At 35.1% G+C, this 72089-nt stretch overlaps 3 protein-coding genes across 5 annotated transcripts; 2 read left to right on the plus strand and 1 right to left on the minus strand.

The window, feature by feature from the left end:
• The first annotated feature begins 12320 nt into the window (after positions 1-12320).
• On the plus strand, positions 12321-15481 carry LOC141697337 (uncharacterized). The gene is made up of 3 exons (XM_074501643.1): positions 12321-13651; positions 14393-14935; positions 15303-15481. Exons 1-3 carry the CDS (start codon positions 12755-12757, stop codon positions 15399-15401), a joined length of 1539 nt encoding a protein of 512 aa, XP_074357744.1. The 5' UTR covers positions 12321-12754; the 3' UTR covers positions 15402-15481.
• A 19004-nt stretch (positions 15482-34485) lies between these two features.
• On the plus strand, positions 34486-37253 carry LOC141698288 (phosphoglycerate mutase-like protein AT74H). Of its 3 annotated transcripts, none has more exons than XM_074502961.1 (5): positions 34486-35076; positions 35185-35304; positions 35385-35598; positions 36396-36476; positions 36589-37253. In XM_074502961.1, coding segments are annotated over exons 1-5 (951 nt in total). In that variant the 5' UTR covers positions 34486-34541; the 3' UTR covers positions 36590-37253. The 3 variants fall into 3 exon arrangements, with proteins under 3 accessions (XP_074359062.1, XP_074359060.1, XP_074359061.1); XM_074502959.1 differs by having other exon boundaries at positions 34489-35076; positions 36585-37253; XM_074502960.1 differs by having other exon boundaries at positions 34492-35067; positions 36585-37253.
• Positions 37254-38752: 1499 nt separating this feature from the next.
• LOC141697033 (general transcription and DNA repair factor IIH helicase/translocase subunit XPB1) lies at positions 38753-47969 on the minus strand. Its single transcript, XM_074501215.1, has 20 exons — positions 47832-47969; positions 47700-47737; positions 47553-47619; positions 46973-47132; positions 46646-46868; positions 46501-46557; positions 46191-46325; positions 45936-46016; positions 45029-45116; positions 44519-44856; positions 44289-44364; positions 44011-44204; positions 43242-43405; positions 43084-43156; positions 42555-42668; positions 42110-42190; positions 41923-41982; positions 41676-41759; positions 41169-41311; positions 38753-39091 (listed from the first exon to the last, which is right to left on the minus strand). Exons 1-20 carry the CDS (start codon positions 47839-47841, stop codon positions 39007-39009), a joined length of 2271 nt encoding a protein of 756 aa, XP_074357316.1. The 5' UTR covers positions 47842-47969; the 3' UTR covers positions 38753-39006.
• Between the last annotated feature and the right edge of the window lie 24120 nt (positions 47970-72089).

The following is a 72089-nucleotide window of genomic DNA, read 5'->3' on the forward strand; positions in this document are numbered from 1 at the left end:
AGAGAACTCAGAGATATCGATAAGCCAAAATTCATTAGAGAACTATGAGTTATGGACAAGTTAAATTTGACTATAGAACTCTGAGTTATCGATAAGTCAATAAGCCACTAGAGAACTCTGAGATATCGATAAGTCAAAGTGAAGATATGAAGACTAGAGATCTCTACAAGCCAAACTCTCTTATAGAGAACTCAGAGACCTCTACAAGTCAAATTTACTATGGAGTATTAGAGATCTCGATAAGCCAATATACTTATCGATATTTCAAGTTCTCTATAGACCAAAAGGAGATCTCGAGGTAAAATCTCAAAGTACAAAATTGCAGACCAGTTCAATATCTAAGATCTACAATCAACAAAAAATCCAAATAGATGGATTGACAAGTCTATAAAAAGCAGCTTAAAGGATGTGCAAGATCAATGGTGAAGATTAACTGGCAAGGGAAGATCAAAGTAAACACATGATGCTAAGATATGATAAGCCGGAAATATAAGATACACTTTTCTATAAATGGAAATGACAAGTGACTGTTTGCAAAAGCTAATAGCATGTCTTATTGTACACTATGTAAACCAGCAGTTAACTAAATTATAAAGTTAACACTGGTCCTTTAGTTAGTAGTAACAATTTAGATAGAAAATCTTGTAACTCTCTCAAGAAGAAGCTAAGCTCTTTATCAAGAAAGAGCCTAGAAATTTTGTAGCAAAACATTCTTAATTTTAATATAAAATTAAGTGAGTTTTGAAGATCTTTGTTCTTTATTCTTGCAAGTTTAATTTCTGCATGAACACATTATTACTACAAAATTTAATTTACTTTATTCAACCATAAAAGATTCAAGAAAAGCTTAAAAATAGAAAAACACATTCACCCCCCCCTTTGTGTGTAATTCATTACCTAACACATTTCTCTACACCCACGAAGACATCAGTTCATTTTTTTTAACATCGGCTTAAAACCGTTGTCTATTGATATATTTCTGGTAGTGTAAGTCAAAAGCTTATATAGGGAACTGGAAATATCGACAAGTCATTCTACTTATAGAGAACTGTAGACCTCGACACGTCAAAAGCCTATATAGAGAATTGGAGATATCGATAAGTAGAATAATGTGACATCTCTATACAACAAAAGAGATCTCGACAAACAACTTCAGAATTCAGAATACAGAGAACTTGAAGATCCAAGATTATCAGTCAACAAATAATTCTATCATTGTATTGAAAAGCCTACAAATACAGCTTGAAGAATACAAGATCAAGGCCAAGATGAACTGGAAAAAGGAGGTCAGAGACCTAGTAGATTCTGCACTAGAAATAGAAATAGGCAAAGAAGTTTTAGAAAGAATGTTAGTCCATTTTAGTGCAAGTTCTGTAAACCATGCATGTTGATCTGTAAAACATGTCACAGGTCTTTTGTTTTAAAAGAAACAAACAGATCTAGGAAATCTTGTAATTCTCTCAATAAAAGTAGCTGAGTTCTTATTTTCAAGAACATAGATTTGTAGCAAGACAAATTTGATTTAGTATAAATCAAGTGATTTTTTGATAAAAATAATAATTACTTGTGTGTTTAAATTAGTATTTTATCTCTATAATTTGATCTAGCTGTTTTGTTCCATAGTCTCGAATACTCATAGGTAAACTCAAGAAAACAAAAAAAAACACATTCACCCCTCCCCCCTCTGTGTTGCACTTCATACCTAACAAGTGGTATTCTTAGGATTTCTTCTAGAATTTGGATTCCACCAGTGATGGAACTGAAGAATGAAATTTTACAGGCAGTTCATAATTTGAGGTATTCAATCCATTCAGGGAGTACCAAGATGTATAGAGATTTAAAGGAAATTATAGGTGGTTAGATATGAAGTGAGGAATTGTGGAATGAATTAGCATATGTTATATATGTCAACAGAGTTAAAGTAGAGTATCAGAGATCAAGTGGATTGCTACAGTCACTGGAAGTTTGGAAGTGGGAGCATATCACCATGGATTTCATAGTTGGGGTTACCAAGCATAAAAACTAATCATGATGCCATTTGGCTTATAGTGGATAGATTTACCAAGTCAGCTCATTTTCTGCCTATAAACGAAAGATTTTCGCTCGATAAGTTGATCCATAGGTGCCTGAAGGAAATTGTAGTTCGTCATGAAATTCTTGTGTCTATCGTATCTGATCGAGATCCAAGATGTAATTCGAGATTTTGGAAGAGTTTTCAAGAATGTTTAGGAACAAGATTGAATATGAGTACGACTTACCACCCGCAGACGGACAGCTAGAGTGAAGGAACGATCCAAACAATCGAGGACATGCTACGTGTTTGTGTATTGATATTAAAGGAAGTTGGGACAAGCATTTACCTCTGGTAGAATTTGCTTACATTAACAATTATCACGCCAGTATTGGGATGCCACCCTATGAAGCCCTTTAGGAACGCAAATGCAGATCTCCAATGTATTGGGACGAAGTAGGAAAACGCAAAATACTCGGACCTGAATTGGTGCAGCAGACAAAGGAAGTTGTTGAAATTATCCAGAAGAGATTAATAGCCGCACAAGATCATCAGAGGAAATATGCAGACCAGTCAAGAAAAGACATGGAATTTGAAGAAGGAAGCTTGGTATTATTGAAAGTATCACCGTGGAAAGGACTAACGAGGTTTGGGAAAAAAAAAGGGAAGCTAAGCCCAAGATATGTCAGACCTTTTGAAATCCTAAAGCGCATTGGTAAAGTAGCTGACGAGTTGGCGTTACCCCGCACATGGAGCACATTCACAATGTTTTTCACGTATCGATGCTCAAGAAATATAATCCAGACTTCAGGCATGTAATAGAATATGAGCCAATAGAGCTTCAGGCAGATTTATCATATGTAGAGAGTCCGATAGAGATTCTAGAGGAAAGAGAGAAAGTATTGAGAAATAAAGTGGTAAAGTTAGTAAGAGTATTGTAGAGAAACCCAAAGGTTGAAGAGTCAACCTGGGAGTTAGAAAGTGATATGAGAGAAAAGTGTCCTCATTTGTTTTCTTAGAAGATTCTGAGGACAGAATCCTTTTAAGGGGGGAAGGATGTAATATCCGGGATATATCGTGTAATTATTTTTGCTAATAGATAATTATTATATGTATTCAGTATCTATTCTGTGAATTATCTGTTAAGTGTTAAAAATGTTTGAATGTTTAAAAATAATATTAATTGAGTATTTTAATTTTTATATGTCCAAAATAAAATATAGATAATTTTCATATCTTCCTAATTATTTTTATGTTGATTTATGGATTTATAAGAATCATATGAAATTTCTAAAATCTTTTTCCGGGTAATTAAAATCTATTTTATAAAAACGGGAACCAACCACCGTTAACCGTTTTTACGTTTTTAGAACCCGAAACTCTTCCGAGAACTCCTTCCTAACCTAATTGTAATATTCCGAGCATTTTCCATGTTTCGACTTTTTCGATCCGACGTACGGTTTGTCCTGCGCGGGTCCCGGCGCAACATTTTCGATACAACATTCATTTCGGTAAATCAATAAAACCCGTATTTTCGATAAACGGGAGCTTTTTATTAAACTATCCCAATTATCACCTCGTAGTACGTGTAACCAGGCGCTGAGACCAAGACCGCAGTACAAATTGTACTGATTTGGATAATTATCCCGAAAACCGATACCGTTTGGATCAGTTTTTATAAATAAACGTACCATTTTATATCCGGTATGATCCAACGGGGTACCAATATTCCGTAAATATAAATAGTCATTACCGTATCTTATTTTGTACAGAAATTCATTTGCAATCAGTTAATTATATAATTATCCAGAAAAACGAACCGTGTTCTTCGTGTTCTTCACAATCAAACGAGAATTTGAAGACGTTATTGGAATCTGATGGAGGCGTATGAATAGTCAAAACGAAGCTCTCGACGAGACGGTCGGTTCCGTATCGAAATCGTTGAATAAGGTTGAATATTTATTAATTTCGTATTTTCATATTTTCCTTTAAATTCGGTTTTTAAGTTTGAAGGATTGTTTGAATGTTTTGATGATGGATTATGATTCCTGAGTTCCTGAGGATTGATTTAGTGTATAAACTCGTTAATTTTGGTCCAGTATTGGGTGAAAACGAGTTTTGGGTTTTTGCCCAGTTTTTAATTCGAATTTTATTGTTGTTCTTGAGTTGGTGATTGAATTTGATTATGTGAATAGGTTGTAGATGATTAGAGCGTTATTTTGATGTATAAATCGCGGGTTTTTGTTCATTATTTAAGAAAGTCGTGACTTCGCCGGATTTCTCCGAGTTTGCCGGTTTTCATGGCGGATTTGATCGGAGAACGGCCTGGATTGTATGTTTGTGCGTGTTGTTAAGCAAACTGAATTGCCGACGTGACGAAGAATGATTTAGATATGATAAACTCGTAAAACCGAGTGGCTTTAGGGATGAATGAAGGTCGCCGGAGTCCGGCAAGAACCGCCGGAAACTGGGTTCGTCCCCAGAAACCGGCGAGTTCATACCCGACCCGGTGACATTCATCACGACCCGGTTCTCAAACCCGGGTTTGATTCATTTTCCCCCAATTCCAATTATCCAAATCTGTTTCTGGAATTTCTTTTTAGAAATAATTCAAAAATTCATTATTTAATTCCTAAAATTCATTTTTAATTCCTAAAATCATTATTTTAATTCCAAAATTCATTTTTAATTCAAAAATAAATCTGATTTATTTTATTAATTGATTTTAATTAGTTTTTAATTATTTTAATTAGTCAATTAATTTAATATTAATTGATTAATTAACTTAATTAATTATTAGTTGATTTTAATTGATTTAATAAATAGATTTAATTATTATTAAATGATTTAAAAATTCCGAAAAATAGTTTCGAGCTTTAAAATATTATTTTAAATTTTTTTCAAGGATCAATAATTATTATAAAATTGTTTTGAAGCCATATTCGGCCAACCGAACCCTGTGTATTACTTTAAAATTGATCCAACGACCCGTTTTAATTCCGAAAAATGTTTTAAAAATCATTTTGAATACCCGAAAGCCTATTTATAACCAGGGACTTCTTTATAAATGATATATCATTGATTATTTGATGTGTTATGTGCTATATATGACTTGTTGGTTGACTGTCGGTCTACATGTTCGGTGTTTACTTGTTTATATCGTAACTTTCAATCCGTTAGTCGGATTTGGGTGAAACGAAGGGTAGATAGAAGTGTATGTCGAATAGAATCGTATGAGTTAAATATTGATAGATACTTATGATGCCTAGCAGAGTAAGCAAGGCGTAAGAAAGGAAAGCAGGTGATCAGAAAACAGAATCGACATGTAGAAAATATAGCCAGTATTCAGAAAATAGAATCGAGGCATAGGAAAAGTAGACGAGTGATTGTTGAAGAGAGTCAATTGACGAATAAAAGTGAAATCGGAATCGATTATAATAAGGCAAGTACTTCTAAACCTTTCTCGAGATTTATTGCAAATATTTCTAAATTCTCTTGTGACCTATTGTTAATATTCAAAATAGCTCTCTTTTATATTAGAAATACTTTGAATCCTCCAGCCTTGAACCTGAGCCACATCATTTGATCTTTGAGCCGTAAGCCTTATTTTTTGTGAACCATTTCTTGTGGATTTACCAAATATTAAACCACACAAATACGATACTACTCCACAAATATATATCCATCATATACCAAACACTGGAACAAAATTGTTTATATATACAAAAACTTTTATACTTAACCATACCTTGTGATATCAAAGCACTAAAACTTTGGAAAAACACTATTCATCTAATACCCGATTATCCTACCGGTTGGAGGCCACTTCTTTTATTTATTTTGACATACCCTTTTTGGTAACTATGAACTTTTACCATGCTCTTTTACAAATGTTTTATGGTTATTGATTATGATCTGGTTTTATTGAACTCTATTGTTTATAATATTGAAATGCTTTAGAATTGGATAGTTTTCTTTGTATGGACCAGATTCGTGGTCAGACCATATCGATGGTCAAGTTAGGCCAATGTGTGCCTTGGATCCAGTAGTTAGAGCAGTGTTGTGTGCTTTGCTTGGGGTTAGTGCGTGACTGATCAGCAGCCTAACCTTGGTTTTAAAAAAAAAACTTAAAATGAATAATCCAATTCTATTGGTTGTTTAACAAGAAACTTGATTCCCTTGAATCATCTAATTTATTATTGTCTAACCTCAGTTATTGATAATATGACTTGCTGAGCTAGTTAGCTCACTCTTGCGAATTTTTTTATATATTCTACAGTTAAGAAGGATACGGTTGATAGCAAGGTTTCCCAATTCAATGTTCGAGCTAGGATTCCAGATTATGATTGATCGAGCTAGCAGGAGCTTATGGCAGTAGTGAGATAGCAAGGTTGTAAGAATGATTTTATTATCAATTGTAAGTTAAATTAGTTGGGATTTGGTACGATGTAATAATTAAGGTTGTGGCTTGTTTTCATACTTTAACCTGTTGCGATCCGTGGTTTTGTAAAGCAGGGTCATTGCAAATAATATTTCTTATACAGGTTGATATATTGTGTTTGTGTTGTGGACCCCAAACTTCTGACCCGGGTTTGGAGGGCGCCACAAGTGGTATCAGAGGAAAATCTGAAATTAAACAGATTAGATCTTGGAAGTATGAGTGCACAGAAACTTAGCAGTATCAAGATTCCTATCTTTGAAAAAATGAACTACAACTTATGAAAGGAGCAGATGATGTTGTTCATCAAGATGGCCAATTTGTATATTGAAATTCTTAACCATGGACCCATCATTTCTATGGTAAGGTTTCCTGAAGCAACATATGGTGATATGGTCATTCCTGGACACTTTGCTCCTAAGGATCCATCTATATACATTGACCCAGAGAAGGAGAAAGTTTTACTTGACAACAGCTTGCAACTCATTCTCACTAAATCTCTTGATAATGTGATGTACAATAATATTATTAATTGTGAGTCAGCTAAGCAAATATGGGAAAAGATAGGGATCTTGTGTGAAGGTACCGAAGAAGTGAGATCAAACTAGAGAAAAATATAGTCTCACAATATGAGTGTTTCATGGTTAAACCTAAAAAAGGCATTACTAAGGTCTTTGAAAGATTCAGCAATTTGATAAATGACTTGCAACCTCATGACAAGTACTATGAAGCTGAGGAAGTTAACCTTAAATTCTTGTTTATTATTCCCTTACAATATAACAGAATTACAGAAGGGGTACTGAATGGAATTCAGGTTTTTTTTCTGAAACTTTGAAAACTTCTTACAAAAATATATAATTTCGTTTAAATATGCTTGAGTGCGGATAAACAATAAGTATTTAAGAACACAAATTAAATAAACATGTATTTAAAAACTTGTTGGTGGATTGATATATATATATATATATATATATATTGAGAAGATAACTATGTGATGCTAATAGCACACAGCTGGTTACAAGTGTTTACAAACATGAACTTGAGAGTATTCTTCAGAGGATACAACTTACTATGCTCTCTTGTTCTTTCTTGTTAATTTTTTTTAACTACATGTTACACTTGGTTTATATATTACCAAGTTACATGTGAAACAAGATAAAAACATAAAACCTAACAGCTAGGTCCAGTCACATATTTCTTCATTTCTCTATCCAATGCAATCCCGTTAGATACTGCATCTTTGAACGTCCATGTTCTGCATGGAAATGCAAATGCTTCATTTTCTTCTGAAGCTGAATCCAGGCTGCCACATTCCTTTTATATACAATCAACTCATGTGACCGTCAAGTCACTGTCAACTGCAATGTAATATAAATTTCTCAAACCGAGCAACATCACCATAGACATTGCTGTCCAGCGGATTCTCCATGATCTTTTGATGAAATAACCCAACAAAATCCAGAAAGATCAAGCAACAAAGCTCTGATATCAGTTGTCACAGGCCTATTCTTTTTTGTTCGAATTGTCGACACAGCCTGTTTTCGTGCCCCTGCTTCCCAACAATCCTGTCTGCCCACACAACCCCATTTGCCCAAGCACCACAAGAACAACAGTTTTCCCTCACGAACACCTATTTAATATAAGTACACAATTTACCATAATATGAATATGAAAGTGCACACAGCGAATGCCAACCTTTATATTTATTATCACAATATATACTATATAAGTGTAGCCATGTCTAGTCGCGTTGGCTGTCGCCGAGCAGCGTCTCATCCAACTCAGGATCCTCGACTCATGCCCAGCCAAGATGTCTTACACTATCCACCCACCTTAATTTAACTTTTACTCTGCTTTCAACCCCGACTATTCCCCCAAATTCAAAATCTCACCCATGAACCTACCCACCAACTACTGCTACCTTCACCCCTATAACTGCGATCATCATCCACCACTGCCTTTACCTCTTTTCTCTATCGCCATCCCCGCCGGTTCCCCTCCATCGTCCATTCATCTTCGTCTTATCTTTTCTAAACTTTTCTTTTTTTGGTGACATTTATGTTCCCTACCTCTCTCTCTCTATCTCTCTTTCTCTATACACATACTAAAAACTATATTAATAGTTATATTTAGTGATTTTTGTTTGAAATTATGATTGTTGCACGGTGATGGTGGTAAAATTATTTGAGGTGATGATGACGGTGATATATGTGGTAGTGGTATACTGACTCTTTATAATATATAACAAATCAGTATCAATTATAGTATTTTTACCATATAAATCAGTGATTATTTTAACATATGTTAGTCATTTGTGTAAGATGGATTTGTGATTTCGGCGTTAATTTGGTATTTCAGTAATCTGTTTAAGATAAAATAGTAATTTCAACTAAATCTTAGTTGGTGAACTTTATTACGGGTGTTTGCGGTGCGGTGTGGTGTTGTTTGGACCAAAACCGCAAACCAAATCGCGGGTGCGGTTTGTCCATATTCTCAAATCACAACCGCACCGCGTAAATCTTAAATTGTGCTAACTACACCACGAAAATGTGGTGTGGTATGGTGCGGTGCGGTTTTAGCGGTTGAAACTATTTAAGAAAATAATAAATTTTAGTGTAGGCGGTTTACAATTTTCAAACATCAATAAATGAATTAATAAATAAGTTCCAAGTTGATAGTATTACTTCAAAATACAATTTTAGTATATCTTAACCATTAACTATAATTTCTATTTTTTTGGTATACATTAGATAAAATTTCAAGTTATCTTAGTCATTGACAAAAAAACAATAAACGGTAGCATCCAATCATCCACTATAAACTGCAACATTGCTACATAAATGCTTATTATATATATTTATTTATATTATAAAAGGATAATAATAATATATATATTTATTTATTTATAAAGGTACAATAATATTATATATATATATTATAATAATATATGGTATAGTATAGTTTGAACCACGAGAACAAAGTTTCAAACCGTGAACCCCACAGCACTGCGCGGTTTGATGAAAATGCAAACCACGATCGCACCATGAAAATTTTAAACCACGTGGGTGGGTGTGGGGCAGTGCGTGGGGGGTTGTGCGGTTTGAAGAATATCCCTAAACTTTACGGATAAATCGACAATTAGTATAATATAATCTTAGTGATTTGAGGTATAATATTGACGAATCAATAACTGAATAATGAAGTAGTTGGTGTTTTATGTGTACTAGCTTAAATCTCGTGCGATGCACGAGTTCCTTTAATATTAAATATTTTTATTTATATTATATAAATTTTATTAAAAATTTAATGCTAATAATTAAATATTAAATAATAAATATATGAATATTATTTTAATTTGAATGTATATAATTTCAAGATTATGTTAAATAGTAAAATTGTATATGATTGAAATTTGAACTGTTAATTTTATTTTAACACTATAAATAATATAAATGCTCGTTATGGTCTGATTCAAACATGAAAAATATAATTTTTTATTGTTGGAGGGATTCAAATATGAAAGATAGGGGAGGGCATTATTTTAATATTGAATAATGGTCGTTGTTGGTGGATGCAAACCTTAAAATTTATTTGTTTACCAATAAATAATAATAGAAATATTTGTTGGAAAGATTCAAACTTGTGAGTTTGAGTATTATATTATTTTAATATTTAAATTTAAGCGTTCTAAACATTTGATTTGGAAGATCCGACGGTCATGAGATGGGATGATCAAAATGAAGATTGAACTAAATTATACTCCATTTCGTTATTATAATTATTATTATAAATATGTATGTATTTTGTATGTATTTTTTACTAAAAAAGCGGTGCACCAGGAGCAAAGGAGAAGATTATAATGGGTCTAATTTTATTAAAATGGACCTGAGTTTCTAATTTTGATATTAATACTTTTTCTATTTGATCAGGGCTTAGAGATGTTCTAAAAATCCGAAGCCCGAAATCCGATCCGATCTGATCCGGAAAAAAACCCAAAAAACCCGATCCGGAAAAAAGGTCAGCCTAGTTCGGTACGGCCCGCAGGCCTTAAACGGGCCTCCTTTTTTTCTCAAAAATTGGGCCCGACCCGAAACCCGAAAAGCCCGGATAAAAGCACGGATAAAAGTCCAGATCGGAAAATGCCCGGATAAAAACCCGGTTCGGCTTGGATAAAAGCCCGGGTTTTTTGAAAAAACCGATTAAAAAACCGATTTTTTATATAAAATTTGAAATTATACAATATTTTTTATGATTTTTAAAATAATATATTATAATATTAGAAGTAATTAAGGTATATACGATTATTTATATATTATATTAAAAATAATTATTTATTTCGATGTCTAAACTACTCTAACTGATATATCAATATATTATTTTCTCTAGTATTTTGTTGTGCATATGTTGTGTACTTGATGATTACATAAACAAAACACCTAAGTAGATTTTACTTAGTGAAATAATGTAGCACTCGACGGATAAGGATTATAGTCCCGACGGATAAATCATTATAGTCCCGACGGATGATGACTTATTATCCGTCGAGTGAGTAGCTTATGTAATAATGAGTCTGTAGCACATTTCTGCATACACCTTTGTATAGATTCTGTAGTAGCATATAAGTCATGTTGACTTTAACTAGATATGCAGAATAGGTTGATTAATTGTACATAGATGATGTCTTGTAATTCTGCATAAATGAATTGAAGTCAAGTGTCAAAATAACTACCGACGGATGATTAACAAAGCCGTCGACGGATGATCAAATAGCTATCAACGGATGTTTAATATAGCAGTCGACGGATGATCAATGAAGCCATCAACAGATGATCATAAAGTCGACGGATGATCATGTACTCAACGGATAAAGAATTCAAATATCAGTTGACAGTGACAACTGGTCACATATGTCGAAGTGTATGCAAATGGATTGAGGAAGTCTATTAACTGGGTAATAGAGAATAAAGTAACAAAGCATTAGACCCGATAGTTTTTATAATGATCCTGTCTTTTGACTTTGTAATCTTGGTAATATATAAACCAAGAAGTAGCAAATAGAAACTAAGATCTGAGATACAAAAAGTGAGAAACATTTGTAAGCAGATTTATTAGCATTTCTCTGTATTCTCAGTAGTTCATATTTGTAAGCAGCTGTGAGCATTCTTGCACACAGAGTTCTCTCGATATAATATATATCTCTGGTGGAATTTTTTAAATCCACCGGAAAGTTTTTAAAAACTCTTATTTTTAATTACTTGTGTTTTGATTCTCTTAAGTTTTTATTCCGCATTGTGCTAATCAACACACTTATATTTATATTCGAGTTCGAACATTTTTATTTTAAGAAAAAAGTTCAAGAATTTCATTCAACCCCCTTCTGTAATTCTTGCTATATTGTTAAGAAACTAACATATTTAAACTACTCATAATTCGAGTTATAAAATATTAAAATATTTTTTAATATATAAATAAAAAACCCGGATAAAACCCGGTGCGGCCCGATCCGGCCCAGCTCACGGGCCTAAAACGGGTCTTATATTTCTTAGGAAGTCCGACCCGACCCGACCCGATTTTTTAAAAAGTCCGGTCCGATCCGTGTTAAAAAAAACGGGTTTATTAAAGTTCAGATAAAGCCCGCCCGATAGGTTTTTTATGCATATATGGCAGGGCTGCATGTATAAAAGGATTTTCCAAATTTAAATTAAGGGCCGATTAGTAATCTTGCATCACCGGTTAAAATGGGTAAAAGTTAAAAAAAAATATATGAAATATAGCATTCCTACATTTCCGTGTGAGTGATATTTATCAACAATAGATTCAAGGTTTTGCTATTCAAGCTTGTATAAAACACGTACACGCGAGTATTATATCATCATCACCTGTATTTTGCATATGTAAAATGTAAATTGTAATCATACTCATTTGAAAGAACCAAGCCTTTTTATTGAGGGGGAGTGTGCAATTTTGGCAGCAGCAGGCAAATGCATGCTCTCCTTTTTCTCTAATTCTACCCCCCCCCCCCCTCATTTCCTTCAATCTCTTGTTGTACTATACAGACACATACACGTATATTCACCTCCACTACTTCTCATCAAAATTTCTAAATCTACAAACACCTTTTCTCTTCATTTACTCCAAAATTAATATTACTTAACTTCAGATCTGATGGGGTTTCACCTAAATCTGCTGAAAAGTAAGTAAAGCTTCAATCTTTATGTCTAAATATTGATGCCCTTTAAGCCCTTTTGAGAGATTTATTTGTTTTTCCCAAAATCTTGAATTTTATATTTTTTCAAGAATATTGTATGATGAAAGTTTCTCAAAAAGAAACAGAGAAATTGATTTGGGATCATATGAGAAACTCAAGCTCACCAGGGACACCTATTGCTGTAACTCAATCACAAACTAGAGCTTTGCCAAAGATGTTGGTTTGGTTAATCTTGTTTGTTACAGCTACTTATGTTGTGTATACACTTAAGCTTGTCATCAATTCACGTGCTTGTGATGATGAAATTTTCCCCACATTGAGTCATAAAAGTCTTTCTATTCAGACTTCACAATCTGGGAATTTTAGTTTGGTGTCAAAAAATCAAGAATCTTTTCGGAAAACTGAGGTGAAAGATATTGTTTTTGGCATTGCTGCTTCCGCAAAGTTGTGGGAAAAGAGGAAGAATTATATTAAGTTGTGGTGGAAGCCTGGGAAAATGAGGGGAATTGTTTGGTTGGATAATCCGGTGAAGGGTAAGGATGAGGAGGGTTTGCCTCCGGTGAGAATATCCGGGAATACGTCGCGGTTTGCGTATAAGAACAGGCAAGGGCACCGGTCTGCTATTCGGATATCAAGGATTGTTTCCGAGACATTGCGATTGGGGATGGAAAATGTGAGATGGTTTGTGATGGGAGATGATGATACCGTGTTTGTGACTGAGAATTTGGTGAGGATTTTGAATAAGTATGATCATAACCAGTATTATTATATTGGGAGTTTATCTGAGAGTCATTTGCAAAATATATTTTTTTCGTATGGGATGGCATATGGGGGTGGGGGGTTTGCTATTAGTTATCCATTAGCAAAGGCTCTTGAGAAAATGCAGGACAAATGTATTCAGCGGTATCCGGGATTGTATGGCTCTGATGATAGAATGCAGGCTTGTATGGCTGAACTTGGTGTCCCTCTCACTAAAGAAACCGGCTTCCACCAGGTTTGATATTTCTCATTTCTAGTCCTTTCTAGTCCTTTGTGTTGCTTGTTAGTATCATCGATGTCGTGCAAGTACTTAAATTGATTATCTGTGTGTTAAATTGATTTTAGGTATCCTCCACCAATTCTTGTGAACTTATGTGTGCATTGGTAGTATGTATATTTTCAAGCACAATGCAGTAAAATATTTGTGGCTGTAGTTGGTGTGTTTAACCATGGGTGTATATTTGTTGAATTGGTGGTAATGTTTGATATGTTGTGTTATAATATTACTTGGGTACACCTCCGGCACTGGGGCTCCCATCTACTATTTTACTGGCTGTCCTATATATTCCCCATGTATAAATTTTAGTAACTTAACAATAATATTGAGGTTTGGTGAAGCACTAGGTTTTGGGTTGGCTGATGCAGATATCTTTTGCAAGGTTCAATGTGGCAGTATGACTCTCCTGAACCTATCTTGTTTCATTTTTGTTACAAATTGGGTTAGGTTAACTGCACCAGATTGTGGTAGGTGTAATTGAGTTGGCTATTGTTGGGTGTTTGGTCCATAATACTATAGTAAGTAGGACCGAGAATGCTATATAATTTTAGAACACTGATATGCTGAATGACTATTTCTGGTCAAAAAGTGTTAGAACGATGAGCTATTTCTTGTTTATTGGTGGTAAATTTATAATTATGCTCATGAAAGTTTAAAAATTGTTAAGTCTGAAATTACATTATGGTTTTCGGTCTGCAGTATGATGTTTATGGTAACTTATTTGGACTTCTTGCGGCACATCCAGTAACACCATTGGTGTCCTTGCACCACCTTGATGTGGTGGAGCCCATATTTCCTAATGTTACACGGGTGGAAGCGCTAAAGAGGCTGACAATACCAATGAAGCTGGATTCGGCAGGTCTCATACAACAATCCATTTGTTATGAAAAAAAGAAAACTTGGACCATTTCGGTATCCTGGGGATTTGCCATTCAAATATTGCGGGGAGTTTTATCACCACGTGAGATAGAAATGCCTTCACGGACATTCTTAAATTGGTATAGAAGAGCAGATTACACTGCCTACGCTTTCAACACGCGTCCTGTTGCTCGAAGCCCCTGTCAAAGACCCTTTGTGTTTTACATGTCAAGGGCGAGATTTGATTCTGTCACCAACCAAACAATGACTGTATATGATCGGCATCGTGTCTCTCATCCTGCATGCAAGTGGAATATAACATCTCCTGCCGAAATAGATAGAATAGTGGTTTACAAGAAACCTGATCCACGTCTATGGGATAGGGTAAGCATTAGTCACTCGCCTTCTTACTTTAATTTTGAGCTACTCATATGAATCAACACTGTCATAACCACAATTTTCACTGATAATAGAGCATTGTTACTTTTTCGTTGGAATGTGCCTATTTATTTCGTCTGCAACATTGATTGTTTCGCCTTATAAATTAAAAATATGATTTGTGCTTTGTATTCAAGAGACCGTAAACTATGCACATACTCAACCATTACAGACTTTCAACTATCTTGAAAAATTAGCTTGCACGTTTATTAAGCATATTGTATAATTGAACTTTGTGTTTATTAATAAATAAGAGAACAAAACTCAGTTATGTGTATCTTCTCATCTGTTCTCTCAAACCTTTTATTGGCAGTCCCCAAGGCGAAATTGTTGTCGGATACTAGAGTCGAAGAAGAAAAGCATGGTTTTAAATGTGGGTGTATGCAGGGAAGGTGAGATTAGTGTAATATAAAGACGGTCCATCGAACAAGGTCATTTCTTCTCAGGTGTAATTTACTATGTTTAATTTAAGTTCTTAGCTTTATTTATTGATTTGTTACTCTTCACACCCTTCAAATTTTCAGGCTATGGCCTTCCTTGGGTCATTGATAATATTTAGTCATCAGAGAAAGAAACTATTAGTGTATAAAACTTAGAAATTAACGTAATGCATATAATGTTCCATCTGATTAAATCTAGTGGAGGAGTGGTTGTACATGTCTAAGTTTTGCGCCGACAGTTTTTGGTGACTGGTAAGTGGCATGAACAGGATGTGATTTAGGACAGAAATAACTTAAACTTTAAACATCATCATGCTTGCTTACTAATAAGATACTGAATATATTCTTCTGGAAATATAATTTACCATGAAACAAACATGCATACTTTATAATGACGCATAATAAGTATTACTATCTCCGTCCCCGTAGGTTTTATATGTTCACTATTTGTACGTATTTCGAGCCTTCTATAAAATACAGTTTTATAATATTTTTTTGAATAAAAGTTTAAACATAAAATTTTTATTCAGAAAAAAAAAATTGAAATTTTTTTTATGGAGCTATGCTTTAAAGTAGCATTGCAAAGCGTGTCAAAAAATAATGTATAGAATTTAATGGAACAAATGGAGTAGTAATTTTTTTTTTAATCTGGTCAAGGATGGCACATGGTGGTGCCGGCAAGCTTGTGGCTTCGACATCCAACGTTTTTGCACAAGTACATTTGTATACAGTTCATTAATGAGGACTCCGTTTTTTCTATTGGGTATTGGAAGAATGGAATCTAACAAAACTGTCATCGCTGCATTTAAAATAGCAAAACTAGAGCTACCTCTGTAATAATCATTTTCATACTTTTTTTTATATCTCATTCAATTTTATACATTTAAAAACTTACCTAAAATAGTATTTCCTCTGTCCCCCTAATTATATATATTGAGGGATGGGAATCGACACGTATTTTAATGTTGCTGTAAAGTATAGTTCGTAAATAGTTTTTTTTTTCTTCTGAATGAAAATTTAATGTTTGAATTTTAATATAAAAAAAAATAAATTAAAAATAAATTATTTAGGTATATTTTATATTCACCTTAAAGTGTTTGTCAAACATTAAAAAAATTGTATACAATTGGATGTGAAATTGGATGTGACGGAGGGAGTAAAATTTTAATAATATAAATTCTAACTAAATTCACTACTTTCTCCAAGTATGCTCATTTTATTTATTAAATATTGATTGGTCCTTCTATTTTATCTAACTTTATATTTTTCTCACTAAATTACATTTTTTATTTTTCTTTCATCCTACTACCTTATCAAAAATAATGTTATTTTAATATATTTCTTGAACTCCGTATACCCATTTGTATACAAATGGCTAAGATGGAGGGAGTAATTTTTATTATTGTCTCATGTATCAAAATATAAATTAATAGTTTGGTCACGTAATAATCACCGTAACTTATAATTTTAGTGTATTGGTTCCTTTTTTATAATGGTTTGTGTAGCATGTAGCATGTAGCATGGGCTACTAAAATTTATAAATTTGGAACATTTTGATTGATATAGTTGTTGTGAATGTATGGATTCACCACTATAACAAACTGAAATCCAATCAAAACAAACCAAAATTATGAAAATTTGTGCATGTATCCATCATAAAAAAATCATTTTTATAACATTGATAAATCCATGTATTCACACAAATTTTATCAATTAATTAATTGGCTTAAAATTATAATTTTTCGCACTTATGGTATACCCATGAACATATAATACTCCCTCCGTTTTAATATAACTGTCCACTTTTTAAAAAAATTAGGCATATTAAAAATCTCTAACATTGTTAATAAAGTTATACTCCCTCCATCTCATATTATGTGTGCCGTTTTAATAATCAATGATTATATTATTAGAATTTTGACCGCAAATTATACTTGATATATAATTAAATAAATGTCAAAACTTATATCATTAGAAAATATATTTTATTCTCTTTTAAATATATTTTTCAATATAATATGTAAATTTATCTTAATTATCAGTTAAATATGATCAACTTGTCTATATAATAATCGAAAGAGTACACATAATATGAGATGGAGGGAATATTAGTTATCATATTTATTGCATTAACTACATTAAGTGCACCATTATTTAAGGTAGAGAGTTAATCTTGGAAATGAAACCGGTCATACAATATTTGTGTGTGATGTAGAAACCTGGCAAAATGGGTCTGGATCCGAAAAACCGAATCGAAATTTATGGAACCGAGATTCGATACGAGATCCGAATTATATAATCCGATAATTATCTGAAAATCAAATTAAACTAATCCGAAAATTATCCGAACTGAAAATTAATCGAAATGATCTGAAATAATAGATCCAATTATAAATTAGAACCGAACAAAACCGAGTCATTTATTATCAGAACTGAATGTGATCTGAAATAAGCAAAATTGATATTTAAAAGTATTTTATGTTTATGATAATATTATTATTTAATCATAATATTTTGTAAAAGTACAATATATTATATTAAAAATACTTTTTTAATAAATACATATTTTTTAAGTCTCATAAATTAAAAAATTGAATAAGTTATGATCCAAAAATATCTAAACTGAATTTAATCCGAACCGAATTTGTCTGATTTTTACCATAATTTCATCCGTTTTAAATCCGAAGAAGACCCAAACCAAATTATATTTGATCCGATTGATTTCCAATTATATCATATTTCAAATGTGGAACCGATCCGAAATTGATCCGATCCGAAATTGATCCGATTATCCGATTTGACAGATTTATATAGAATTCATCTTAAAAATAAGAATTAAACTTTATACTAATTTGAATAGTGATATTAAAAATGTAGGTGGACAACTCTATTGAAACAATTTTTTTTTAAGAATGAATAATTAGTTTGAAATGGAGAGAGTAGTAAAATTATTAATAATTTTCCTTGTCGGTACTGTACCATAAATTGTGTAGTAGGTACTATGGTCCCTTACTGCTACATCTTGTTGAAAAATTAAAGTTTGTTGGTGGTGGCAAGACAATGGTCTCAGGTGATTGTCAACATTGAGGCCCCAGTAGGCAGGTGGAACCATTTTTCTTCCCTGTACCTTAATTTTTATTTTAAATAATACATAAATGTGCCTTTACTAGCTATATATATATATATTGCAATTTGCCAGTTGCCACTTGCAAACTAATAAATGAACATGTTCAATAGTGCGAGGCCGAGTAAGTAAATTGTACTAATATTGTATTTATTTTTCTATTTACAACTTAGCTTAAATTTTAAGCCTTAAATAATACTAACATTAGTTATAATAGGTTAAAATAAATATTTATGATTTTCGTTTATCAAAGATTAACTTTTTATTAATTTAATTCTAAAGTTTTATAGCTTATATAATAGTTTTGTAATGGCCCGTTTGGGAAACTGAATTTTATTTGAAATTCTGAATTTGATCAAATAAATTGTTTGAGAATTTGAATTTTGATTTCATTTGAAATAGAACATTCAAACATTAGTATAAATACGAGAATTTAAAATGACAACTCAAATCTTGTCATTTGAAATCCTTAATTTAAAATGAAATGTAAGTTTACAGACGACTTCTAAGTGAATTCTATATATATCTCGTTAAAAATTATTATCAAGAAGATCTTTTGATATGTTCAATAGTTTTAAGTTAGGATTATTTTTTTCATGTACGTAGAAGTATCAAATTGATGCATGAAATGTTTAACTGGTATTATTTCTTATATATATGTATGTCTTTTAGTTTACAAAATTAGTGGAATATTTTTATTAGTAATATTAAAATAATTATGTTGTTTTTAAAGTACCCACTTGTCTTCTTTACGTTGAAGAACGAGAGATTGACAAGGCTGACATAAAATATGGTTTATAAATAAATTTAAAAATAATAAAAATATAATGTTTAAATTTTAAAACAAAAAAGTTAAAAATAAATTATAAAATTATATTTTATAATAACCTTAAAATACATATAAATAAATTAGTGAAAATATAATGAAGTAATTAGGTAGTGAATAAATACACCTGGGAGGTGTGGGTGAGGTTAAATAGTAATTGACTCGCTCTGTGTTTTGTTTTTGCGATCTGGTGTACTTTTCCGGTCACCAAATGGAGTGAAACAAACGGTTGATGATTAATTTTCCCCCTCATCTGTAGTAATTATAAGCCGGTTCTCTTAAATTGTGAAAACCTTGCATGTGAGTGTGAGCTATCGGCTGTCCTGTCGGTCACATTTTTCACGATTGCACTTTTTAATTCAAGTAGTACATTGTTAAGCATTTAACCGCGCCTTCAATACATTTGCACTTTAAAAATTCAGAATTTCCTAACTTTATCTACACACTTGTAAATATTATTTATGGTTGGAAGCAAACACCATGACACTTTGTCAGAATTCTTGATCAAGAATGGATCAAGTAGAAACTTCCGACTGTCCAATTCAAACTCATGTTTCCTTAGCCTCTATACATTAGGGTAATTACCAATTAATCAACTTAGACAAAACACATACAATGCACACAGTACATTGAAACAAACTATTACTGTCTACGCCAACATGTTTATATGCATCTTCTTTAGTAGCACTGAAGATAAATAACAAGGCGACGACATAATGCGCACAAAAAAAAAAGGAACAAGGATATACTGGGGGCAATCACAACTCACAACCATAAACTACTGGTCCACATAGTAAACATAGCTATAAAAAAAAAACAAGGCACATCCAGTGTACTAATATATGGTATCAAGTCCAAGTATAGCCTATCTATTCTTATAGTAGAACTCGCATGATTGATTTCACTTTGAATTAAGAAGGAAAGCACACAATTGACCCCATATAGAAAAACGCAGCTTAAGGTTTATAATTTTTGGCAATAATATATTTAACTATACTGGTACGTAAACCTTGAACCTAAATAAATCCTCAACTAATGTGAGATTGCTGAAGAGTGCACCTGATGTGGCAACAGAAGCCAGCTAATACAGGCTGTCAAGTTGCTGGCATTTCTGTTATAACATAATAGAATTAGTTAGTATATATGTGAGGTTATCTAGTGAGTTAAGTCAAGTTTGTGGTGAATATTCTTATATTCAGATCATCATGTAAACAAAACAATTAACATTCATTCTCTCAAAATTATATACTGTATAATCATGGTCATCTTCTACATTCTTTGTGTTCTTTATTCTTGATACTTGTATATCAATTGTATCTGTAAAACTGTCATGGTATCAGAGTAAGGTTTGATGAAATTACAGATCAATTGAAGCTACAAATCAATTCAGAGATATAAAGATCATACATCAAAACGATGTATTCTTATGCTGCTGCTGTCAACAACTCCACTACTAATGCTTCCGCATCTACATCTACAATGGCATCATCTTCGTCTACAACAATCGACATCAATCATCCGTACTATCTCTCATCATCTGATCATCCAGGTTTGGCTTTAGTTACTAAAGCACTTACTGAACAGAACTATCATCACTGGAGTAGATCTGTTAGAATTGCCTTGTCTGCTAAATTGAAACTAGGTTTTATCGATGGTACTCAATTGAAACCAGCTTCTACTTCCAATCAGTATGCTTTGTGGATGAGAAGTAATGATCTAGTGATTTCATGGTTTTTTGAATTCTATATCTACTGAGATACGTAAAAGTGTAGTGTATATGCACACAGCTAAACAGATTTGGGATGATTTATCTGCAAGGTTTGCTCAAACTAATGTGCCTAGGTTATTTTAGTTGAAGAAAGATTTGTCATCTTTAACTCAAGGAAATAAGTCTATAACTGCCTATTTTACTGAATTTATAGGCTTAATGGATGAATTAGATACTCTGTCTCCTATTCCTAGATGTATCTGTGCAACTAGTAATTGTGCTTGTGGAGTGTCTCAAAAGCTTGATCAATATGAGCAGATGAATAAGTTGAGTCAGTTCCTTATGGGACTCAATGATCAGTTTATCAATACTAGGGGCCAGATTTTGCTTATGAATCCTTTGCCAGATCTTGGACATGCTTACTCTATGTTGTTGCAAGAAGAGAATCAGAGAGATTTCTCTAAAATAGGAGTATCTGAGAGTATGGCAATGAATGTCAGATTTCAGCAACAGAATGTTGGAAATAAGAACAAGCTTCCAAAGAAATCTGCAGATGCAAATGTTTTGTGTGAATACTGTAATCTCACAGGACACACTAAAGAGAAGTGTTTTGCTCTTCATGGATATCCTGAATGGCACAGAATGTATGGTCAACCAAAGCCAAAACCTAAGTCTAATGGTAAAAAACCAGTGGTTACAAATAGTGCTCATGCTGTCAAAACTGATGCAGTGTCTGATGACAATTCTTCTTTGTCTGACAAACAATGTCAGCAGATAATTAACATGCTTCAAGCACAAATTAAAGCTAAGCAAGGTACTATCACAAATGCATCAGCTAATGCTTCCTGGATACAATCTAGTCACACTGAGGTCTCTCCTGTGACAGGTAATCACACTCTATCCTCATCTATCATTCTAGCTGGTCAAGTGGGATTTAATAATCCTATGAATACATGGATAATAGATTCAGGAGCAACTAATCATATCACACCTTATCTATCCATTCTTATAAATGCTCAACCACTAAATTCAGAATTGTATTTACCTAATGGTCAGAGTACTAAGGTCACTTACATTGGAGATGTTATACTATCATCTGAGCTGATTCTTAAGCAAGTGTTATATGTTCCTCAATTTCAATGTAACTTGCTTTCTATATCAAAATTTGCTGAAGATAATTCCTGTTCTGTCCAATTTTCTGTTTCTAAGTGCCTTATGCAGGACCATGTTTCACAGAGGATGAAGGAGATTGGTGAGTTAGATGGTGGCCTGTATAAGCTTCATACTGACAGAATTACTCATATTTCTGCCATGGCTGTGATAAATGAAAAGAATCATGTTCTTCAGTGGCACAATAGACTTGGTCATCCTTCTGCTATAGTCTTAAGTCACCTTCCTGTCATTTCTAGTAAAACCATAGATCTTGACACTTGTGATATTTGTCATTTAGCTAAACATCACAGACCTAGTTTTCCTGTTAGTCATTCTAGAAGTTCAACTTATTTTGATCTAATTCATTGTGATGTTTGGGGGCCTTACAAGCATTGTACTCATGATAATTGTAAATACTTCCTTACCATTGTTGATGATTGTTCAAGATGTACTTGGTTGTTTCTATTCAATGACAAATCTCAAGTTTCTCTTTTACTGAAAAATTTCATTCAATATGTTCACAATCAGTTCAATGTTCTTGTTAAAATTCTCAGATCAGACAATGGTACTGAATTTGTCAATAATGATCTAAAAACTCATCTGAATAGCTTGGGAATTGTTCATCAAACTAGCTGTGTTAATACTCCTCAGCAAAATGGTATTGCTGAGAGAAAACATCAACATTTGTTGAATATAGCCAGAGTTTTTAAACTTCAATCAAATGTTCCAATCTATTACTGGGGTGATTGTGTCTCTGCTGCTTGTCATGTCATTAATCTCACACCTACAAAAGCTTTGCGTTATAAAACTCCTTATGAGATTTTGTTTCAAAAACCTCCAGATTATGAGCATCTCAAATCTTTTGGGTGTTTATGCTATATCAACAGTTTCTCTCATGACAAGTTTGCTCCTAGAGCACTTAAATGTGTTTTTCTAGGTTATCCTTTCAATAAGAAAGGATACACTGTTGTTGATTTGCTCACCAAAAAGAGATACTATACCAGAGATGTCATTTTTGTTGAAACAGATTTTCCTTTTACCACCATACAGTCTGATTTGTCAAACACTGAACTGTTTCCTTCTCCTTCTTGTTCTTCTGAATCAACTGATATTATTCTATCAGTTCCTGATCTTTCTACAAATACTCAGCCTGTTACATCAGATACCATTGTTACTGATACTTCTGTCACTCAATCAGTTACAAATCCAGATACTATAGTTACAAGACCAGCAAGACAAAGAACAATTTCTTCTCAACTTAAGGGCTATACAGGGTTACCATCTCACATTCTTACCAATCTTCAAGACTCCTCCACACACATGGTTTCAGGTACTTCTCTTCCTTCTTATCCTTTACACAAATACACCTCATTTGCTGCTTTCACTCCTTCATATTCCCATTTCTTAACTGCTACTGCTCAAACACATATACCTTATACCTTTAAACAAGCCGTTACAGATACTAATTGGCTTGCTGCCATGAAGTTAGAATTGAGTGCTCTTGAACTCAATCACACCTGGGAAATTATTCCTAAACCAACAGATAAACATATAGTTGATTGTAAATGGTTGTTCAAGGTAAAGTATTTGCCTAATGGGTCATTTGAAAGATATAAGGCAGGATTAGTTGCTAGAGGTTTCAATTAAAATTTATGGATTGGATTATTTTGAAACCTTTGCCCCTGTGGCTAAAATGACAACAGTCAGATTACTCATTGCCATTGCTGTCTCTAAAGGTTGGTCCATTTCTCAATTAGATGTTACAAATGCATTTCTCCATGGTGATTTGTATGAAGAGGTGTATATGAAATTACCTCCAGGATATTTGCAGCTATCTTCCCTACCTGTTGTTCAGCATATCTATGATCCTACTGCTTATGTTTGCAAGCTTAGAAAATCTTTATATGGGCTCAAACAGGCTCTCAGGTGCTGGTTTTCCAAATTTTCTAATGCTCTTAAATAATATGGTTTTATTCAGTCACACTCAGACAACAGCTTGTTTACATTCACTTTGTCAGGAGATTTTGTGGCTGTTTTGGTATATGTAGATGATATTCTTATTACTGGTACCTCTTCTACTCCTATTCAACAAGTTAAGGATCATTTGGCTAAATCCTTCAAGCTAAAAGATTTGGGTAATCTGAAATATTTTCTTGGTATAGAGGTGGCCAGAAACTCTAGTGGTGCTTATTTGCATCAATACAAGTATACTCTTGATATACTCACTGATACTGGTTTTCTTTCCTGTAAGCCTTCCAAAGTTCCTATGGAGCAAAATCATACTTTACAGGATTCTCAGAGTGCTCTTCTTTCTCCTTCTGATGGTTCTGCTTACAGAAGATTAGTTGGCAGATTATTATATCTTACTGTGACAAGACCTGACTTGTCTTATCCTGTTCAAGCACTTTCTCAATTTCTGGCTTCTCCTAAGACTGATCATTTAGATGCTGCATACAAGGTGGTTAAATATCTTAAGGGTACTCTAGGTCAAGGTCTATTTATGCCTGCTTCCAACCCTTGTACTCTTCAAGCTTTCTGTGACTCAGATTGGGCTGGCTGCAAAGAATCTAGACATTCCCTTACTGGATATTGTTTGTTGTTTGGTCATTCTCTTATCTCTTGGAAATGCAAGAAACAACCTACTGTATCTAAGTCCTCAGCTGAGGCTGAGTATAGAAGTATGGCTGATTCTTGTTGTGAAATTACCTGGTTATTAAATCTGTTTCATGTTTTTGGTATTGACACTCTCACTCCTGTCACCCTGCATTGTGACAGTAAATCTGCTCTCTACATTGCTTCCAATTCTGTGTTTTATGAACGTACGAAGCACATAGAAATTGATTGTCATCTTGTTCGAGAAAAGCTTCAACAGGGCATAATCACTACCTCACATATTTCTACTACACTGCAACCAGCTGACATGTTTACTAAGGCATTGCCTTCTGCATCTCTGCATTTATTTTGCGGCAAGTTGGGAGTTTGTAACCTCTTTTAAACCTCCAACTTGAGGGGGGCTGTTACAGATACTAGTGCTAGTGAGATTGCTGAAGAGTGCACCTGATGTGGCAACAGAAGCCAGCTAATACAGGCTGTCAAGTTGCTGGCATTTCTGTTATAACATAATAGAATTAGTTAGTATATATGTGAGGTTATCTAGTGAGTTAAGTCAAGTTTGTGGTGAATATTCTTATATTCAGATCATCATGTAAACAAAACAATTAACATTCATTCTCTCAAAATTATATACTGTATAATCATGGTCATCTTCTACATTCCCTGTGTTCTTTATTCTTGATACTTGTATATCAATTGTATCTGTAAAACTGTCAACTAATCATCTGAAAAGAGCAAAATTTTATTATAAAAATATCTCAGGAACCAAAACGATGATAAAATTATATAAGACTTCTAAAACGAAAACAAAATTATCAAAATGAAGATGGACTAGTTAATCATATTCGGGGCTTTCGAATGACAGTGGTACTCATCATCAGTTGCTCCAGCACTCTCCGTCTTTCTTGATTCTGATGTACTTTATTCTCTTCCTAGCGGGTTTAAATATTGTGCGTGGGAGGACTGTGATTATGACTAACAATATAAGGGGTCGTTTGTTTCGGCTAATTCTGATATCAGGTATGGGTTTCGTTCATTCCAAACCCATACCTGGTGTTTGGCTGATTATTTTTAAAATCTAATACCCATTTCTTATACCCGTCTGGAATCAGTTTTGATACCCTAGTAGGGAGGTGGGTTTGAGAGAAGGGTATGATGTATCAAAATAAATTTCATTATTACATTACTTATAAAGTTAAATACAATCTTAAAACATATATCTTAAATATCATATTTAATTTTAAATAAGTTATGCTTATTTTTAATTAATACAAATATTTTTATTTACTTTAAAAATTATAAATTAACATTAAAATTTAAATTTATAATTTTCTAATCACTTATATTTAATTATTTTTTGTTTGTAAGTTGTATAACAACTTAAATTTGACATATGTAATATATAAAAGTTTAATTCAATCAATAAATCAAAAATATTTAAATGAAACATATTTCATACAAGCACCGAACCAAACACTTGATATCAAGAATGATTCCTCAATCTCATACCAGCCTAACCCATTCCTTATTCCAAACTCATACCATCTTCTAAACCAAACTACCCCTAAATAATATCGTAGGCATTTGGCACAGTACAACTTTCATTGACACGTATCTTTGCTTCACATGTCAGTCACATCTTCCATATTAGCCAATTCACATTTGTAGTAACATCTTTGACGCGCTATTCGTTTCAGATATTTTGTTCCGTACTTTTTCCAAACCCATTGCTCCAATTCAAACTCTGCAGCTAGCACTCACAATCTTCATCACTTCATTCAGTTTGTCCTTTGGTTCGAAGGATTTCCTATTTCTCTTCGGACATGGTTTGGTAGGCCTTGTGCCTGTTCAGCTATGAAGGGTTTTGCATAAGAAAAATCATTCTTTGGAATATCATCGAGATTTCCATGTGTATTCAATGAAGACAAATCAGGATTGGCATCTGATAAATCACACGAAAGACAGGACGAGGATTTTCCAGAGTAGAATCACTAGCATATTTATTGTCCATGGGTTGTGCAACTGCTGCTGGAAAATGTGGATATTGAGCCCCACATTGTCAAGTCATTTTGAGCCGTTATTGAGTGGGTGTCGCTTGGAGCATGTTCTCCTCCGTGAGAGCTTTCCGAGGCACTTTGAAACACTCAAAATGGTTAAGAGATGAATGAGATACGATCATTCAAAGTTGGTCCCTTGAAGGTGAAATTGTAGATATGAAAACTTGTATCCCACATTGAAATGGAAAAGGAGTTTCTATTGCTTTATATAGCACAACACTTTAGTAGTGTTTAAAAGTGTTAGTAAGATGTTGCTCCATCTCCCACGTGCGCGCGCAGGGAGGGTGCAAATTATGGGATTTCGAGGGGTAATCCTAGGCTTGCGAAGCCTTCGGGCTTGCCCGTGTGTGTGACGTGCGGACACGAATGTAACAGAAAATTGGCCTGAATAATCACGGACTAGTTTTGCTAATTTATTTTTCCACTGGGCTTGGGCTCTTAAATAAATATTCATTATTCATTATTTATTTTATAAATATGAATTGATTTGCCCGTTATAATTCGATTCAATTACAGATAATAATTGACTCTCAAATTAAATTTAATTAACGCGTTTAATTAAATAAGAGAAGTAGTACACACGTTTCTCTAAGCATATATATTTTCGCTATAGGGTTTAGGGTTTACTAACTCAGAATACACAGTCGTCCTCTAAAACACAAACCCTACCTCTCTCTCTCTCGGTGATAGTTTCGTACCCGTTCAAACTCGCTGAAAGTGCTCGTTATCCGTAACGTCGCCGCTGCCTCGTTTTATCCTGGGAAGCTATCGACTCACATATACGGTGAGAGGCGAAATAGTTTTAAGGAGACAGTTTCAACTGGACTCGAGGATCTCCCTTTGTTTATATCCTTTCTTTCTCTGTTTGATTTCGTTTACTCACGCACACACTTATTTGATTTATATGTATTAATCGCAGATTGTATTCACAATCTTAAAGCTATTTTTATCTTATACATCTGTATCTACTTGTTTTGTTGAGTAACAGATCGATGGAGAACCAAACTGTGAACGATCCGATGAACATGACGACTGATCCCAACGCACAGATCCCTGGATCTGATGGGGTTCACCAGCAGGCGATTAACCCTAACGCACAGATCGTACGATCTGATGGGGGTCAAGCACCTGTTGGACATGTGCCTTCGGGACATGTGCCTGTGGGACACATTGTCATTGGACAGTTTAGTGTTCCTCTTGGACAGATATCGGCAGGATTCACTCCTCCGATCAAACCTGCGGTGCCTACTGGTATGCATACACCTGTGGTACAGACGCACGTACCATATGTTCCACCTGTGGTGCCTGCTGAACCTGTTATGCCAACTGTGCCTGCTACACATGCTGAAAAACCTGAGAAGTTCAACGGAACGAACTTCAAACGTTGGCAACAAAAGATGCACTTTTATCTGACCACGTTGCATATGGATCGCTTCCTTAAGGAAGAACCACCGTTGCTCACTGCTGAGAGTAACATGCAGACTGTGTATGCTGCTGATGCTTGGAACCACTCCGACTACATCTGTCGGAACTATGTGCTAAATTGTCTGTCTGACTCGTTGTATAACGTATACAGCGCGAAGCCAACAACTAAGGTCTTATGGGAGTCACTTGACCATAAGTATAAAACCGAGGACGTTGGGGCAAAGAAGTGGATTGTTGGCCGCTTTCTTGATTATAAGATGGCAGACTCTAAGACTGTGGTCAGTCAGATGCAGGAACTGCAGGTGATCATTCATGACATTCATGCTGAGGGAATGGTCATAAGTGAGTCTTTCCAAGCCGCTGCTGTTATTGAAAAGCTTCCACCTGGATGGAAAGATTTCAATAACTACCTTAAGCACAAGCAAAAGGAGATGTCTATGGAGGATCTTATTGTTAGACTTCGTATTGAAGAAGTCAGCAGAGGGTCCGAGAAGAAAGTTAATATTGCCACTGAGAAGGCAAACATGGTGGAGCATGCTCAAAGCTCCAAGCCCAAGAAGACCAATTCTGGTAAAGGGGCAAAACTGGCACCCAAGGGAGGCATTTCGAAGTCAAAATTTCAAGGGAAGTGCTACAACTGTGATAAAGTTGGTCATAGGTCTTCTGACTGCAAGAAGCCCAAGAAGCCCAACAAGAAGAAAGAAGCAGACATGGTAGAGAATATCTCCAAGAAGATGGGTGATATAGACCTCTGTGATACGGTCTCTGAAGTGAACCTGGTCGGTTCTAATCCACGTGAATGGTGGATTGATACTGGTGCTACTAGGCATGTTTGCTCAGACAAGGCGATTTTTTCTAGCCTCAAAGCTTCCGATGCTGGTGAGAAGCTCTACATGGGGAATTCAGTAACTTCTACCATTGAGGGTGAAGGCACGGTGATCCTGAAGATGACCTCCGGGAAGAATCTGACTTTGAAGAATGTACTTAATGTGCCTGATATTCGCAAGAACCTTGTGTCTGGTTCTTTGTTGAATAAGCATGGCTTTTGCATTGTAATAGAGTCAGATAAAGTTATTTTGTCTAAGAGTGGTATGTTTGTAGGCAAGGGTTATTTAACCGATGGGCTTTTTAAGTTCAATGTAATGTCCGTTAAGGACAATAATGAAATGAAGAATTCTTTTGCTTACTTGCTTAAGTCTCCTAATTTATGGCATGCTAGATTAGGACATGTAAATTATGACACTTTACGACGTTTAAATGCAAAAGAATACATACCTAAACTTACTATCGATTCAAAACATAAGTGTGAGACTTGTGTTGAGGTAAAATTAACGAGATCATCATTTAAACGTGTGGAAAGGAACACCAAAGTGCTAGACCTAATACATAGCGATATATGTGATTTAAAATTCGCTCCAACAAGAGGAGGAAACAAGTATTTTATTACATTCATTGATGATTGTACAAAATACTGCTATGTATATTTGTTGAAAAACAAAGACGAAGCTATAGATAAATTTAAAATCTATAAAGAAGAAGTTGAGACACAACAGACTGAGAAAATAAAAACGATACGAAGTGATCGTGGAGGTGAATATGTTGAACCATTTGGGGAATTCTGTTCACAACATGGTATAATCCATGAGGTCACTGCACCATACTCCCCTCAGTCAAATGGTGTGGATGAAAGGAAGAATCACATTCTGAAAGAGATGATGAATGTGATGTTGTTAAGCTCTGGGCTTCCACAATCGATGTGGGGAGAAGCCATCTTAAGCGCAAATAATATTTTAAATATTACGATGCACAAGAATAATGATGTAAGTCCTTATGAAATGTGGAAGAAAAAGAAATCAAGTTACCAACACCTGAAAGTGTGGGGGTGCCCTGCAAAGGTACCGATCCCTACACCGAAGAAGGTGAAGATATGTCCTAAGACTGTGGATTGTATCTTCATCGGATATCCTCCACACAATACTGCATATCGGTTTCTTATTCATGAATCCAAGATTCCTGATATTCAAAAGAATACCATTATGGAATCAAGGAATGCCTCATTCTTTGAGATGATGTTTCCCTGTAATCCAGGAAACCAACAACCTACGACGTATAAACGATCTCATGAGTCTGTAGATTATGATAATGAGAGTGACGAAAGTGAAGACGAAAATATGGGGTAGTGAAAAGGAGCAAAAGACAACGAACAGAGAAATCTTATGGGTCTGATTTTATGACTTATTTGCTCGAAGAAGGTGACCCAAAAACCTATAAGGAGGCGGTTACCTCACCTGATGGACCTATGTGGAAAGAGGCCATCAAGAATTAAGTTGATTCAATTATGCAGAATCATACTTGGGAATTAGTGGACTTGCCAACTGGTTGCAAACCATTAGGTAGCAAGTGGATTTTTAAGAAGAAGTTGAAAACTGATGGCACTATTGATAAGTATAAGGCCAGACTTGTGATTAAAGGATACAAGCAACAAAAATGCCTTGATTACTTTGATACATATTCTCCTGTAACGAGAATAACGTCCATAAGGATGATGTTTGCTATTGATGCAATGTGTAATCTAAATGTACATCAAATGGATGTGAAAACAACTTTCCTAAATGGAGACATAGATGAGGAAATCTACATGGAACAACCCGAAGGGTTTGTTATCCCAGGACAAGAAAGAAAAGTCTGTAGATTGGTGAAATCATTGTATGGTTTGAAGCAAGCGCCTATGAAATGGCATGAATAATTTGATGAGGTCGTACTGGCCAATGGCTTCAAAATTAAAGAATGTGATAGTTGTGCCTATTACAAGGATAACGAGAGTGGCTATGTCATGATGACACTATATGTAGATGATCTACTTATTGCCGGAAACAATGATAAAGTGATCAAATCTACCAAGGAAATGTTGAAATCAAGATTCGATATGAAAGACACGGGACTAGCAAATGTAATTCTGGGAATTCAAATTTCTAGAACATCAGAGGGTCTCACATTAAGTCAACCATATTATGTTGACAAGATCCTTGAGAAGTTTCTTAAGGATGACTTTGAGAAAGCTAGGACACTTGTGGATATGACTTTGCACCTATCCAAGAACAAAGGTGTAGCCGTTTTCCAATTGGAATACTCGAGGATAATTGGTAGTCTGATGTACCTCATGAGCTGTACAAGACCAGACATTGCATACTCAATTAACAAGTTGAGTAGGTTTACGAGTAATCCGTGAGCTGATCACTGGAAAGCGATCATAAGGGTACTAAGGTACTTGAGGGGAACTCGAGACTATGGACTGCACTATGGAAGATACCCAGCAGTATTAGAAGAATATACTGACGCAAACTGGATATCTAGTAAGAAGGAACTTAAGTCTACGAGTGGCTATGTGTTTACATTAGCTGGAGCGGCAATATCATGGAAATCCTCAAAACAAATGGTGATAACTCATTCCACGATGGAAGCTGAGTTTGTGGCACTAGATAAATGCGCCGAAGAGGCTGAATATCTACGTCAGTTTTTGGAGGATATTCCAAGATGGCCAAAGCCTGTAACTGCAATAGGGATTCACTGTGATAGTCAATTCGTTATTGGCAGAGCACAGAGCACGATGTATAATGGAAAATCTCGTCATATACGACGATGACACAGTTCCATTAGACAATTGATCTCAACCGGAATTATCACTATTGACTATATACCGTCAAAAGATAATATCGCGGATCCACTAATCAAAGGGTTATCAAGAGAAGTGGTTGAGAAATCAGCGAGAGGGATGGGCCTTAAGCCTATTGCTTAACGGCATCATGGTGGACACCCAACCATTGCTGACTGGAGATTTCAAGAACTTGGTTCAATGGGCCAACTAAATCATGATGAACAAATCACTGTGGGGGTAACCCCTGGCCTGTTCCTATGATGAGGAAACAGTGAGACCCGTAAGGTACGAGGTTGAGCTTTGAGCTTTTAATGATCTTTGATGAATACATGGAGTTCAGGAGTGAACGCATGGAATTCAGTTGAATAAATATGGGTTACTCTATAAGATAAAGATCACCTATGTGGGAGAGAAGTGGGGCCGCTTTAAAGGAGAATTGCGAGGCACAATTCTCTAGAAACTCCTGCAAAACCAGGACGATGTTCCATGGCCAAAATGGACATACTCATGAGAGCTGAACGAGTCAGAAACGATATAGTGATAAGTATATCATCGTTTACACAAACGGTCGAACAGTTCAAGGACAAGCACGTCTACTATCTACCAGTAAAGTCGGTATGCTTAGTCGAGCGAAGGTTCAAGGAGCATTCTCTATCTATCGTATGCTATATCTGATCGAAGAAACTATCACTAAGTCAAACTCCATGTCTGTCTGTCTGGTGTGTGCTACTGAAATATCAATCTCATCCATGTGGGGGATTGTTGGAAAATGTGGGAATTGAGCCCTACATTGTCAAGTCATTTTGAGCCGTTCTTGAGTGGGTGTCGCTTGAAGTATGTTCTCCTCCGTGAGAACTTTCCGAGGCACTTTGAAACACTCAAAATGGTTAAGGGATGAATGAGATACGATCATTCAAAGTTGGTCTCTTGAAGGTGGAATTGTAGATGTGAAAACTTGTATCCCACATTGAAATGGAAAAGGGGTTTCCATTGCTTTATTTAGCACAACACTTTAGTAGTGTTTAAAAGTGTTAGTAAGGTGTTGCTCCATCTCCTACGTGCGCACGCAGGGAGGGTGCAAATTGTGGTATTTCGAGGGGTAATCCGAGGCTTGCGAAGCTTTCGGGCTTGCCCGCGTGTGCGACGTGCGGACACGAATGTAGCAGAAAATTGGCCCGAATAATCACAGACTAATTTTGCTAATTTATTTTTTCATTGGGCTTGGGCTCTTAAATAAATACTCATTATTCAGTATTTATTTTATAAATACGAATATGAATTGATTTGACAGTTATAATTCGATTCAATTACGGATAATAATTGACTCTCGAATTAAATTTAATTAACGCGTTTAATTAAATAAGAAAAGTAGTGCACATGTTTCTCTAAGCATATATATTTTCGCTATAGGGTTTAGGGTTTACTAACTCAGAATAAACAGCCATCCTCCAAAACACAAAACTTACTTCTCTCTCTCGGTGATAATTTCGTACTCGTTCAAACTCGCTGAAAGTGCTCGTTATCCGTAACGCAGCTGCTGCCTCGTTTTATCCTGGGAAGCTATCGACTCGCACATACGGTGAGAGGCGAAATAGATTTAAGGAGACAGTTTCAACTGAACTCAAGGATCTCCCTTTGCTTATATCCTTTCTTTCTCTGTTTGATTTCGTTTACTCACGCGCACACTTATTTGATTTATATGTATTAATCGCAGATTATATTCACAACTGCAACATTGGAGAAGCATTGATCTTCTCCACTGGGGTTTACAGAATGAAAAGGATAATCAAAAAAGGGCTTAAACGGGGACTCAGTTGCAAATAGGAACATTAGTCCATCGTCAGTAAAGCTGCAATTAAAATCCTCGAAAAACACCTGTCCAGGAGTGCTTATAGGGTTCATGGACGAGATATCATTAACACGACACTCATCAAGTAAATTACCATTATTATCAAAACCGGAAGTTGGAGCATAATCATAGTTATAGGTTTCACCCCACAGACCAAGATCATTGTTATATGTTTCATCCCACGAATCGCTATACTCCTTCATATATAGCTTAACTAACTCGGCTGTAGCTACGTAGGGTTTTAACAATATACAACACCACCTTGACCTTAAATGATGGCAATGAGGGTTTATAAAACATAAATTAACAATTTTTTAATGGAGGTACGTGTATCCTTTCTTTCTTTATAATTATTATTACTGTTAATCATTACATCATCCTGAATGAATATAATTACATATCTCTTCAAATTCATTATTTTTCAGGTAATAAAATTTCTATATTAACATGACTTGCATAAAATAAGGTTTTACTATTACGGAAATTTCTCAATTTGTCTGCCAAGTACGTAAATATCTCTACGGGCCACAAAAGGTTGATTCTTTTAGGAGATTATCTTCGAGGCCCATAAAAAAATCTCTGAGGCCCATAATATGCCCCGACTATGATGAAATTACAACTGTGTTTTGATAACTACACTTAGCTACCACAAGTTCACATGAAAATGACTTCCCCGCTACAACTTTTGGTCTAAATTTTTTTTATGTTTTGGCTGCTATTTTACCTAATAATGTCTACCTTATCTTCCACATTCTTTCAAGCCTCGTCTCCAATATTACACCAAAAGCTTCATACTTTAACTTTCTCAATCCGATGCAGCTGTGACGATGCTAGCCATGACCCTGATGGTGACACTAATGGCCTGGCTAGTTTTCCTAATCCATACAATAATGTACTTCAGAATTCGAATACTATTAGGCCACCTCGGCCACGTAGGATCATTTTAGTTAGACATGGACAGAGTGAAGGGAACGTCGATGAGGGCGCCTACACGAGAGTGGCAGATCCTAACATTGCATTAACTGAGAAAGGACTGAATGAGGCTGCAAAATGCGGCCAAATGATTAAGGAGATGATTGAGAAAGACGAGGCAGATGATTGGAAAGTGTACTTTTATGCGTCTCCGTATAAGAGAGCGAGGGAGACTCTACGAAATGTTGGCAAGGCTTTTGGAAGATCCAGGATTGTTGGGCTAAGAGAAGAGCCTCGTTTGCGAGAGCAAGATTTTGGTACTTTAGGTTCACCGAAAATGTTGATATTTTTTTGATAGTTTTAGTTAATTTGTCAAAATTTCAGGTTCTTTTTCTGAACTTTTCTCAGACTGCTTACTTTCGTCTGCTGTGCAGGAAACTTTCAGGACAGGGAACAAATGAAAATTCAAAAAGCTGCTAGGCATCTGTACGGACGTTTCTTCTATCGCTTTCCTAATGGAGAATCAGCAGCAGATGTTTATGATAGAATAACGGGTATGGTTGAGTAATTGCTTGGTTATTTTAACTCTGGTATAGAACTATGACTGATGATAGTACCTTACCTAGAGCTGCAGGATTCAGGGAAACATTAAAAAGCGACATTGACGTTGGACGCTTTCAGCCACCTGGTGAACAGAGTCCAAACATGAACCTGGTGATAGTATCACATGGTTTAACATTGAGAGTTTTCCTAATGAGGTGGTACAAATGGACAGTGACGCAATTCGAAGGACTGCATAATATGAACAATGGAAGCATAGTGGTGATGGAAAGAGGTTATGGTGGAAGGTACATTTTCCTCTAAAATTCCCTCTGTTGGGAAAGTAGAGTACAACATTCTCATAAGAGAATTGGGTTATACTAGTCTGTGACAGTCTCCTGTAGTATGCAGTTTCAGAATAACTAACATATCACAATCTTATCTATGAAAGATACCACATTTTGCATTTAAGCATCATAATTCATCAAATAGAGCATGGCAGAGATTAATCACGTCTTTGCCTACTTGTAGTCTAGGCGATTGAACAGATCTTACTTTCAAAGGACTGCACTAGCGCTTAAAAGAATTTCTAAGACCCGAGTGAGAACTTCAAAGCCCCAAAAAATAATTTGAGAGGATCAAACTTGGGAACTGGGATCATTATTCCGTCGAGGGACCATTAGATAGATTAAATTATCTACATGTCATTTCAAACAAGCACTGAGTCCATCTTTACCAAAAAGCAGAAATCCGAATCACCTAAATTTCTATTCAAGTAACGATGCCTATATATACTATGGCTCAAACTCTCAACCTCTTGTTACCAAGAGAAGAAGGGTATCCACTAGTCTACAATTCTAGAAATTAAACATAAGTCTCCTTGAAAGGCAAAATAAGGAAAGTCAAGACTCTTAAGTCTTAACTCATCTTAGTAGTCTACAAAACCTAAATGTCAGACTTCAAGTCAATTCTTGTTCTACAGATGATGTAGTCGTATTTGGTTTGAATCAATTTTTAGCCACAGTCTTGATACATTACTTGCGATCAAGATATTGTTTACGAGATTCAAAATCTGTAACTACAATTACCCATATATATACAACAGGTACAGCTTATTAATGCATCATACAAAAGAGGAGCTACGGGAGTTTGGGTTGACAGAAGAAATGTTAACTGACCAGGAATGGTAAGAAAACTTGCACCAACTAATCTTAACAGTCTCATCAAACAGCTTACAATTGAATTCTACCTCTTTTTGCTAACTACCTGTGTTCTTTTGATGTGAAATATGAAGGCAGAAAATAGCAAAACCAGGTGAGTTAAATTACGATAGCTTAACGACAGGGCCCTCTTTCTTCACCCACTTTGAAGATGAAGAAAGCATATCCTCCGTCGTGAAATAACTGGTAGGAAAACAAGGAGTTGGATTTTTGTTGTGAAGGCTGATGGATGGGTAATGAGCTTGTTGTTGCACTACCACACCATGAGATATCAGAATGTTGTTGGACACTTGAAACCAATAATATGTTTGTAAATTGTCAAGCTACTTGAGTGGCCATATATATTGTTTGAAAGAGCAACGGAAGTATGGAATGGTGTTCGAAACTTAAAAAAAAATAATTCCAATTTGGAAAAAAAAAAGAGTTCCCATGGAAAGAGGGAACATTTGTGTACAGTGTTGGAAAGTCATACAAACTGCACAAAGATTGCAAAGCTGAAGCTAATGAGCAACCAACAAACTGGTCTAACCAAATACACCAATATATATAACCAAAATGTGTACCTGGTAATAGAGCGACAGGTGATAGTAGTAGAGCACTTGCAATGCGCGAGATTTAAATGTTTCTTTCTGAAATACTTGTTGCATGTCCTTGATGCACAGCAGACCTGGTACGCTGGTCACAAATGTACTTGTTGTCATGGACGTAACAGATTTCATATTTAGACTCTATCTTCCTCTTTACTTCTTATTTATTTTTCAAGTTGAAAAATTATCACATGTTGCAATGGAAAAAAGAAGAGAGGTCTGTGATGACTCTAAAAACTTGCATTAACCATAAAATCATTCACCATGTGTGATAATTATAGACAACATTGATAATTTTATATCGACCTCATGGTTCATGCCAGAACCTAGTATGCTCCCCCACTTCCCAGTTGAAGCCTCGGTTTGTACTAGATATCAATTGGCTTAGGTACATTCCAGTATGTATCTCAACTAATAAAATGGTATATAACTCAGTCCAACCAAATCGAGTGAACATTCTTATCTAGTATCAGTCAAATAAGATAAAGAAACTAGGCATCATTGCATTCTTTGATATCATGTAGTCCCGCTGATCTAGGGAGACAAAATTTTCTCTATGCTAATTTAGCACCACCCTTGCTGTCTATATTACCCTTTTAAAGTTATGAGGTTAGAATGACTTAATAGAGAACATTACAGCCTTAACTAACTGGAGTCGACTAGCATAAGAAAGGAATCTTGTAGAACATTTGAGCACATCTTGGAGTGCCATAATGGCCTGACATATCCACTGAAGAGCTCTCCAGGAAGAAAGATGGTTTCTGTAATCTACCTACATGGTATAAACTGCTTTATTCACTAGAGAGGGCATAATAAGCTTAAACATGGCATGGCTGCTATAATTGTCGAGATACATTTGTAAGCAATGTTAATAAGAGATGGGCTGGAACTCAGTCATGAAATAAGGGGTCTGCACTTTGGGGACAAGTAGAATATCATCATTGATGTTATGATGGAGAACTGTAGTGTGAAAAAAGTCCCCAACCACACCGTCCCAGGTGTCCAGAGAGATCTCAACCGGGAACCTATCAGGGTCATGTACCTTACTTTTCTTCATACGTTTAAGGCTTAAGAGCACAATATCCTCAATAAAAGTGTTGCATTGGACATCTTTAAGGTCAGTATTGTGGTCATAATCCTCACTTCCTCAGTACCAAAACTATCTTGAAAGAATTCTACATATCATAGCATAGTACAAAGGCTCTAGCAGTGCAGTTTGTTTATCAATAAAAATGGGCGTGCCAACCACAATAGCAGCATAACTTAGTTCTTACCCATTCCAATAGGACTGAATGGTATTAGCCATTTCATATGGTACCCAAAAAATAATGTTCCAACTTTCTTTTCCGACCCCTCTTCGTAACCAAAATTTGATAATATTACATAAAAATAGAAGTCAATTTGTGCTCTCGCACTAACAAATAGTCAAAAAAATAATTAATTAAATTCTCTTTCTTACCAGATAATAAAAAATGTGTATCAACTCGAGCATAACAAATGCTAGGACGTCATCGTTAATAGACATAACTGAAATGACATCATAGTTACCTGAATCTTACAACAACCGCCTTTTATGAAATCAGAAGCTTGCAGACTATTTTGACCTTTTAGTCCAAACCGATGTCTATATAAAAGGAATGAGAGCCTTAGAGCAATTCGGTGAACTGGAATTCTGTATAGACCTAAGATTCAGAAAACGCCACAACATTTGGTAATCCAACTTCAGTCCATTCGTGTTCCAACTAAGCATTAGATAATTCTTAACAAAACATATACATATGCGTAATCAATTACAAAGCTCGGAGTACTCTCTTATGTTGATGTAAATGTTCACTGTTTCTGTTCCGAACAAAGGAATATCTTTATGTATGCATGGCCACACATGCACTAAACTCTTTGCTTGTAATGCTTAAACAAAGCGTTTCTTGAAAAGTTGATGTCTCTTTGTTGGATCCTTGGGCTTGCTTCTCATGTGGCCTTTGTTTCGTCCCATACTGTGTATGGAAAGACAAGTAATAAGTATACACTGTGCAAGAAATTAAATTAGAAACTAGAATTTATATGATGCTCTTTGTTCTTGTGTATAAAAGCTTTTCTCCAAAAAAAAGTTCGGCAGGCAATTAAATTCTTAAGGAATCTCAGTCCACAACTCAAACTTACTAATTTTAAAATTTATAGCATCACACTAAGTTAAACAAAAATTTGTATGTGCTGGTGGGAAACAGCGGGCTAGCCGGCAAGGAATCACTCGCCCACTGCATTTTATGATTAGTATCATATTTTAATTTTGGTTGAAGTTCTTTTCTGCCGCGTTTGTTTGGGACTCTCATACAATTTTTCTGCTGGTTTTGGTTGGGACTCTAATACACACTCTTGATCTCTCTTTGATAATATTGGCTCCTTGGACCTTGATAATATTGTTTTTTTTCCTTTCCCTCTCATCTTCCTTTCATTTTCTCATGTCGATGATTAGTGGTAGCCCGCAAATCTGTATACTTCTCCGCATTTTGTTATATCTTACCTGGTGCTCTAGGCACACTGGCCCAACGAGGGATTGGTTTAGTTTATTTGGTGCTCCGGGCACATTGGCCCTTTGAGGGATTGGTTTAGTTTATTTGGTACTCCGGGCTCATCTTCCTTTCATTTTCTCATGTCGATGATTAGTGGTAGCCCGCACATCTGTATACTTCTCCGCATTTTGTTATATCTTACCTGGTGCTCTAGGCACACTGGCCCAACGAGGGATTGGTTTGGTTTATTTGGTGCTCCGGGCACATTGGCCCTTTGAGGGATTGATTTATTTTATTTCGTGTTCTAGGCATATTAGTTTAGTCTATCTGGTGCTCTAAGCACACTGACCCTTCGCGAGATTTGATTAGATTTGGATACAATTTGAATTGAGATACAGATTTTATTTGGTCTTTTATTTGGTTGAAAATTGGATACAGATTGTTGACTTGGATTCAGTTATTTAGAGTTTGTTTGGATTGGTTATTGGGTTGGATTTTATATTTGGATTTAATTTCGTTGCAAATTTGTTATTTGTATTTAGTTTCGATGGTTGCGGATTTGTTTTAGTTATAAAGTTGTTTTGGTTATTAGATAACATGGACGGTTCTTCTCTTGATGATTAGATTTCTTGTTAACTCTGATTTTGGGTTGGATACACTTGAATTGCTCTGTTTTCTCTTGTCTTTCTGCATGTTTGGACAATTTCTTTTATTGGATTGCTCTGTTTTCTCTTGTGATACTGCGAGTTTGGACGATTTCTCTTATGTTACTATAAATTATGTTGGAAGCTTTTGGTTGTTTTGAATTTGTGACTATGTCTAGATTCGTTTGGATACTCTTGTTTTCTCAGTTGCAGCTTTGGATCGTTTGGTTATAAGACTTCGTTTCTGGTTTGGCAAACTCTCGATTACCATCGTAAGTTTGAGGGGAGATGTTAACATATATAATATTCTTATTATTGGATAGTTTCATTATTGTAATAGTTTCCTTGTAAGGATGCTTTCCTTTATTATTGTTTGGTTGTAATTGAGAACAAGTCGTATTATAATAAAACCCTATTTTTCTTCTTCTCTCCATACTTTATCGGACAACACTAATTCAAATTTTTCAGCAAGCGATTAGACCCCAGGTGCAGTATGTGTTTAATCAACCTTGATTTGTAAGAAAATAATGATTAGCACTCTCTCTATATTTGTATTCTTTTACATATATATATTAATCTATGCAAACATTTGGATCCATCCTGAGTACGCCACTGGACAACACTAATATGAGAAATTTTAGAGAAGTGCTTAGATCCCCCTCCAATATGTGTTTAATCAACCTTGAAATTTATGTCTTTAAATTTAATCAACCTTGATTTATAATACAATAATGATTAGTACTCCCTCCTTATTTTGTCTTCTTTTATAATTTTATATTAAAATCTATGCCCACATTTTGATCATCCAAAGTACGCCACTGGACAGCACTAACACAAAATTTTCAGGAACTGCTTAGATTCCCCCCAGTCCCGAACCAGAATATCATAAATATAAAGTCAAGAGGTGATAATCATACTTGTACTCCATGTAAATCTTTCCATTTGCTCCTGACATGTAACTCATAGACCCCATGGAACGACGGGCTTTTTGTAGGGCTACATCATCTGTATCCTCATCTAAAATCTCCAAACCAACTTGATCATCACCTGCCGTTAGTACCTAATTAAAAGAAAAGAATCATTGACTCAGTACAACCATGCGAAGGCACAAGCTCGAACACTCACCGAATTTCAATAGACCAAAGTCAATACATAGAGGCTATGCAAGTTACGCTACTTGGAAGGCAATGCTGATCTGTGTCTCAAAAGGTCACATGCGAATATGAGATGTGCGGCAAAATGCACAATATCAAAATCACAAATAAGCGTTCCTTTAGTAATTATGCTCTGATAGAACTAGAGTATCGTAATGTGATTAGTGATATCTGTTTTTGCATATATAATATTATTTGGTCCAAGCAAAATAGACATGCATAAATATCACATGACAGAGAAGTACAAAGCATAGTATGCATAAAAAATACCTTTGTAAGAAGTTTATTTTGGTCATCAAGACTATAATAGCTCAGCTCTGGTCCTGCATCTGGTGGAGGCAAACCCGTAATGACCTACAGATAACGGTACAATAGTTATATACCCCACGTATTAGTACAATGTAATAGTGCTAGACTAACACATTGCAGATGTAACGTGGCTTATGTCAACGCAGAATGTAGATGAAAACGATTGAGAAGTTACGCTGTATATGCAAATAAATAAGACTTGTTGTACCTTAAAGCTGTACCCTTGATCGATCAAAAATTGTTGCCTTTTTGTTGAGTAGTACATTTCCTGCATACAACAGTTATAAAAATTCAGCATGCACCTCCTTTAAAAAATTACACGTCAGAGAAACATATGATCTGACATTATAAGCTTGAAGCATTGAACCTCATGTGCGATGGAAATAGCAGAGTACCTGTGTATCAGTTGATACTAGGGAGTAAAAGAAGGCATTGTACTCCTCTTTACCACCTGCCATTCTATCTTGAAGCCGTCCCTATCAACCCAGCAGAGGAAAGAGACGAGTAAATTAGTTACAACTAATAGGAAGGGGCAGCCTTCTATGCAAGATGTGAACTCATTTTTAAATAGAAGAATCAAATCTATTGCTTTACTTAAGATGAACCTTGTCAATTACTTTATTCGTTCAAGGTTTAATGCACTAAAATTTACATCCAGATCCTTGAATACGTGTATATACTTCAAACAGAAAAATCTGGCACAAATATTTAGTGCATGTTACAACCACAATAGCGTAGCAGTTTTGTAACTTTTACCAACATCTTAGCAATACCTATTATGTTAAGTGCCACATATCAAAATTAAGGAACCTTGAGATAAACAACGAACTATACTAATACCTTCGCTCTTAGAATACGACCAAGTCGTTGGGCTTCTTGACGCCTTGAACCAGCATGTGACGAAATTTGAATGATCACATTTGCCTCAGGAATATCAATAGAGTTATCACCTACCTGCACAACATGAGTAACAAAAGTTGGATCATCACTGTAATGACCATTAAAAAGGTGGTGGATAACTTAAGTACAAGCCATGTACCACATGAAATCAAAAGGACCCCAAAACAACCACCGGCCATATGTAGAGGAGCCTATTAATTATGGCTAAACAAAGGTCCCTATATTTACTCTGAACAACTCCACGCAATTCACCACAGAAAGTCTAAAACACCTCATAAAAACAAAAGATATAGACACTTGAGAAAAGAAAATAAATTGCCTTGTAGCAGCACTTGAAAAATCTTAACTAAAATGAATACATTATAATAAACATTCACTAAATTAAATGACTTGAGCCACCTAATCTAAAAGTTTAAGAAACTACATGCAACCATTACAACCATTACAGCTGTCTTACTCAACTATATACCTTCGAAAGGAAAACTGTGTTCACGTCACGACTTGTTTTGAAAGCTTCAAGAATTTTTGTCCTCTCAACATGGCTGCATTGTACAAAGTGATTGTTGTTCAGTAATGTAATATATCATGAAGAAGAGTATATCTTGAAGAGTTAAACGTCTCAAAAACCTCGTGGCACCATATATCATAGGTTTCTTTAGCTTCTTTGCATATTCTATGAGAGCAAAAAGATTGTCGGCAAATACAATTATCTTATCACGGCGTTGCTCCTCATGAAATCGAATAAGAAACTCACAAGCCCTGAACTTATTAGGGTTCATCACATAAAGTGCCTGAGAACGAATCAAGGAAACATTAGTTATGAAGAAGGAAAAACTATAGAAGTATTACAAAAGAAGTTTACTCACCGACATTTTAAAATTTGTTTCTATGACTGTATAAAGTGTCAAAGATTCCAACGATTATGAGATGAAATGTATTTCTTAAAGTACTGAATAAGTTGACTAACTCGACTTCAATTTCTAATCATTTTTTGTGCAATATTTTTCGTTAGAGAAAGAAATTGTTTAATAACCATATACCTGGTTGCTAAGCAAAGCACAGAAGTACAAAGATGAAAAGAATAAGAAAGAGATAATTTTGTAATAAGAAAGAGGTTAAGCCATGAAGAATGTGATAGTCTTCAGTTACTAAATCTTCTCTATTATTATTTGAATTTCTTATTAGGGGATGCGCATAACAATTGATTCTTTATTCTTAGATGCAAATCACTTCGACAGATCAATTTGTCCCTGCAATATAATATACTCTGGAAACCGTATTGGTTGGTTAGTCAATAACACTTTCTATTCTGTACGTCTGCTATATAGCTTCTGGTCAATAGTTCAATTAACTAGCATCAAATTTTGGCAAAAAGAAATCTATAAAACCAACAAACCTGCTTCTTTTTAGAATTTTCTTTTCTCAAATATTCGGCGAAGAACTCCTTTGTCATTGGACACCACACTTCAGCACACTGAACGTTTGCTATAAACCCGCCCTTTACCAAATCCAGCCAATTTGCTTCGTACAACTTGGGTCCAATCAAAAAGTTCAAGTCCGTAATTCTTTCATCCTCACGCACAAGTGTAGCTTGAATTCACAAAGTTCCAGTCTTAGATTGTAACAGGATTTATTGTTTTAGGAGTATATAGATCAATTTAAGCACACGCATACCAGTTAACCCAAGTTTGCAGTGAGATTTGGTAATGCTGATGACCTTTCGAAACATGTGAGCAGGAACCACGTGGACCTGAACAAAATGAAGAATTGGAATGTAAAAGCAGGAATTACGAATACATCAACTAGATAAAATTTTATGCATAATAATTGGAACGTACATAAAAAATATCCTTAAATATATTTACATGCTAAGAATATCAAATGCCAGAAAATCATGCGATCACCTCGTCCATGAGAAGCAAACCCCATTCCCTATTTCTTATCTCCTCGATAATCTTTTCAGATTCTTCAGATCGCTTCCCGCCAAATGCTACCATGTTATAAGTAGTCACCACAACACCAACATTACCTCGAAATCTCTCTTTGCTATCAGATGTGAACCGGCAGATTTGATCGTCTCGAATGGTCGACCATAACTTAAACTGAAACGCCCATTGGTCCACTGAAACAGCATTGGTTGCTAAACAAAGGCAGCTCTTTTTTATACGGGAAGCTGCAGATACACCGACTAAAGACTTCCCTGCACCGCATGGTAATACAATAATACCAGATCTAGCTCTACCTGCAGTATTTTTTGTTAAGAAAAGGACATGAGCAAGTGAGTGAGAACCAGTAGTTCATCAATTTAGGTAAAGTAACTTCTGTGAACGGGTCAATGTTATTAAGTGGGACTATTAATAGCTTTAGATATACTATGTAGTAATATTAGATCAATAAGGCACAATTAAGCTCACCATTCCCAAACATCTTACTAAGACTCTTTTCTTGATAGGGTCGTGGCTGTGCCTGAGGCTTCAATTCCATGTCAAGATCAGGATTGACCTGTTTTGTTTGAGAAAATAAACAATACATAAATGTAGCAACAATTAACCTGCTAATGGCAAGAATAAACACAAATATGGAAGCCTACGTTAACACAGGACACATTATCACTCATACTAGCAATTGCATTCCTCAGTAAATTGTATGTTGCACGGAGACGGGTATGGGAACATATCCGGGTACAGGGACGGGGACATGAAACGGCAATTTTAAAATTAAAGGGTACGGGGACGGCAAGTAATATATTAATAATATATAAAAAAACCGTATAAATAGGATAGATGCAACATTCTCAAATATTAACATCGTCGCAGATCAACTCATTCTCCATTTCAGACTCGTCAAGTGAAAGTTCTGCAAATTCCAATAATCCAACATCTCCTAGAGAGTCAAAATTATCTCCACCAACATCCCACATTGATAATGAATAATGAAGGAGTTATGTTTTTTTGTTCGAGAGAGAAAGTAGTTTGAGAAGCATTATATTTGTATGTATATATGAAAAGCATGTATATAACTCATTGGAAGCGGCTAAGACTAGAGTTTTGTATGTTTCTTTTAATTGGGGACGGGTATATGTGTCATTTTAGTCCAAGAAACGTCCCCAATATCAACCCGCCGTCCCCATGGCGTCCCCGTCCCCGAGACGTCCCCAAAATTCGGTACTCCACCTAGTAGGCGTCCCCGTGTAACATATTCATTAACTAATCTTTCAACATTTATTTTTAAAGAAAAGTATTGTCTACCAAAACTTTTAAAATCAATAAAAAATTTAATAAAAATTCAGCCAACGATTAAACAAATTGAAAATCAACTCACGGTGTCATTTCTGAAATCATACTCCTCGAGCATCGGATAGTTCAAAGCATTTGGCAAGCAACGCTGCTTAACATTTTCAACCTGTAATTAAGAAAGATACTAGTCATTGAGCAATCTAGCATTCAAAAAATGATAAACAACTAAGCACTGATAAGGGGTATCCCAATCCCCCTGTATATATGCAAAAAATGTACTTAATAATGCAACTGTCCGACAGGAAATAAAATTTTAATTACAAAAAATGCATTGAGTTACCTGAGCAGGATCAACTTCAAATGCGTGAGCTTCTTTCTCTTCCGCTGCAGCAGCTAATTGTGCTTCATTAAGTAACTCCTCATGTCTACCTTCGATTTCACCCAATGACTTGCTAATTGTGAAACCATCATTTCCCTGCATCCCCCAATTACAGAACAAAGTGTGGTAGGAAAAAATAAGCTTGATAGATGAAATTGTAGACATTCTACTAGCTAAGTTAAATTCATATACATATAAAAACTCGTGGACATAATAGTGAGTATTAAGCTAGTACTTGTTACAGTTGTGCATATTAATTTACAGAACAAACCTCGGAAGATATCCTTGAACGAGATATAACTTCATCCTTCAGCAACTTCTTCAGTACCTACACAGACAATCATACTAAGCTTTTTATCAATAAAGGTTTCAGTATATCAAAAAAAACTAGAACTATAAGAGCCAATATTACTTGCCTCTGGAAATGGAGATTCGACAAAATATCGATTCTTCTTAAGTACTAGCTTCACCTTGCCATAATTGGCAGTTGAAGCATGTATAAAGTCAATCATCTCCTTGGGAAGCTTCGTTTTTGACAGTTTATTTAAAACAGATATAACAGTTTCGGTTTCAAGACCCACTGATACAGCCGCATACAACGAGTGTGGAGTCAAATTGTACTCGTGCATAGACTCTGGCCTACAGAGAAAAAATAAATTAAAAGATTCAGCACAAAATCAAAAAATATAAGATAGCACACCCAACAAATTATATTCTCTCTTGTACGTTAAAAGAAAACTTACCTGCAGACTGGCTCTGCAATGGCAATAAGAAAATCATATGCTTGTTTGTAGAGGGAAGAAAAAGTTTCAAGAAAGATGCGCCCATCAGCGCAAGCCCATAAAGGTCTATTCGCATGATCTGGCTTGAGCTCCAACTTAGTAAAATCTCTTCTATTTTCCCCTATTTCAAATCAACATAGTTCACATTCAATCAACACTACATTCACAGCATAGTGAATTTAAAAATAGCAACCCAAAAAATTATTCAAAAAAAAAAAAAATCCAACTCAATCAACAATCAACTAACGGGATTTGATCCCCATCTTGATTAAGCCCCGTACACTACCGAAACACATGAAATACCCAACTAACAATTCAGAACAATACACAAATCAACCCAAGGGCTTTCATTTCCTATATCCATTGAAGTCCTTACTTGATAAGACACATATTTCAACACATCCACCAATAATCAACCAAAAGGTTTTGGCTTTATAGTTTAATCAAGATCCTTTAAGCTAAAGGAATACACAATACAACCAATAAAGAGTTGAGAACAACACACACACTCACACAAACACACACATAGACAAAAAGTTACCATCTTGATTAATGTCTTCAAATTCTTCTGCATAGTAGGGCTCTTCTTCTTCAGCCCTATGATCCTCCTGGACAACATATAATAAAAACACACCATGAATACAAAATGAAAACAAAAACCCAACAAATTATTTAAGATATAAGGAACCTTAGCCTTGTGCCTTTTGCTGGGCCGACCTTTTTCACCTGGAATTCATATGAACCAAACGGTTTTATAATCAAAATCTATACAATAAGATGATTATCAAACAAAAACTATGAGTTGTGTGGATATTATTACCGTGGCCCATGATTCAAAAATCTGAACTTGATGAGGTTATACAAACTGAAAATTACAAAGCATCCCAAAATTTGAGAACAAGAACAACACACCTTTATAAAACGATCCGGAATATCAACTATTGCATTTTATTTACAACCGGTGCCACCGGCATTTTAAATATATAATGCAAATTTTTTAATATTATAGTGTATTTTATATAATTTTATTTTAAAATATATTTTAATCGTATTTGTTAATTTTTATAATAAAATTGATGTTAATTATATATTTCGGTTAAAATTGTATTGTCTAAAAGAATATAATATTAATAATTTAATATTATTAACAATAATAATAATTATTTAATTTATTATATGTATTACACCGAATGTTCCCCTTAAAAAGAGTGAAACTATTGTTGATATCGCTTGTTCCGAGAGTCGACCACCAAAATTAGAGTTTTAGCCGCCACTTTTACATTCCTCAATCTTCATCCATCAATCGATCAAACCCCTTTTCGCTCTCTCATCTCCCTTTTTATTTATCTATCATTTTTTTCAATAAAATCAAGATCTAATTTTTTTCGGATGAGATCTTGTCGAGTACTTTGTTATCAAGTTTGTTAATCGTACCCATCTTTTTGGGATGTTAGTATTTTATATTTTGATATTTTTCTCTCTTTTGTTGCCGGTTTTGGTAGTCGCTCTAGGAAGGATTTATATGATATTTTTGGAGATCTGTAAAACTTGTATCAGATCTCTGGGACGGTGGTAGATATCGAAAAAACTCACCTTTCACAACAAAAAAGTGATCGTGTTTTAGGGGCATTTGTTGCTCTAATATCAGTTGATATAACTGATAGTTCTGAACATTGGCCTACATATGGTGCTTATGTGAAGTTCAATTGTATTATTACTAGTTTCGAAATTGATGTAGGTTGGATTACTCGTGATATTATTGTAATACTTTTTAGATTAAAGAATTTGAATATTCTATGTGTTAAACGATCTAAAAACAAAACAACTATTTGGTTAGCTCGATTTTTGTTTCATAATCAAGTTGTAGTTGACAATTTATGGGTTTGTCCCGGCTGGGTTCAAAGTTTTAATGAATTTTTCACTTTGTTTATCAAAAAAAGAGTGAAACTCAGGAAAAACCAAGCTAACTATTGTTCAGCGAAATTCAAGTACGAGGCAACTAGGTAATATCTCCCTTGGATGTTCCTAAGAAATAGAAATAAACATACATAATTGAGTATTGTAACTATAGTTTTATTAAATATATGAATAGAAAGAAAAATATAACTGTTAAATCATTATTATTCGATAAACATAATGAAATGTTCAAATTATGCAGCTACCAAGAAAAAGTCAACTTAATAAATAATTAAATATATTTTTTTGAAAAATTATAAATATATTTTTATTCTTTAACTCAAAAATTAACAACATTAACCATCAAATTAAAGATCACCAGAAACTAAATTTTGAGCCTGATTACATGTCATTTCTTAACAATTATTGAACATGTCTCTTTGGACTTTACATTTTTGGTTTCTAGGGTTTAAGGTCGTAACCCTAGATTAAATTAAAGTTTAGGCTCTAGGGAACCCTAAATCCTAATACCTCCTGAACCCAGAGACTGTGGATTAAGTGCGGTTTACCTTGGTTCACATGGTTTGCAGGCTAATGTGTTAGCCCTGGGTTTAACCAGTGTGCACCGAAGGGTAGCGACTGCGGGTTCCCTACGATAAAAAAAATTTGGTGTATGTTTTATTAATTTATTTATTTTACGGGTTCCCTATGATAAAAAAAGTTGGTGTATGTTTTATTAATTTATTTATTTTAATATTTCTAAAACCCCAAAAGAGGATTATTGAATCTTAAAAAATTAAAATTTGTTAAATTATGGTACATCACTAAATTGAAAAATGATTATTGAAAATATAACATTAAGTAATATTTTCGGCCCTAAAACAAAACACAAATAAAGCTTAAAAAAGAAAACGCTAATTGATGTAGCATGTGGTGTACTTTTTTTTAAAAAAAATATAATGGGTCATAGGCTACTTCGTGCAGCGTTTTGTCCTATTTTCAAAACGTTACACGATACCCTGTCATAAAGTGACATTTTGGGTCATAATTATCAGAAATGACATTTTGGGCATTTTTTTTTACTGAAATAGTGACATTTATGTCCATTTCTCTTTATTTACAACTGGTGCCACCAGAATTTCAAATATATTATGCAATTTTTTTTATATTATAGTATATTTTATATATAATTATCTATAATAAAATTTAAATTATAAAAATATAATCATGGCTGAGCTATTGTCTTTCTTACTTTTTCTTACTTCTATATATCATGGTTTATCATTTTTTATTTAAGAAACACATATTTATGCACACACAAGCCAGGGGTCTTTTGAGTAAACAGTCTCTTCATTCTTTGTAATAAGGGTAAGGCTGCGTACGCTATACCCTCCCCAGACACTGCGCCAGACGGTATTATTGGATACGATGATGATGATGATGGTTTTAATCTTATTAGTTAATTTCTATAATAAAATTAATATTTATTATTTATTTTGGTTAAAATTGTATCGTCTAAAAGAATATAATTTTAACAATTTAATATTATTAACAATAATAATAGTTATTTAATTAATTATATGTATTACACTTAATGTTCCCCTTAAAAGAAGAATGAAACTCATGTTGTTCGGTGAAATTCAAGTATAAGGCAACTAGGTAAAAAATCGCGCTTCACACGGTACGAAAAATATGTTTATAAATATATGTATAATAATGTTCTGTATCCTTAGATGTTCCTAAGAAATAGAAATAAATATACATAATTAAGTATTGTAACTATGATTTTATTAAATATATGAATAGAAAGAAAAATATAATTGTTAAATCATTTTAATTCGATAAAAATAATGAAACGTTCAAATTATGCCACTACCAAAAAAAAGTCAGCTTAATAAATAATTACATTTATATTTTTTTTTGAAAAAATAATGAATATATTTTTATTCATTAACTTAAAAATTAGCATTAACAATCAAATTAAAGATCACAATAATCTAAATTTTGATCCTGAGTACATGTCATCCGTTATCAATTATTGATACACTAGGTGAATAAACCGCACTTCACGCGGTTAATAAAGAAAGTGTAAAAAAATAGTTGAAATTTTTTGCTGCCGCACATATATGTATAAGTGTTTCTGTAAAATGAGATATTGGACATACATATGTATAAGTGTTTCTATAAAATGATATATTGGACATATTTCCAATGGGAAAGTAGTACGATGCAGTGATAACAAATATTAGGGTGGTTTCCATGAAAAGAAGGTAAATGTCTCGGAAAGTATAAGCTCAAAGTACGTAGTAAATGTAAATTGCAATTTTGGTCCGATGATCCACAGGTTTGAGCTTTACAAAAGTAAGAAAAAATGTTGTAAATTTCTATGAGAAGAAACTACTTTTTCTACTTTCACCTTTAAAAACTCGAAATAAAACAGAAATCATATGTTGTCTACCTCTTTAAATATGGAAGCAGAACCAACAAATTTTTTTAAAAAGACAACTAAAACTTAGTTCTACGCGTAAATACAAATCCACATTTACTACGAGCATAAATCCAAATATCTATTGAATATGTTTGCTAAGATACTCACATCCTTGGGTTCGAAGCTCATTATTTCAATATAAAAGAGAAAAAAATATTATACCTCATCTGGAAAGAAGCAAAGTGATAAATAAACATTTCGATTTTAATATGGTGGCATGTAAATTTATATCGATATTTAGCCGGAGAAGAATAAATAAAGAATCGAAGAGATTGTACTTTTGAGCTACATTCAGAATTTGCAGACCATAAATGTTAAAAATGTTAATTTGGGGTTTATAATTATCGGAGATTTTTCTTACCTTGCCACAAAAAAACAATTAATTCTATTCAGTAAATATATTAGAAACATAATTATTGTGAAAAATACTAAAATAATATTGCATTTTTAATCATCAATTGCCGACACAAATACCCAAAGTATGTCACGTTATAGAAAAATCAAAGTATCAAACTAATAAATAAAAACAGATACATGAAACCCAACTGTCATCTTGAGAGTGATACATTTTCCAAACACCTGAATTTAGAATCATTATGAACGGTGTTACGTACTGATTCTCAATGATCAGAAGAAGCTCAGGATCTGGTTGTTCGGGTGTCATCAGTATTTGATGTGTCGTCAGGATTTGATACATCATCAACATTTGGATGTCATCAGTATCTGGAGAAAGTCAGCTTAGATGATTTGTTCTGTTCCTTATATTTTAGAATAGATATCTCTTATGTCTGAGTAATAGGACTTTATCTATTCAGTTGAAGATATGTATTAGTTTCGGTTAGCTTTTGATAATGCATATCCTAGATTGTTTAGTTATAGTTGTGTATTATTTAAACACAGTTTAGGTCACCACATAGTGAATTAACTTGAGCATCATACGACCTAGCAGCTCTCAAGAACATCAGTATTTCTTGAGAGAGTTTTGTAACAGTTTTTATCAGAAATATAAAAAGCTGTTATATTTTATTACTTGTTCGAAACATTTATACAATTATATCCAACCCCTTTAAACAATTGTATCCTTACTGGATAACAATTGGTATCAGAGCGAACTGATAATTCACTATCAGAATCGATCTAAACATGTCTCTAAACAAGTATGAAAGTATAAAAAATCCCATTCTGAAGAAGGCTGAATATCCTACATGGAAAGTGAAGATGCTCATGCACTGGGAAGCTACAGATCCAGACTATCTTGATGTAATTAATGATGGACCTTATAAGCCAACAAAATTGGTACCTGCAACTCCTACTGTTGATGTACATCTCCAGCTGAAGGAGAAAAGTGAATGGACACCAGAAGAGAAAGTCATTGTACTGAAAGATGCAAAGGTAAGAAATATTTTGCATAACAGTCTTGATTCTGTGATGTCAAACAGGGTTATAGCCTACAAGACTGCCAAAGAAATCTGGGATGCCCTTTAGACTCAATGTCAAGGAACCACAGCCATCAAGAAGAACAGAAGGGTTGTCTTAGTTCAAGAATATGAACATTTCGAGGCAAAGACTAATGAGAGTCTCACAAACATCTATGATAGATTTCTTACTCTGCTCAACGACCTATCTTTGGTGGAAAAGGTGTATGATCTTGAAGATTTAAACACAAAGTTTATGAGAGCTCTGAGTGAGGAATGGGAGACACAGACCTCAATCATACGATACCAGTATGATCTGGAAAAAGTCACTCTGGATGAAATCTATGGCATGCTGAAGACTCATGACTTGGAAGTTCAGCAAAGGAAACAGAGGAAAAGTATCAAGGAAAAATCAGTTGCCTTAAAGGTGAATGCTAAATCTTCAAAAGACAAGATTATGGAAGCTACAAGAAAGAAGAACTATCTTTCAGAATCAGATACTGATGATTCATCATCAAATCCTGATGATGATACTGATTCTGAAACTGATGGGAACATAACAGATTCTGATGTCATGCAAATGGCAGCTATGAGGGTCAAGGGATTCAAAAGAATGCAATTCAGGAAGTCTCAGAAGAATAGAAGCTTCAGGAAGAAGTTTACTGGAGGGGAAAGGAAGCCTTCTAAAAAAGAGAAGGAAAAGATGTGAAAGCTAGAAAAGTAGACAGGTCAAAGATCAAGTGCTACAACTGTGATGAACCTGGCCACTTTGCTACTGAATGCTGGAAGTCAAGAAATGACAAGGGAAGAATAAAACCTTGATCACATCAAGCAAGGACTTGATGGACTCTACTGACTTTGAGGCTGAAGGAACAAACTATGCACTGATGGCTAGTTTTGATAGTCCTACTTCTCCTGATTCTAAGGTATCAACATGCTTCTTTTCTCTTGATACTGATGATATATCTGAATTGAAATCTATTCTTAAATCTCTGTATGGTAATTTTAAGAATAAGACTCTAGAAAATGATAGACTTATAACTGAGATTGAGATCTTAAAATCTTGGAATGTACAGTTAGAGTATGACTTAATAAATCAGATTGATTTGAAGAAAGAATGTGAGAGAGCTAAACATACATTAAAGATCCTTGAGGCTAGATACAGTATGTTAGAAAAAAAAATTGAAAATGAGAGAAAAACCCTTAAAGCCTGGACTGATTCAGGCAAAAAGGTTCATGAGATGATCACAAAGAAAAACTGGAAAGAATGCCTTGGCTATAAAGATGGAATTAAAGATGTTGACACTGAAAATAAAATTACCCTTAAGACTCCTGTTAAGTTTATATCTTCAGAAAACAATGAACCCAAATCAACCTTTAAAAAGGGTTCAACATCTACATATCAGGAAAAGAAAGTAAATGATAAAAATCAAAGTGAGAAAAACAAAGAAACCATTAAGAATGTTAAGAAAGAAAAGAACATAAGACTTTTGTCTAAAGGATAACTGAAAAATAAATTATCTGAAGTTACTGATAAACCTCAGATAAAAAGTCCAAAAAGAAACATAAATGGTAAGCAAGGTGTGTCTAAAGATTCCAAATATAAGGTTGCTCCCAATGCTCCTAGAAAAACTTGTTTTAACTATGGAAATACTAATCATCTTGCTATTGATTGCAGGAGGAGTAAGAAAAAGAAATCTGCTATTCCTGAGTCTGATGTTAGGGGTAGATTAGCATTTTACAAACCACAAAATCCTTATTTTCATTGTGGTAGTAGTTGGCACAATTTACACTTGTAGTTCTTATCATAAACTGTATCACAATTTCTATGAACCCTTGCCTAAATTTAATAAAACTGCTTATGTGTTCAATTCTGCAAGTTTTACTAAATCTGCTTCTGATAAGATAAATTCTATCAAAGAAAAACCTGTCAGAATTGATTTTAAATCACAGAGACTTAAGTTGTTCAAAACAAGGGCCCAACAAGTGTAGGTCCTTAAAAATCCTTCTAATTAATCATCTCTCTGATTCCAGGTAACAGGAAAAATAATCTTGTCCTGGACAGTGGATGTTCAGGACATATGACTGGAAATAAAACCCTGCTATCAGAATTTGAGAGGAAGGCTGGCCCGAATGTATCTTATGGGGATGAAAACATTGGACACACTCTGGGATATGGCAACTTGATAATTGGAAAAGTGGTAATAGAAAATGTGGCTTTGGTGGAAGGATTGAAACATAATCTACTGAGCATCAGTCAGATCACTGATAAAGGCTACCATGTGGTGTTCCATGACTCTCACTGTGAAGTTGTTCACATCAAAATAAAGAAAGTTGTCTTGAAATGATATAGACATGGTAACATATATGAAGCAAGGCTGCATGAAAGTCTTGAGAAGGAAGCTACTTGCCTTATCTCTAAGGCATTAGTAGATGAAAGCTGGAATTGGCACAAGAAACTCTCACATCTCAACTTCATTTCTATAAATGAACTTGCCAAAAAGGAGCTAGTGAGAGGACTACCAAATATGCTATATTCATCATATGGTCTTTGTGACGCTTGCCAAAAGTCCAAACAAAGAAGAGTATCCTCCAAAAGTAAAACAGAATTCTCCATCACTGAATCATATCACATGCTACACTTGGATCTCTTTGGACCAGTGAACATAATATCAATCAACAAGAAAAGGTACACACTTGTAATTGTTGATGATTTCACTAGATATGCCTGGGTTTATTTTCTACACGGGAAGGATGAAACTCCAGAAATTCTTCTGGATCATCTAAAGCAAATTGAAAATGGAACAAATTTCAAAGTGAAAATTCTGAGAAGTGATAATGGCACTGAGTTCAAGAATTCAAAGATGGAGGAAGTTTGCAAATATAAAGGTATACAACAACAATTCTCAGCTCCTGGTACACCTTAACAAAATGGTGTTGTTGAGAGGAAAAACAAAACCTTGATTGAAGCTGGTAGAACTCTGCTTGAAGAAGCCAAATTACCTACTTACTTCTGGGCTGAAGTAGAAAACACAACCTGTTACACTCAAAACATCACTCAGATAAACAGACATGGTGTAACTCCTTATCAGATGCTGAAAAAAAAGAAGCCAAGTCTGAAACATCTCCATATATTTGTATGTAAGTGCTTTGTTCTAAGGACTCACACTGATCAGCTAGGAAAATTTGAATTAAAAGCTGATGAAGGAATCTTTGTTGGATATGCACCATCAAGAGCATATAAAGTTTTCAATCTGAGAACAAATACTATAGTTATATCCATTAATGTGTCTTTTGATGATAGAAAGATTCCTGGATTTGAAGAAGACTCTCATGAAAGATTGATTTTTGAGAATGAAAATGCACTACTAGACTTTGCATCAGACTCCAATAAATCATCAATTACTGATGATCTAAATCCTGATACTTCTTCAGATCTTGAAGATGACCAATGTACTGATGAACCTGCACATGTTGAGGGGGAGCAACAATAAGGTTCAACTGATGGTACCGACACAGAAGAATCAACTCAAGGTTCTTCCCAATCTGATCAAACAGAATCCAATACTGACACAATATCAGGAGAGCATGAGTCAAATGTTAATACTTCATCAGGAGATAACAGCATTGACTCAGGGGGAGCCTCAAATGCATTTGATGATGCACATGATTCAGGGGGAGCATCTAGCCCCAAAAGAATATTTCCTCATGCCATAAAATGGACCAAAGATCACACTCCTGATCTGATTATTGGAAATCATGATGAAGGTGTGTATAGACAAGGAGTGCAACTTAAAATGAATGTCTATATCATAATCTACTTTCAAAAGAAGAACCAAAGAAAGTAGAAGATGCACTTAAGGATGCAGACTGGGTCATAGCTATGCAAGAAGAGTTGAATGAGTTTGAAAGAAATGAAGTTTGGAAGCTGGTGCCTAGACCTAAAAATAGGTCAATTGTAGGCACAAAGTGGGTCTTTAGAAATAAGACTGATTCTGATGGAACAATTGTCAGAAACAATGCTCGGTTAGTCGCTAAGGGTTATTTAAACAGGAAGGCATTAACTATGATGAGACGTTTGCTCTTGTTGCTAGGTTGGAAGCAATCAGAATATTCTTGGCATATGCTGCACACAAGAAATTCAAAGTCTTCCGGATGGATGTCAAGAGTGCATTTCTCAATGGAGAACTTAAAGAAGAAGTCTATGTTGAACAACCACCAGGATTTGTGGATCCTAAACATCCTGACTATGTGTATAGACTTTGAAAAAGCACTCTATGGACAGAAGTAAGCACCTAGAGCATGGTATGAGACCCTTGCTCAGTTTCTACTTGAAAGTGGATTCAAAAGAGGTACAATAGATAAAACCTTATTTTATCTGAATAAAGGTAAAGATTTGCTTTTAGTTTAAATTTATGTGGATGATATCATTTTTGGATCAACTAATCAAACATTGTGTGATAAGTTTTCAAAGTTGATGCAATCAAGATATCAAATGAGTATGATGGGAGAGATGAGCTACTTCTTAGGCTTGCAAATTAAACAGACTGATAATGGCATCTACATTAATCAGTCCAAGTATACAAAAAATCTGCTGAAGAGGTTTAATATGCAAGAAAGTGCAACTGCAAGTACTCCTATGACAACTGCTACAAAACTTGATCCTCATGAAGGTACATCAGTTGATGTCACAAACTACAGATGTATGATTGGTTCTCTTTTATGCCTAACTGCTAGTAGGCCAGACATTATGTTTTCCACTTGTTTGTGTGCAAGATTCCAAGCAAATCCAGGGAACCACATCTTATTGTTGTTAAGAGAATCTTTCGATATCTTAAAGGCACAACATCACCTGGTCTATGGTATGCAAGGGAAGCTAATTTTGAACTGTGTGGATATTCAGATGTTGACTTTGCTGGATGTAAAATAGACAGGAAGAGCACATCTAGCAGTTGTCAGGTTTTGGGAGGAAGACTAGTCTCCTGGTTCAGTAAGAAGCAGAAATCCATTTCTACTTCAACTGCTGAAGCTGAATATATTGCAGCTGGAAGCTGCTGTGCTCAGCTATTATGGATGAGAAACCAGCTCATGGACTATAGATTATCATTTTCTAAAATTCCTATTTTCTGTGATAATCAAAGTGTTATTGCTATGACAGGGAATCCAGTGCAACACTCTCTCACCAAACATATCAGTATCATATATCACTTTATAAGAGATCATGTCATGGAAGGAACCATCGAGCTCCATTTTGTTCCTACTGATCAGCAACTGGCTAACATCTTCACAAAGCCATTACCTGAAGCAACATTTACAAAGCTTGTCAATGAGCTTGGAATGGTTAGTTGGGACAAATAATTTCCTCTTAATTTTTATTTGGTCAAATTTTGATGAATAATAATCAAGTACTGATATGTCCTGAATAATGATTGACAATATTTTGTTGGAATTTTTTAATGTATTTCATTTTATGCATGATAAATTAAGTGAATTTATTTGCTAATGTGCATGTATGAATTATATCATTGTCATCATTACTCGTCGATCTAGGGAGACACGCATAAATAAGATTTTTGGTTAAATCATTAAGTTAACTCTTCAGTTAATCATTAATCAAATCCCTGGTCTCTTGATATTCCCCCTCTCTCTTGGTTATTTAACCATCATTACTCGTCCAGTCATATCATCTCCTATTTTCACACAAAACGATCGTCTCTCTTTCATTTCTCACTATTTTATCCCTATTACAAAAATGGTTCTTTTCAACATGTTCATGAACTTTGAGAACTTCAACGTAGAGTTCAGCTGCACTGACTGACAACATGAATGACACATCACTGCCATTCTTGATGAGGTGTGGAACTCGATTCCACAGAAAATCTTAACGGAACTCATGTTCTTCGAGTTGGAGTATCGTCTTCATCTCGATCGCTTGGAAGAAGCACGCCGAGAAGCTCTTCGTCAGCAAGAACGGATCATCCGTCTTGCTATGCTATTTGTACATAGTAGGAGGAACTAATCAACATCAACAACCTTAGTTCTTTGACTAAGACTGTTGAGGTTCTTCTTAGACTAAGACTATCTTGTAATTTCATTTACATGTAATCCATAAATTTCATGAAATGTACTCATATGATATGTTGTGCATATGTTGTGTACTTGATGATTTCATAAACAAAACATCTAAGTAGATTTTACTTAGTGAAATAATGTAGCACTCGACGGATAAGAATTATAGTCCCGACGGATAACTTATTATAGTCCCGACGGATGATTAACTTATTATCCATCGAGTGAGTAGCTTATGTAATAATAAGTTTGTAGCACAGTGATGTATGCACCTTTGTATAGAATCTGTAGTACCATATAAGTCATGTTGACTTTAACTAGATATGCAGAATAGGTTGATTAACTGTACATAAGTAATATCTTGTAATTTTGTATAAGTGAAATGAAGTCAAGTGCCAAAATAGCTACCGACGGATGATTAACAAAGCCTTCGACGGATGATCAAATGACTATCAACAGATGTTTAACATAGCAGTTGACGGATGATCAATCAAGTCATCGACAGATGATCTGAAAGTCGACGGATGATCATATCAAGAATTCAAACATCAGTTGAATAGTGAAAGCTGACACACAGTCGTCGAGTTGGATACAAACACATTGTGGAAGCCCATTAACTGGGTAATAGAGGACAAAAAATAGCAAAGATTAAGACTGTTAGATTTTATATTTGTTCAGTCTTTTTGACTTTGTAATCTTGGTATTATATAAACCAAGAGAGTAGCAAATAGAAAAATAACTGAGATAGCTGAGAGAAACTCAAAAACAGAGAAATCTTTGTAAGCATAATCTTCAGCATTTCCTGTATTCTCAGAAGTTCTATTTTGTAAGCAGCTGTGAGCACTTCTGCACACAGAGTCCTCTCGATATATTATATATATCTCTGGTGGAATTGTTTAAATCCACCATAAAGTTTTTAAAGACTCTTGTTTTTAATTACTTGTGTTTTGATTCATTCAAGTTTATATTCTGCATTGTGCTAATCAAAACAAATATATCAATAATCGAGTTGAACATTTTTATTTCAAGAAAAAGGTTCAAGAATTCCATTCAACCCCCCTTCTGTAATTCTTGCTTCATTGTTAAGGGACTAACAATTGGTATCAGAGCAAGCTCTTAATCTACAAAGAGTTTAAAGATCAAAACAATTCAGCAAGATGAACAAGAAAGATGTTGGAGTCAAGATTCCTTTTCTTGATAAAGATAATTACCATCATTGGAAGGTAAAGATGCATCTTCACATGCTCTCTCAAGATGAGGCCTATGTGGACTGCATAGAAAGAGGCCCTCATGTTCCAATGAGAGCTGCAATAGGAAATGAGCCATTTGTTCCAAAGCCAAGGCATGAATGGTCTGATCTTGACATTGAACAAGTCAGGAAAGATAAAAAGGCCATGAACATTTTGTTCAATGGTGTTGATGCAGACATGTTTGATAACATCATCAACTGCAAGACTACCAAGGAAGTTTGGGACACAATACAGATAATCTGTGATGGTACTGAGCAAGTAAGAGAAAATAAAATGCAGCTCCTGATTCAGCAATATGAGCATTTTCACAATGAAGAAAGTGAATCACTCACTGACATTTTTAGTAGATTCCAAAAACTACTAAATGTTCTTAAGTTGCATGGAAGAGTCTATCAAACTAAAGACTCCAATCTGAAATTTCTCAGATCTCTTCCAAAGGAATGGAAACTGTAACACCCCCAAATCCGGGGTCGGGGATTCGGGTTGTCACGAGTTCCATTTCCCTTAATAACACCCAATCTAAATAAACAATCAACTACTCCGTACTGTGACCCCACAATATACACACACGCCACAAGTTATAGTCTCAGAGATGAATACAAAAAAAAACACAAGTCATTTTATTCCACATAATAAGCCATTACCCCTCAAGAAGGTTCTGAATAAATTTACATTTCTTTGCCATTATTACAATTCATATTATACATAAGTCTGGTTCATCAATAGTTGAAAACCTAGCCTATTGGTAGCTCCTACCTCAGCTACGGCGACATCAACGCTTCTAGAAAATTGCAGAACGTTTTCTAACCGCTTGCGAATTGGAAGCTTGGTCTTGTTCATCTTTTCTATCTATTGTTGTGTGATGAAAGAAGAAGGCAAGGGTGAGTAACAAGCCCACCAAAATAATATGTATAATGATTAACAATATATGAACATTCTCACAGTACTCGTGAAAGTCTTGGTCAAAAGAAATGAACCAAGCAGATATCTTAACGCGACCAAATCGCAAAATATTCAGTATATATATACATATATATATATATACTTTTCACAATATTTGAAATCCTCTGACATGTATAATATCCACAAAGTTCCAGTTGCAAGGTGATCTCATATATCTAACCTTGTCTCAACGTTTTTTTGAAACCGTTGTCATTCATAAGACAATCATTAACTAGATATAAGTTTAAAAGATGAAGTTACAAGATACTCCAATATACTTATATCTTTTCCGAATACTACTTGAACTACCACCGTTCAATGTATAAATAGTTCATCCCATAGATTAAGCTACAAGAAAAAACTTGTATATAATCAATCCTTAAAATATCATCAAAATAGAATGAAGTTACGAGATACTTCATTTGATGCAAACATCATTTTGAAAACTTGACACTGCCAACACTCAACAATCGCCCAACCATAGCCTTTCTATCGAAGTGCTCTGGGTAGTGTTGCAGAAATATCTAATTGGATGATGAACTCATTACGGGAGTTTGCCGCGCCAGGAAGACCACTTACGATGATCAGTCGTAGTAGTGCAACCCCACCATTTTCTACATGTAGAGGAGAACCTGTCGGATTTACTTGTCAACCGAACACTGGACTCCTAAGGAATGGACCGTCTTAGCGGAACTTCCGGGCCATTTGGGCCAATATAATAAGGCTGGGCCGGCGCTACTCGACCACTTACGCCACTCCTAGTTCAGATGAAATCCATGACTCTGAAACGTAAAGCTCGTCCCCCCTTTCCCCAAGTAGAAACTTGTTGATACGGCTCCACCAAGAAGTCGTATCTAGTTGGAAAGGAAAACTCACCAATATTTCCCAGGCGAGCCTGTTAATGGATTAACTTGTTCCAAGAATTTTACTTCCCGAGTGTTTGGTAAGTAATCAAAAACTCTTTTATCGAAATAGCAACCTTGTTGCGAATATAAAACACACCACAGAGCCGGATCACTCAGGTTTTGAGTGAATATTTAAATCCCCTTTGAAAGGAAGATCTTAAATATTATAAAAATGAGTTTGGGGATCCGCTCTAACTTTTAAAATTATTTTGAAGACTAGCAAACATTTTTAAGAATGTTTGGAGTAATGCTGATTTAATAAAATAAATCAGTCCCAATATATTAGAAAATATCTGAATATTATTATTTAAATAATATTCCCATAAAGAATAATCTTTATAAAAATAATTGAAGTAGAAGTTTTAAAACTTATACTTGCAATGAATATTAAATAACCAAAGATATACTTATACGAAAGTACTATCTTTATTTGAATAATCAAAAGTGAGTTTGATTATCAACACATTATTCTTTAATACAGTAAAGAATATTAATTAGTAATTAATCGGAGTCATAAGTCCTCGAATGAATATTCAAAAATAAAATAAACGGGGTCATAAGCCCTCGAATGAATATTCGAAATAATATTCAATAATAAAATAAACGGGGACATAAGCCCTCGAATGAATATTCAAAATAATATTCAATAATAAAATAAACGGGGTCATAAGCCCTCGAATGAATATTCAAAATAATATTCATTAATAAAATAAAGTTATCGAATAAACCTTATTTGATTTATAGTTGTAAAAACTATTCATATATATGTATAAATATATATATTATACTTGGGAGCATCGACTCCCGGTTTTAGAAAAATATTCACCTTTGGGTCCCCTATACTAAGGGTATATGCAAATTACCGCTTATCTCTAGCATAGGTATTATCAACTGAATCAACAGATATATGTATCAAGAATACGAAACAGGCATGCACATATACCATATCACATGCTACAATATATCACAAGAATTTGCTAAATAACCATTATGCATCTATCACAAGATAATGCATGTACAAATGTATACATCACAACAACAGTATAACGGATAGAAAACTTGCCTGAGTGCTCCCGAATAGACTTAAGCTTAGAGTGGGTCCGATAACCTATGAACAACAACATAAGTCGGAATTAAACCCCGGTCGCTTAAGAAACTAGACTTTAACCATTTAGAGTCCTAACGTTCGCTTTCGCGCTTAACGATTCACTTAAGTCGCTCGAGTACCCTCGGCTCCACCATTTTTTATAAATTAACCATTAAGAGTTTTAAGGCGATTTTTTCGCGAGTGCCTTACCAACTGCCTAATCCACTTTACATAAATGTTTCATACTCCAATTAGTCTTTTAGGTCTTTAACCTATGTTTCAAAGTAAGGTGAGGGGTAATGATTCGTTCGCGAAACACCGTTACTTAAAACGGCCGTTTCTCCTAAACCGTACATCGGAATCAAACGAACTACATATCAAAACGAAGCTCGTAACATGAACTATCTAATCATGGCAATGGTCAAAAACTAGCAGTGAGTTTACGGGTCCTAATGTTAAGAACAAAAATAGCCTAAAGTAACTCGGACATTACGACGGCTATGTTTACGCGATTACCCAAATTTAAACCACTCCAAATCATCTCACAATCAACTCACAATCAACAACAACTTAAGATACACATCAATGCTACTGATTTCAGTCATAATAAGCTCAAGGATCTCAATCCAATCATATATTATAACACCTCTAAATTCAACTAAACTACTTAACAATTAAGCTCGAATCATGCTTATCATTCAAATTACTACTCATCCATCCAAACCATCTCCAAACTTCAACATTCAAACTTATTACTAAAGGGTGTGAAGATTTATACCTTTCTTGGAGGGTGGAAAGTTACTAGGGAGCCTCAAAGAACCTTGATCTATCCTTATATAACCTTGATCTTGCAAATGAAATCAAGAAACACAAAGTTAAAATTTGAAAACACTATTTACCCTAATCTTTGGTGAATTAATTAGCTATGAATCCATTTGAATCAAGAGCTCCATGCTAAGTTATGAAATGTAGAATCCATAAAACAAACCATGGAATTTATGTTTGAGTGGAGCTTGGACTTTGGATTTTTCTTCCTTGCTTTTTCCTTGAAAGCCGAGAGCAAAGATGAAGAATGGTGAAATAACTTTGTGTTTTGGTGAAATGATTTGTTGGTTGGTTGATTTTGATTTGTTTTGTTTTGTTTTATTACCTTTTACCATGGTAACTTTTGTGTGGTTCTAATTCAACCAACAACACACTTGCTTTGGTCATGCTTATGTCACCAAGTGATGTCACCCTCCCACCTTTGTCCTCTTCTTATTGGTTTGATGACATCATCCCCACTAACCTCTTTGATTAGCTTCTAATTACTTGGCTAATGACCGCTGATCTGTTATACGGTTCGCTTAACTTTCGTTTTCGTTTATCGTTTGAGGGATCATACCCGGGATCTTATTACTTGGGTTTCCTTAACCTTTCTCAATACATTATATTCCTTTTATGATCCTCTCTTATAATCCTTGAATTTAAATCCTTTTTATCCTGTTACCTTATACTCAATTCTTTCGGTATCTGGTGGATTTTCAGGAAAAATCAAAGTGTTCGGATTTGGATTCTGACGATATTTACATACACTTATATACCACATAGAGTACTAATAATATCCCAGAAGATCAATAAAAGAACCCCTACATAGTGTGACATGAAAAGTTTTCTTATTCAGCATAATCAGCAAAACACTATTCATAAGGGTTTCAAAAATTCCAAAAATTGGGGTTATTACAGTCTCCCCTCCTTAAAAGGATTCCGTCCCGGAATCAGATAGAAAATGAGTAGGGATACTTTCTTAGCATTGCACTTTCTAACTCTTACGTAATTTTTCCACATTGTGGTTCTACCATCAAACTTTGACTAGTTTGATAACCCTTCTCCTAACCACTTGTTCCTTTTCAATCTATAACCCTTCCTGGTTGCTCCATATAGGTTACGTCTGGTTGCATGCCTATGCGCTCATATGCCCCTATTTGTCTGGTATCCGAATTATACTTCCTTAACATTGATACGTGGAACACGTTATGAACTTGCTACATGTTCGGGGGTAGGGATAGCTTATATGCTAACTTCCCAATACGTCTTAATACCTCAAAGGGTCCAACAATTCGTAGGCTTAGCTTTCCTTTCTTTTTGAACCTCATCAATCATTTCCAAGGGATACCTTTAACATTACTAGGTCCCCTATTTCTTATTCTTTGTCCTTTCGTGTCAAATCAACATATTTCTCATGTCCATCTTGGGCTACTACCAGCCGTCCTCTGATTAGATCTATCATATCCTTGGTCCTTTGGACCACTGCTGGTCCGAGCATCTTGCGCTCTACAACTTCATCCTAACATAAGGGAGATCGACATTGTCTTCCCTCAAAGATCTCATAAGACGACATCTCGATACCTAACATACGATCTATTATCATGAGAAAACTCAATCCGCGTTAAGTGATCATTCCAAATTCTTTCAAGTCTATTGCACAGACTCTCATTATAGCTTTTAGCATTAGAGCTTTTGCTTCTCAATACCCATTCTTTTCCAGTTCGTAATCGCTACTACCTTCCGTTCCTAATATTATACTGGTTATACTTTTGCTCGTTAGCGTTCTATAACCTTTTAATTACCACCTCAACCTTAGTATCACTTACGTGTTAGAATCGGAATACCACCGTACTGATACTACTTCCTTTAGCTGCTTCCATCTTCGAAAGCTTGATCCATCATATAGAAGTAAAGGAATTTGTTGAGAGATCACTATGATCATGAACACTTGTTCTATTGCATAGTTAGTACAGAAGGGGGCCAGACTTTAGTACTTGACAAGCAATTAAACAATAGATGGTATCCTACTCGGCTTCTATCACACAGATAGATAGTCATTCGGCAATACCTCCCTTTCTGGAAGGGTTGTTCTTCTCAGCTTATATGAAATGAAAAGGAGAGAAAAGAACGAATTGAAGAGAATTGTATATATATAAAATATACTGCCACAAAATATCTGGCTTGGAATCTACCTCTGAACTATAGAGGTTTAACGTAGGAGAACAAAACATATATGTATATAAATCCACATCAAGTATAATAGCATCGCATTTCACATGCTTAAATATTTACTATTCCATCCATCATTCTATGGACCCATGCTCTTGCTCGAGCTTATACACAATCACCTTTGAAACTCCCTCGACATCGAAAATCGAATCTGGGATTTCATTCTAGACATCACTGTTACTAGAATTCTATGCTTGCACTGCAACCTTCCTCGTATAGTAATACGACTCTCTATTGATAAGAAGGAATAAATATTCAATAGGTAGATAATCTACTTAATTAGTCTATCAATGATAACTTATACACCACCACGACCCGATTAGTGGTACTCAATCTCAACATCCATTCCAATACAACTCTCATTGTTGTAATCGACTCATTACTCGCAGAATCATTGCTGCATTACTATGGTCCACCACTGACCTACTGTCGTAATTCACTTTCCATGAAATCTTAATATCTAACCATACGGAGTCCATACATGTCGTATAGAATTCTCCTAAGGAGGTAATGTTAGTCCCTTAACAATATAGCAAAGATTACAGAAGGGGGGTTGAATGGAATTCTTGAACCTTTTTCTTGAAATAAAAATGTTCAACTCGATTATGGATATATTTGTTTTGATTAGCACAATGCAGAATGTAAACTTGAATGAATCAAAACATAAGTAATTAAAAACAAGAGGCTTTAAAAACTTTCTGGCGGATTTAAACAATTCCACCAGAGATATATTTAATATATCGAGAGGACTCTGTGTGCAGAAATGCTCACAGCTGCTTACAAAATTGAACTACTAAAAACACAGGAAATGTTAAAGATAGTGCTTACAAAGATTTCTCTGTTGTTGTTTCTTAGCTATCTCAGTTATTTTTCTATTTGCTACTCTCTTGGTTTATATATTACCAAGATTACAAAGTCAAAAGAACTGAACAAATATAAAATCTAACTGTCTTGATCTTTGCTGCTTTTCGTCCTCTATTACCCAGTAAATGGGCTTCCACAGTGTACTTGTATCCAACTCAACGGCTGTGTGTCAGCTTTCACTGTTCAACTGATGTTTGAATCTTGATATGATCATCAGTCGACTTTCAGATCATCCGTCGATGACTTAATTGATCATCCGTCGACTGCTATGTTAAACATCCGTTGATAGTCATTTGATCATCCGTCGAAGCTTTGTTAAGCATCCGTTGGTAGCTATTTTGGCACTTGACTTCATTTCACTTATACAGAATTACAAGACATTGCTTATGTACAGTTAATCAACCTATTCTGCATATCTAGTTAAAGTCAACATGACTTATATGCTACTTCAGATTCTATACAAAGGTGCATACAACACTGTGCTACAAACTTATTATTACATAAGTTACTCACTCGATGGATAATAAGTTAATCATCCGTCGGGACTATAATGAGTTATTCGTCGGGACTATAATTCTTATCCGTCGAGTGCTACATTATTTCACTAAGTAAAATCTACTTAGATGTTTTGTTTAGGTAATCATCAAGTACACAACATATTCACAACAATCTCCCCCAATTTATGTCTACTGGAATTGTAGCCATAAATTAAGAGATACTTGATGATAACAAAACATCCTAAACATATATATTTAAAGATAAGTAGATAAAACTGAAAGTGCTTCAATTTAAACAAAAATGTACAAGGTTTGGCTCACAGTCAGTTCAAGATGCTTCTCTAGTCTGAGCAGATTTTTCTAGTTTCTTGAAGGTCTGGATCTTCTTCCAAGCTTTCTGTTGTTTTCTTCAATTTGATTCTGGAGCTGTCTGTGGAATTCTAATTCATCAGATTCTGAGAGATCTAACATTTCTTGCATTTCCAAGAGAGTCTCATTGCTAGAGATACTCAATTGGTCTTCTAATCTGAAAAATCTTCTCACACCCTTATCATCCATGAATTCCATCAGCCAGTAGGGCCTTAGATGCACTCTTCTCCCTGTTTATGGGATAATAAGAGTTTTGGGTAGTGCATCTTTGGCTCTAACACTCCTTAGCTCTTCAATCTTCTTCAGTACTAATCTTCTTGCAGTTACATTGAACCCAAAGTTTTTCTTGAAGGATGAATAGACTTTGATCAACACAGCTTGGCTTTCTTGAAGTATCCTGTGAAGAGGCCACTGAATCTCCCTTCCCCCTTTGTACTTGAACACCAACCTTTCAGGTAGGTTTCTGTATGCATCAATTGCCCTTACCTCATCCAGCTCCTCCAGATAAAGGTTTAGATCTGAGAATTCTTTGATGTCACACAAGTACAAGTAGTATCCCTTGTTGACCTTGGGTTGAGTTTTGACTACTGACTTGGATTTGAGAGGTGACAGCTTCACTTTCTTGACTGCCCTTGATTTTGTCCTTCTTGGCTTAGTAAGAATTGGCAAGTTGAAGTCAGGAATTGGTAATTTATCCCACTCTATTGGCTCATCCTTTGGCATAATAGGCTCTCCATGTATGTTCCTGTAGGGGTCCACCACCCTTATGTCTTCAAACACCACAGAGGGCTTTGATGCTTGAGTTTCAGCTTGAGTGGATTCCTTTGGAAATTGATCTTCCAATTCCTTGTCAACAACACCCAACTTTCTTTTTGTTCTTTTAGCCAGTTCTTTCTTTCTTGGGGATTTCTTCTGTTTTTCAATCTTCTTCTCTGATTCAGTAGCTTGAGATGGTTGAGAGGGAATTTGTTGAGAAGAATTCACAGCCTGTAGCTTGGCCAAGATAGCAAACTGTTCTTTCTTTTATTTAGACTTATTTGCATCTAGAGCAGCTTGCCTCTTTTCCTGCTTCAATCTGGCTTATTCTTCTTCCTTTGCATGAGCAAATTGTGGATGTCCAGCTACCACACAAATTTCCTTCTCATTTCTGAATATCTTTGCAATTCTCTTTCTTGAGGCTGAATCAGCTGGATCTTTGTAGAGGAGAATAGATCTTGACAGAAGCTTCTTTTCATCAGGCTTGGGTGTCTCATACACAGAATCCATAGGGTTCTTCAAAGATAACTTTGGATAGTTTGCCCTTGGTTTAAGAATTATCTCAGCCTTTGTAATCTTGATGCATGAAGATTGTCCTTTCTCCATATAGTTCATGCTCATCTCATTCACATTGATTGGCTTGACATGAGAGTGATGGATGGCTGACTGATCTGGTTCCTTGACTAATTGAAACTTTTTCTGTATTTCCTCTTCAATCTTTTTCCAGTTGATCAGAGTCAACTCTCCTTTATCAGCATCTTTCAAATTTGCTGCTGCTGCATTTATAAGATCTATACCATCTGCAGCTGGTGGCTTGGAGATAGTAATTGAAGGTACAATTACTTTCTTGATTTGAACTAGAAGTTTCTCCCCCTCAGTTGGTCCTTTCTCCCCCTTACTTGATTCTCTCTCCCCCTTTTTGTTATCATCAAGTGGAGGAGTTAGGCCTTGTGATTTGGCCAGTTGCATAAGAAGATTTATCTGAGTCTGTTGATTTTGAAGAAGTAGAGCCACTGAATTCTCAATAACCTGAACTCTGTTCTCCAGCTTGGCTATCTTCTCGTCACAATCTGATTCTCTCCTTAATCTTAGTAATAGATCATGCATGGTACCATATGGCATTATTGAATCCAGCTTCTCAGAGTTATATGTCTTTAAGTCAGCTATATCCTTTTTCAATTCATCCACACTGAGATTCTGTCTTGAGTGTTGGATCTTCATTAAATGTAAGGAGTCTAGGTGAGCTTGAAGAACAGCCTTGGTACCAGCATCTGAAGCTTCCTGAAGGGCCTGCTGAATAGCTATTACTTGTTTTACCAAAGACACCTCAAATTGCCCTGGTGAAAATTCCTTTGCCCATGCCCATTTAGGTAAACTGAAAGCAGAACTTGGGCCTTCAGCTCCCCCTAAGTTCATGCTTCCATCCAAAGAACCAGAGTCATCATCATCAGAATTTACTCCAAATTCTTCAGATGGCTCTCCAGCTTGAGAAGGCATTCTGTTCACAGTAGCTTTATCTCTTTGAAGAGATTCTGTGGTGTGCACTAAATTCAAAGTCTGCTCTGCCTCCACATTTCCCTGAGCAGCCAACAGTTGATAGGCTGAAACAGGGTGAGTAAAAGTGTCAGCATCCAAAGAAATGTTATCAATTACAGCTTTGTAATATTGCTAAAATTGTCTTTCCTTTTCAGCATCATCCACAATCATTGACTCACTAGCAATGGCTGGTTCCATCCTTATTTCTCCAGTAGAGACCTTTCTCTCATATTCTCTCTTTTGTTGTATCAGGGTCTCACCCTGGCTCCCCACCCTCACACTCTCACCTTCACCTACTAAGGTGGGACTCCTCTCACTCACTTTTGCCAATCCTGAATGAATGGATTGCTGAGATTCACTCTTTTCCTCTCCTTTTTCCTGGGAGCAACCCAGCCTCTCACTCAATGCACTCTCCTCTCTCAGTCCTAAGAGTGATTGCATTACCACCAAATCTTCTGCATTTGAAATTATTGAAGTTTGAAGTTGTGCAGAGACACTCGACGGATAAGTGATATCCGTCGGGTTAGTGGTAAAGCTATCCGACGGATAACTGCTGTTAAGCTTATCCGTCGGGATACAATCACTACTCGACGGATGAGCAATATCCATCGAGAGAGTAGAAATGAATGAGGTGGGAAGAGAAACTATTGTTGACTCTGTGTTGATTGAAGTTATTTGAGGCACAGATGTCATAATAGAATCAGAAAGAATTGGCAAGTGAGCCAACAAATCTTCTAAAAGATGATGCTCACTTGCACTAGATTTTAGCTTCCCCAACAGAGTTAAAGAAGGGGAATCAGGAATTGAAGTGTTTATCATGTCCACTTCCAGTGAGTTAGTTGGTGAGTATTGTGTTTCTGTGGCTTCTATTATGAGAGATTTTGGCTGTGACTCCACATTTATTGGAGCCACATCAATCTGAATTTGAGAAGGTGCAGGGACTGTGTCTTTAGCACCAGTTTGCACTAAGTGTGTGCCCTGTGCATCCCCAGTTGTTTTGAATTTCTTCTTTCTAGTGTAAGTTTGGTGTCAGCTTGTGTCCCTAACCCTCTTGGCCTGTGCTCTTGGATGAGAGCTTTGTTCAATAGCCACATCCTTTTGGGAGGATGCAGCTAGAAGTGAGCTTTTGTCCTTTTTAAGCACTACAATTTGTTGGGAAACTGCAGTGTGGCTAGGCTGGGATTCACTCAACTCTCCAACCTTATCCTTGGGGTTTCTTTGATGTTCACCCCTTCCCTCACCTATCTTACCCTCCTTCACACTCCCCTCTTTGGCTTTGGTAGATTTTTGAACTGGTACCTGTAAGTCATATGTCATAGCCTATTTGTATATTCGAGGATTCAACTCAACTCAAATAAGAATGTAATAAGTAAATAGTGGAACTACCATCAGAGAGATCTCGCAAAGTAATATCTATCAAAGGATTCAGAGACAAGGTTCATCTACAGACTTGAGGAATTAATTCACTGGAAGAAGTTCAAGAAATTGATCATGCCTCAGTGATATAAGTCAAGATCGTGGATTTAATCAAGTGACAGAGATCTCGTCAGAGTATCAATTAATTACAAGGATTTAATCTGAAGAAAATCAAAGCGTCAAAGTCAAGACATGAAGAAACGTCACGGAAGTTAGTCACTCATGAACCAGACAGTACATCGAGTGTCAACGTTGAAGTGGCGGAATTGATTCATAATTTTCAGTGATTTTCAGAAGATTTGCAGAAGAATGGTTGCTGCTCAAGACTAGAATTAATTCTCTATTAATTAATTAAGTCATCTAATTTAATTAAGAAAATAAATTATATCTGCGAAGAATAATTTATTTATTAATTGAATTAATTGATTAATTAATTCTGAATTAATTCTAGGAATTTTAGGAATTTTCAGAAGCTTAATTGGATTAAATTCAAGCATTAAATCAGCAAGACAATTGAAAATGAACTAGCATGACAATCAGGATTGTCATACC

This window comes from Apium graveolens, chromosome 11 (assembly GCF_009905375.1).
Source record: "Apium graveolens cultivar Ventura chromosome 11, ASM990537v1, whole genome shotgun sequence".
NCBI lineage: Eukaryota > Viridiplantae > Streptophyta > Magnoliopsida > Apiales > Apiaceae > Apium > Apium graveolens.

Coding starts and splice junctions, on each gene's coding strand:
- LOC141697337 (XM_074501643.1), top strand. CDS start 12,755: ATGATGAAAGTTTCTCAAAAAGAAACAGAGAAATTGATTTGGGATCAT. Junction 13,652..14,392: donor AAGAAACCGGCTTCCACCAG/GTTTGATATTTC, acceptor TTCGGTCTGCAG/TATGATGTTTATGGTAACTT. Junction 14,936..15,302: donor ATCCACGTCTATGGGATAGG/GTAAGCATTAGT, acceptor TTTTATTGGCAG/TCCCCAAGGCGAAATTGTTG.
- LOC141698288 (XM_074502959.1), top strand. CDS start 34,542: ATGTTTTGGCTGCTATTTTACCTAATAATGTCTACCTTATCTTCCACA. Junction 35,077..35,184: donor GCAAGATTTTGGTACTTTAG/GTTCACCGAAAA, acceptor TCTGCTGTGCAG/GAAACTTTCAGGACAGGGAA. Junction 35,599..36,395: donor GAAAGAGGTTATGGTGGAAG/GTACATTTTCCT, acceptor TATATACAACAG/GTACAGCTTATTAATGCATC.
- LOC141697033 (XM_074501215.1), bottom strand. Junction 44,205..44,288: donor CTGCAAACTTGGGTTAACTG/GTATGCGTGTGC, acceptor TGTGAATTCAAG/CTACACTTGTGCGTGAGGAT. Junction 41,983..42,109: donor TAGTATCAACTGATACACAG/GTACTCTGCTAT, acceptor TGTTGTATGCAG/GAAATGTACTACTCAACAAA.